Here is a 72,089-nt window from a genome sequence, read left to right on the forward strand (position 1 = left end):
AACCCCTTGATACCTTTAAAACTACAAAAGAGAATCTCTTTTTCTGGTGAATTTTCCCAAGGCTCTCTGACACTCCAGTAGCCACCCACATATGCTGCTAGATCCTACCGCTCAGGCGCAGCCTGTGAGAATAGATAGCAACAATTGAATTCGACATTCGCGTTGAAGCTGGAGGACAGATCAAGTTGGAGACACAGGTTTGTCAGACTCTCTGTGCAGCAGGTTTAGAGGTTTATTTTATGGGAGTGGTGGTAGACTCGAAATGCCTCGCATCCACACTCTGTACGAAGCGAGAAACAAAGATGCAGAGTCAAAAGCTTCCATGGTGTTTGTTTGCAGAGACGAAAGTCTCAACTGCGGTAGCCCCCGACCATATTTGCTCCCACTCCCGGCTGTTCAGGTTTCACCATTGGTAATCCTGACGTGGTGCACGAGTGGGCTAAGAGTAATCCTGGCTAATCCTCGACCTCGCTGGTTTCGTTCGCAGAGACTGGACCCACATGTGACAAGTTGAGAGGCCTGTGCTGAGAGCAGATGTGCCGAGGGGACGAACTGAAGATCAGAGCCAAGTGCTACCGGGGTACCCATTGTTGCCGGGCGAAGAAGTTGGTGATGTTGGATCTGCTGATGGCTCAGACACTCTCCATCTTCCACGTGTGAAAGCGCAATGGCATTGAATATGGTGGGAAAGGAGACATGAAAGTCCCAGCTCCCAACCCTTTCCTTTTTACACAGCTTAACTTGGCACTCAAGACTTCGACAGCCTTATTACCCTGCCCTCTGTCATACTGTCAATAAATATTGAGGACAGTGCTTGTCAATCGATCACTCCATCATTCTTGGTGTCTTTTTAACCCATCCTGAATGCTCAGAGGTGGGAAAGGATTGGATATGAGCACACAGGCAGACACGGAGACACACACAGATGCACAGACACGCATGAACACCCACATTCATAGACACACACTTGCAAACAACACCACACACGCATACAAGACACACAGACACACATCCACACACGAAACACATCCCCTCACACACCCGCCATTATCCGCACTCAACCACACAGACAAACACACACTCACGCTTCACACCCACACTCCCACAAGCACACACCCGTCCCCACGTAAACACACATCTTCACTCACACACACGCAGACACACCTAAACACACCCACTCACATACTAACACTCACAAACACACACTCACACACACATAATCACACAGGCACCCACACACATCCACACTCATACATAGACACACATGCACACACACTTTCACACGTTTCCAAACACACCCACATGCACACAGACACAACGCACTCACACACGCACTCAAACATATGCACATACACACTCACCCACCCAGATGCATACACACACCGATAAGTGCACGCTCACTCGACCACAGACACAACACCAAAACACGTGTGCATACATACACAAACACACACCACAGACAAACGTCTGCAAACTCAAATACACATCCCCTACACGCAAACAAACAAACCCACACTCCCACACATGTCCACACCCAATGACGCACATCGACTCACTCAAATACACACAAACACACAAACACACACACACCACATAGACATACAACACCAAACACCCATACAACACCAAACACCCATACACACACCGACATACATCCCCACACCTTCTCTTCCTGACACGTATCCAACCACACACGCACACACACAGCTCCTGCGCACACCCCCATGCACACAACACACAGCCATCCTCACACACCTACTAAACCCTCACCGACTCACCCTCACACATACAACCCCATAAATGCAGTCAGACACCCCCACGCACCCATAGGAATCCACACAAACCGACACACATCCATCTACACACACCCACACATGTCCACAGCCATTCTCTCTCACACACACCACAACTGTACACACCCACACTGTTGTGACCGTGGTGTAGAATTGATGGAAATCATCCCCCAAATGCTACATGTTCGAGGAAGATACAAGGGGACTAGGGATACATCATTGGCAGCAGTGTGAGCGTATACATGTCTGTTTGAGAATGTGTACGTGCATGCTGATTTTTCTTGCCATGAGGAAGCATAAGGTTTCACAACAAGTAATAGATTGAACCTCGTGAGTGCAATTTGAGATATAAAGGATAGTGAGGGCTGCGATTGGAATTCCTGCATCAGTGTATTGAGTATAGCAGTTAGGGGGTCATGTTACGGTTGTATAAGCCATTGTCTCGGCCACTTTTCGAAGATGATTTGCATATTCCTTTCTGCTTCTTATCGGAGGAATGTTGTGAATCTGAATCGGTTCAGAAAAAGATTTAGAACAATGTTACTAGTATTGAAGTGTTTGAGGTAGAGGGCGAGGTTGAATCGGCTCGGGCTATTTTTCCTGGAGAGTCAGGAGCTGAGGGATGAGCTTAAAAATTTCTGTAAAATCAAATGAGGCACGGATATGGTAAATAGACAATGCCCTTTCTCCAGAATGGGGAGTCCAAACAGGCGAGCGTATGTTTAACGTGAGAATAATAACATTTGAAATGGAGCTTTTTCACATGGGGTTGGTGCATGTTTGGAATGAGCTGCCAGAGGAAGATTATTTTACAGAAGGTTCCGTTTCCATGCTGTACATCTCTATGACTCTGTGATTCTATAAACCAATGATACTGAACACAGTATCTTATCAAGAGCGAATGAACAGTTAATATTCACCACTAATGCACTAAACCCATAAACAGACAATGGGCGATTGGTGCATACTCAGCACAAGCTCACACTTCTGAACTTCACTGAAGATTGTCATATATAATGGTGTCTGAGAGCAGGACAATTTCACTTCGGGGGTAAATATTTAACAAACCGACAATGACTGCACATGAGTACTCTGCTGAAAACTGGCAGGGAACCTTTGCGTCACACAATTACTAAGAAACGGCCAGCTTCATAGACGCTGTAGAATCACTGCCTTTTGATAGTCAATGTCATTACCATCACTGATTCTGCCCGCCCCCTTCAACCCATCTATCCATAACCTGGGGAATAGCATTGAGAGCAACTCGCCTGATTGTCTCGTGTCATTCAATGGTATTACCATCATTGAATTATCGAATTCCCTGACCATTAACATGCTGGTGGTTATCATTGAACGAGCAGCCAATCATTTGCCTTTGAAGTTCAGTGATGTTACTGTCACTAAATGCTGCCTTCATGGAAATCCCTCCAGATTAAAAGCTGGGGGGTTACTATTGACCAGAAATTGAACTGGAGTCAACAAATCAGTAGAGTCACTATAAGGGAATCTTGCAGTGATCAACTCACCACATGAATCACTCCCTGAAGCCATTCTACCATCGATAAAACATAAGTCAGGAACGCAATGAAATACTCTCTAAACATCTGAATGTGTGCAGCTCCAACAATACTCTGGAGTGTCAACAATATCACACATAAATCAGCCCGCCTGGCTGACACCACATTCAACAAGCATTCTTCAAACCGAATGGTGAAATTGTGGATAGCTCTGCAGGTCTGGCACCAGGCACGAGGCGAAAACTGAAAAAATGTTGCTGGAACCAATCTACAGGTATCTCTCCCGCCACCTTAATGGCACAGTGCCAGTAATGCGAATCAACTACAAAAAGGCATAAATTCTCTAAATATCCTCAGGCAGCACTTTCCAAGCAAATGACGACTTCCATCTAGAAGGACGAAACAACCAATGTACGGGAACACAACACCCTGCACGTTCCCCAACAAATCACTCGCTATCCTGACATGGAAATTAATCGCCGTTTCTTCATGAATGCTGACTCAAAAGTTTTGAATTGCCTCAGTAATGGCACTGTGCACTCGACCTACAATACATGGAACATAACATTTCATGAAGGAACTAATGCTACCTTCTCAAGGACAAATTAGGAATGGCGATAAATTCTAGATCCATAAGTGAATAAAATAAAGGAATCATTTTCAGAAGGGTAACCGTGTGGAGAATACATCTCCTCAAAGATCCGCAAGACGCCATTTATGTGGAGCTGCAGAGGATGAAGGAGACACTAAACTAGTATTTTGCATCAATGTTTGCTGTGGGAAAGGATATGGGAGATGTAGAATAGAGAAAAATGGAAGGCGTCATCTTGAAAAATGTCCATTATTCAGAGGAGGAATAGCTGGATGACTTGAAATGCATAAAAGTCGATAAATCCCCAAAACCATGTCAGGTGCAACCTGGAACTCTGCAGGGAGCGAGAGAAGTGATCGCCGGGCCTCTTTGTGAGATATTTATAGCATTGATCGTCACAGGTGCAGTACCGGAAGATTGAAGTTTGGCTAATGCAATTCCATTGTTTACGAAAGGTGGTAAGGACAAGCCAGGGAACAGTAGATTAGTTGACGTCAAACATGGACGCTTAACATGGGCAAGTTGTTGAAGGGAATCATGAGGGAGAGGATGCACAAGGATTTGAAAAGCAAGGATTGATAGTCAACATGACTTTAAGCGTGGAAACCATGTCACGCAAACTTAATCGAGTCTTTTGAAAAAGTAAGAAGGAGGATTGATGAGGCCAGAACATTAGATGTGATCTCTATGGACTTCAGTCAGGCGTTCAACAAGGTTACACAATGGAGATTGGTTAGCAAGACTAAATCTCATGGAATAAAGGGATAAGGAGCTGGCTCAAAGGTAGAAGAGAGAGGGTGTTAGTGGAGGGTGTTTTTCAATCCGGAGGTCTGCCACTAGTGGCGTGCTACAGGAATCGGTGCTGGGTCCGCTGCTGTTTGTTATTTACATAAATGTTTTGGATGGAAGCACAAGAGGCACAGTTAGTAAATTTGCAGATGACACCAAAATAGCAGAATTAGTGGAGAGTGAAGAAGGCTACCTCGGACTAAAACGGGATCAAAATCAAATGGGCCCATGGGCTGAAAAATGGCAGGTGGAGTTTAACTGAGATAAATGCGAGGTGCTCTATTTTGGGAAAGCACATCTTAGCAGAATTTATGCACTTAATGCTAAGGTCCTAGAGTGTGTTGCTGAGTAAAGAGACCTCGAAGTGGAGGTTCAAAGCTCCTTTAAAGTGGAGTCGCAGGTCGATAGGATGATGAAGGTGTTTGGTATGTTTTCCTTTATTGATCAGAGTATTGAATACAAGAGCTGGGAGGTAATGTTACGGCATTAAAGGACAATGGTGAGGCCTCTTCTGGAATATTGCGGTCAATTCTGGTCTCCCTCCTATGGCGAGGAATTCGTGAAACTTCAAAGCGTTAAGAAAAGACGTACGAAGATGTTTCCAGGTTTGGTGGTTTTTGAACTATGGGGAGAGTTTGAATGTGCTGGAGCAGATTTCTCTGGAGTGTCGGAGACATGTTTTTTTTTAAAATGAGGGGCATGGATATGTTAAATAGACAAAGTATTTTCCTTGGTGTGGGGGAGTCCAGAACTGAAGGCATAGGTTGAGCTTGAAAGAGGAAAGTTGTAAGAGTCCTAAGGCACAATATATTCACACAGCGGGTGTACATGAATGGAATGAGCTGCGAGAGGAAGTGGTGGTGGCTCATGCATTTGCAACATTTAAAAGGCATCTGGATGGTTATATGTGTAGTAAGTTTTTCGATTGATATGGGCCGCATGACAGCAAATGGGGCTAGATTGGATTGGGATATCTGATCAGCATGGAAGAGGTGGACCGAAGTGTCGGTTTCCATGCTGTACATCACTATGACGCTATGACTCTATTTTAGCATCTAAAGCATTTCGATACATCCGGGAAACAGAGAGAGGGAGATTTTGAGAGACAGCAAGTGGTAAAATGGGAAAACAGAGAGAAAACCAACTCATGAAACTTCACGATAGAGAAAAAGAGATACAATGACAAAAAAAGATAGGAAAAGGATGTGGATGGGGGAAGAAAGCGGGAGATGGAGAGAGATTCAGGGACAGTTCTGTGAGCAGATGGACAGATAGGCATGGAGGAAGATAGCGATCGTAGGGAGAGAAAGAGAGTTGCAAACAGATGGTGAATGAGTGAACAGGGAAGCCAGGAACAATGGGAAAACAGAAAACAAGGAAATTAAGGGGTAGAGATTTCTTACTGTGACTTGGAGCAGCAATAAATTGTCAATGTGAGACTGCAAACACAACCCCAGAGATAGATGCCTTTCACAATGGCGTGGGATTGTGGGAGGAAAGACAGTCATTGCTCTATCCATTTCACAGTGTTCCTCTGTCAGCTCGATTGGTTGGAACATACTTTAAAATCAGTAAAATTTGAAACTGGACCTCTTGGCTCAGATATTAACAGCATCGGAAATTGCTGGAGAAACTCAGCAGTTCTGGCAGCACCTGTATATACATAAATCCCACTTATGAGTGGTTTCATTCCGGTGTACTGGTTTCCTTCCACAGTCAAAGATGCGCAATTTAGGTGAATTGGCCGTGATGAATTGCCTATGCACTCTAGGTTTATGTAGGTTAAGTGCATCATTCATGGGAAATGTAAATATTAGGCTAATGGATTGTTTTGGGAAGGGATACTGATCAGAGATGTGGTGCGGACTCGGTGGGTCTAATTGTTTGTTCCCACACTTCAGGCGTTCTATGAAAACAGAGTTAATGCTTCAGAGACACATTCAAAAAAGATCTGCTCCCACACTACGGACGTTCAGACCAACAATGTGTACCACGTGTAAGATGAATTGCACAGACGCTCAGAATTTCCTTGGTGATCTCTTTACAAGACCAAGGTGAGATGAATTGTAGAGGTCGGTCAGGTGATGATCCTAGGGGATTACGCAGCTGAAATATGCTATGCAGGGTTTCAAGAGATTGTGATTAAATTGTTTTCCACTAGCGCCACTTGGCTGCCCAGATGGGAGATTCCAGATCTGTCAAGAATCTGCAGCATTTGGCATAATGACTGTTCCCAATAACAGAACTGTATCCTCAGTGTGGCGGGAAGATTTCATCATCGCCATGAATGTGTGGTCTTCATTTCTAACAATGCTGATGTAGACAGATGTGTGCGAGGCAGGAATATTAATAAGAAGGAAGGAAAATACATTATTTCCCTTTCTGCTGGTTCTCTCGCCACGAACTACAGGCAGAGACTGGCTTGGAAACCTCGATAAATTCGAAGAATCACAGGAGAACTCAAGACTTTCACAGTGAAAGCGGTTCAAATCCGAAAGCCAGAATGGAATCGAGTGCTGAATCCTCTCCAACAGTTTATTTCTGTTGGTTTTACATTGTGGAGGTCAAGACCAACAGATGAAGATGACACAGTTGGAAAAGCAAGATATGAAAGATTCTGCCTGGGTTTTTGTGACCTCCCCTCTCTCCGATCAAATGAACGAAAGACTAAGGCTTGGACAACGGACATTGCAACGAGTTGTATTGATGCGAGTTACAATGCAGTAAGTCAGGGTAATTGGATCCACACAATGGAACACAGTCGATCGACAGAAGTAACAGTTTGCATGAGTGGGTGCCTCAGACTGGTCTCACTTCAGATTTATTTACTGGACATCCATTTTCTCTTGCTGCGGTATAGCCCAATTTCACAAATCCCACTGTAAGGGAGTTCTTGTGGAAGACAAGGGGATCGCTTGCAAGTTCCTCTCTGGAGTGCACAAGAGTTGAAGAAACCGGTAAAACAGGAAGATATACTTCGAAAAATGTCTCCAGCCGGGACTATTTATCCTCCCTGTGTCATCAAACCAGGAAACATGGCGAGTATAAATGTATCCAGTACTGCCAGTGTGATCCAATCAAGGAGATGGACGCCAGAACTGTGTACGGTACTCCCAATGTGGGATGACCAAGGGATGTAAAGATGAGAACCGTGCCCAGTGTTCTCAGTGATGTCTTATCAAGGGAGTTCGAGACGAAAACTGTCTGCACCTTCCCAATGGGTCTCGGGGAGTTAGTATTCAGAGGATTGGTGAGGACATCTTGGGTCAAAGGGCTTGTTTCCACACAGTAAGGGTTCCATTAAAAGAATGTTGTCACTGGGACATATTGAGATAGGAACTGTGCACTGTGCTCCCACTGTTGTCGCACTGAGGGTTGTGGCGTCGAGATCTATGTACAGTGTTGTCTGACCAAGGAACGTTGAGACCATCCCAATGTTCAGTGAACAAAGTATATTCTAACTAGCGGATATGGCGTCAAGGACAGTGCACAGTGCTTCCAATTTGGTCGACATTAGAAATATGTAGACCTGTCTTGTACGCATTGCTTCGACTGTGACGAAACGAAGGGACATCCAGTCCATTTCTTTATGCACAGTGCTGTCAGTGTCGTGTAACTGACGGATGAGGAGCCGATTACAGTTAAAAGTGTAATAAATTTGTCTTACCAAGGAAAACCGCAGGTATCGCTATGCACAATGTTCGAAGTAGTGGCACACTCAATGCTGGAGGGATCAGAACTGCCCACGGTGATCTCAATATGAGTTAACCAATGGAAATGTCGATCAGCTCTGTGCACAGTCTTTTCTTTCGTATGGAAAGAAAAAAGGACATAAGGAGATATACGAGTACGTTTTCAGAAAACTTTTTTTTAAATATGATTGATTTCAAGGAATCTTTGAGATAATTGATTGCATTTATACGGAGCGCATTCCTGTGCTCTGTGCTCAGGCAGCTGAATAAAATCCGGAAACATGACATAATCTCAGATCTCTTGGATTCATCAGAATTAGATGAGCTTAGGTTTCACAATTAACGTGGCATGAGTGTCAACTATTGGTATCGATACTGCATGATATTGCTGAGATCGGGGGACGGGTGAAAAAAAAATGAAAACTTTTCTCTATTCAAAGTGTAAACGATGCAGCTACGGACATCTCCTTGTTTGACAGGTTTTGAGGGTAAATAATTTGCAGATTCAATCGAACAGTTTCTCGAAAATTATCCAAACTGAGACCTTGACATAATTTCAGAGCAGGGAGGAATGAGAATCTGGGCTCATTGAAAGAAGACATCTAAACAGTCAAATTCCAATACAAACCGGCACACACTTGAGGAGCTGATGGTGCTTTAATTATTTTTCATAGAAATGTACTAACCGAGAAGGAAGATCCTTGGTCTCGATTCTCCATTCGCAGTGATTGGTTCGACAAGTACCAGGATGATGAGGAGCAAAAGCAGTGATTTCATCTTTCTCTAGAGTCTTTCAGAGTCATGGAGAGGTGACTAGAACACCGAGGCTCTTTAGAACAGATGAGTGACTACACTGTAGTTAATAATCATTGTTCAAAATTGAAGATTGGATCGACGATGTGCTCATTATAAAGACATTTCACTAATACCAAATCTAGCTGGAGTCAAAGATTAAGATCTTCTGTCAATCAGTTACTTCTCAATGAACAGAGAAACCTAACAGTTTACAAATTGACGTGGTGAAGGTTCACACTAAACTTTCACACTGGATATGTACGTGTTGTTTATTTTAGTTAAGGGGAATTCTTGGCCGATTATTCCCCTGCTGTCTCTTTCAGTTCTCCCACAAAGAACTAACAGTGACATTTTGCGCCGAATGGCTGAAGTTCCTGTGTATTTAAATGCATTAATCGCTTCACACGTGTGAACGTTATTGCTCAATGCGACATAGCAGCACTGCATGCTGATGCATTAGTGAAAAATGTCATGTTATATTGAACACAAACAATATGAAGTGGATCAAGCCACAATTCTGCCTGATATCTCACTCAGTCCTGTCCGAAGTTCAGCAACGAGCGTGATATTATTAAAGAATAGAGTGGGAGCTCACGTTTAGTACTTGCTCCCTGTTACTGCTGTTCTTCGTGATTGAACTGTCCCTTTAACTGTTCCAACGTAGGGCCAAAAGCAATGAGCCTGAGGTCAGTATAAACCACAATGTGTACTGCCCGTTAATAATCAGCTTCTGTTCTCCAGGAGGTCACTATGTCTGTGAGGGGAAAAGTAAAGAATGAGACAGATGCTGCCTTTTCTCTTTGGGTGCCTGGCCCTGGCGTTGGTACAGTCTTTAATTGTTGCTGGAGTTGTGCCCTTGCTTGATTTTGCGTGGCACGAATTTATCTCAGCGGGCAATGCTGGTAGGAACTTCCAGGAAAAGAGAATCACTTTTTATCCACTCACGTCTCATGTGACTTGGCCCAAGCACACTGGGAGAATTGTCCATCCTTCTTCGGTTTCCCCAACTTTGATAGTCCCAAGGGGAGAATTGTGTACTTCTGTGATTCCATTCTACCTTGGGCAGACCACACTGGGAGCAGTGTGCACTCCTCGGGTCCCAATCTACAATAGACAGACCGAACCTGGAGCCCTGTGTAATCGTCACGCACCAATCTATATTTAGCAAATCACACTGTGAGCACGATGCAATACTGAGGTCCCTACCTACTTTGAGCAGGGATATTTGTGAATATTACCTCCCCGTCTATATCTGACTGGCAACAATGGGAGCACTGTGTAATCCTGAGTTCACCAACTATTTGTTCGAAGAACACACTGGGAGCAGTTTATGATTCTTAGGTCCCTATCTACCTTGGACAGATCACACTGGGAGCACTGTGTAATCCTCAAGTCCCAATCTACATTGAGCAGGCCACACTGTGTAATCGGCATGCACCAATATAGATGGAGTAAACCACACTGTGCATTCCAGAGGTCCAACCCTATTTTGAGCAAGCTACACTGGGAGCAGTGCGCAATCCCCACGTCCCAATCGACACTGGACAGACCACGCTGGGAGCAGTGTGCACTCCTCGGGTCCCAATCTACATTAGACAGACCAAACTTGGTGTTTTATGTAATCGGCATGCACCAATCTATATTGAGTAAATCACACTGTGAGCACTATGGAATACTGAGGTCCCGACCTAATTTGAGCAGGGATATTTGTCAACATTATGTCCTAGTCTATATCAGACTGGACACAATGGGAGCACTGTGTATCCTGAGTTCCCCAACTACATTTCGAAGAGCAAACTGGGAGCAGTGCACGATTCTTAGGTCCCTATCTGCATTGGACAGATCACACTGGGAGCACTGTGTAATCCTCAAGTCCCAATCTACATTGAGCAGGCCACACTGTGTAATCGTCATGCACCAATATAGAGGGAGTAAACCACACTGTGAGCACTGTGCAATCCTGAGGTCCAACCCTACTTTGAACAAGCTACACTGGAAACAGTGCGTAATCCCCACGTCGCAATCGACACTGGACAGACCACAATGGGAGCATTTAGCATTCCTAAGGTACCAATTAACATCTTGCAGATCACACTGGGAGTACTGCGAACTTTTCAGAACCCAACATATGTTGGACAGAATACACTGGGGATACTATGCAGACCAGATCGCGAGCACCGATGAGGTCTCAGGACCTAAACTACATCAGGTAGAAAACACTGGATGCACAGTACATTGCTCACCTTCCAAATTCCATTGAGCAGTCATAGCCCTCAGGACGATGTTGACCCGTCACAAACAACGACGGATAATAAACCAAATTATTTGTGTGTATGAATCGTTGCACCAAGTAATGAGTGGAGCAACACAGAATGTTCCAAATCTCGGACCCCTTCCACACGCAGCGTGTTCACTTTAATCCCCTGAGTTATGGTGATAGCAATGTCTGTCATTCAGGCACTTAGAGATCACGTGGAACCGTAGCCCCTTGCTTCAGTGATATGAAGATAAGTTGAATAATACTTACTGCATTAAATAATGCCTCTAGATTCTCTTTACTTTCTGAATCCCACTCTTTTAATTTGAACAGGAGGAGCCAGCACAGAGATTCTGAGGGCCCCTTTGAAATGTATTCACTCTAATAATCCCCGTCGCTGGATCATATTTTACACACAATGCATTGGCCTCGTCCGTCACCATCATGGGGATGTTCTGTTTCAGAGCAGAATTCCCACAGAAAACCATTCAACTCACTGCCTCAACTGAGGAAGATCCACATTTCCTTTGCGTTCGTTGATTGCAGATCTCCGTGACTGAACTGTCCCTATAAAAGATTCGTGTGTGTGTGTGTGTGTGTTTGTTTGTGTGTGTTTACGCATGAGCACGCTTGTGTTTGTGCGTGTAAGTGTGTGTTAGGGAGAGAAAGATAATGAATGACAGAAAATAAAGAGCTTCTCCCTTCCAGTGAACACAACTGGCACCGAAGAGTGCAACAGAAAGCAACAAAAGCCTTGCTTTTTCTCCTTTGAACCTTGTTTTCAATGCAACCCATTACTGCTGGAGGAGGAATTAGTGCAAGTTACTTTACTGAACCTGAGTGTATCTCTTAAAATACAGGGACATTCAGGCATAAAGAAGTGGAGAACATACAACCCCCCCGCCCCCATATCCTGTGGTGACATTCAAGTAAATTGAGTTTAAATGTGTGCCCTAACCAGACAAACAAACTTTGATCAGTAACAAATAAAACTCAAGCCTCATGCAAGTTACCGGTTGTGCTGTTGAAATTTCCGAAGTGTTTGTTTAATCATCCAAACACATTTCATTTCCACCTAGGGGTTTGCTGTCCCTGTCGAATGATGCTGATGCTGTTCCTTGAGCAAAGTTACATTTTTTCTTGGTTTCATTTTTCAAGAGGGTTTTAAAAGACAGAGGATCCAATTTGTCTGGTTTGTGTCTTTGCTAATGGCTATCAAATACTACTTAAATAAGCCATCAGGGTAAGCGTTTTCAGGTATTTTCAAACACTTGTCCAATGAAAGGTTAGTGGATAATTCTTCAAGTTCATGGCTGCTTCTGCTTTGGTTTAGGTTTAAGCTGGGAATCCAAAGAAAAGCTGCAGTGAAAAGAATTTCAATGCTGATTCTCTCTCCGACAACTCTTCTGCAAGGACCTGTGTTTGATTTTAACTTATTGCCCATGTGATATGTTATGGGGATGTTGCTGAAACTTGGAATTTGATATTAAGCTGCGACAGATTCGGTTGTGTTTCCGGAGAGGTTAAAATATTCCATATTCTGTTTTTTTTTCTTTCGTGCTTCACTCCGGATTTTGTATCGTTTTGTTTAAAAAGATGTGGTTTGACCAGCTGTATCACTCCTTCTTTAAAGACCGCAATTTCCCTCCGATATGGTTGATCATGCCCTGCAGGGCATCCCATCCACTTTCTGCAGCTCCGCCCTCAAGCACCAACCATCCAATTGCACCAAGAAACCAATCCCCTGCTCCTCTACTTCCAACCAACCAATGTCTGTATCCATCACATCATCCTCCACCTTTTCTGCCCCCTACAAACGGAAGCAATCCACACTCATTTTTTTCCCAGCCTACCCTTTGCTGCTTTCTATAAAGACTGTGACCTCCGCGATTCCATCGTTATTTCCACGCTCTATTCTATCCTCCCCTACTGGCACTTTCTCCTGCTACAGCAATTTTTGAAAAATCTGCTCCCAAACCCCTCCCCTCATCTCCGTGCATGTTCCAAAGGATCATTTGGCAGACATCAAAGTTTCACCCGCTTTTCTGCACATGTTAATTACTCTATCCATTGCTCCAGTTGCGGTTTCCTCTGCATTGCCGAGACAGGATGCCTCATCGCAAAGTCCTTCAGAGAACAGCTCTGCAGCACCCATAACAACCAACCCCACTGACCCGTGGTTAAATAGTTCAACTCACCCCCAACTCCGCCAAGGATATGCAGATCCTGGTAATCCACCATTGCCACACTCTAACCACCTGACTTCTGGATGAAGAACGCCTCATCTTCCGCCTGGGCACCCTGCAACCCCATGGCATCAATATGGATTCGACAGGTTTCCTCATTTCCCCGGCCACACCTGAGAACAGATCCATGCTTCCAACACAGCGCCACCTCATGGCCGGACTACCTGTTCATCTTCCTTCTCACTTATCCTCTCTACCCTCCCCTCTAACCTATCACCACGGCCCCCATCTCAATTCACTATTGCACTCTCACCTAACGTCTCCCAAGCCCGAACTGCTCCCATTTGTCTCTCGACCCGCGAGGTTCCCAGCCTCATTCATGACAATGGGCTTTTGCCCGAAACGTCGACTCTCTTGCTCCTCGGATGTTACCTTCCTTGCTGTGCTTTTCCAGCACCACACCCACGACTGTAATCTCCAACATCTGCAGCCACCACTTTCACTCCTGTGATAGGTCTGCACTACCTTCCTGATACGTACCATTAGCAAACCGATGTTGCAAATTTGACTACAGGGCTGAACGAAGTACTGACAAATGTTGAAGACTGACTTTTCAATCTTTTTGATGTTTTTTGCCAAGGTGACAATGATCCATGTTGCAGGTGTCATAGTCGGTCAGTCTAGGTGCTCACCTATCCTGGCTGAAGATGTGTAAGGATGTCGTTGTCCAGACAAGTGAAGAGCTGATAGTCCTCAACATAGATCAACATAAACAGAGCAGCATGATTTGATCTTATTCTTTCATGGATGAGGGTGTCACTGGCTGGGAACAACATAAATTGGCCCTCTACTGCTGCTCTTTCAGTAGATAGTGCTGAGTTGCCTTTTTGCACAGTTGCAGCCTGTGTCATTACGGAGGCAGTTACAGTGCATTTTCTACCAGCACTGAAGGATCAGTGACATGTTTCCAAGTTGGAATGGTGCAGGTCTTGAAGGGGAACTTACAGGTGGAGGTATTCATATGCGTCTGCCATTCTTATCATTCCATATAGCCGTGGTCGTGGCTTTGCAATACGTTATCTGATGATCTTTGGCGAATTTCTTGCTGAGACTGAGAGTTGGTGCTGTAGGGAATGGTTGCATATGAATGTGTTTCTCAAACAGGAGGATTGCTTTGCCCCGAATACTAACACGCTTCCTGTATGAGATTGGAGCTGCACTCGTCCAGGCAACTGGGAAATATTCCATCATACTCGTTACTTGAGCGTTGTTGACAGGCAGTGCCTGAGTGGCAGTAGACTTCTGTATTTTCAACCTGCTGTTGTTGCCACTCTACCTATACTGCAAGTCTAGTTTGTACAGACCGCTGTTACTGAGCACAGAGATGCGTTTAAAATCAGACTATCAATGACCTTACTGAACTGCAGAGCAGGCTTGTTATGATCTTGTTCATACGTTCAAAAGGGTCGCAACCTCTGGGCATCGGAGGTTTGAGAGAGATGATTAAGAAATTATAAATGACAGGCCCCCGCAAAATAAGGGATATCAACATTTGATTTGCGGCAGTGGTGTGGATGGAGAGGTACGGTTGTGAGTGAGAGGATCTGGAGAAAACTGATACCATGTTGCGATAATGGGGTGGCTTTCAAATGTGTACTGTATCTACTGTTTAGAAGTAGATTGAAACCAAAGGCGCAGAGCTGTTCTTGGTGCTGTAAAATTTTTGTAAGGCCTTAATTTAAAAAAAAACTGGAACAACAGAAGTAGCCCGGATCGGTATTTCCTTTTCTCACAGGTTAAGATTTCTAGATTGTATTTAGGTCTTAAATTCAACAGGAGTAGAAGAGATCTTTCACCCGTTCACGTACACAGCCAGAAGCTGGAGTTACTCTTTCGACTGCAGACATTGGATTCGAGGAAATCAGAGTTCTTAATATGCGTTTTTGCAAAAGGATGTGTTTCTAGCATGTTACTAGATCAGAACAGTTCATCGGTAAGGATTACTGTAACCAACATCCTGTTAATTGTGTTTTGCTTAATGTTGCGTTATTTGACCATTACTGTCGCATCTGGAACACGGCACCTTACATTTGCCTTAAAATAAGCAAACCGTCCAGTTTATACATCAATTGTAAACTACTTTCAGATGGACTCGTATGATCAGGACCATAGCAATTCCTTTGGGAGAAGACCAGAAGTTACGCTACATCAGCCCGATGCTAGGCCATGGAAAAAGACACTATTTCAAAATCATTACCCACCATAATTCCTCCAACTACTGGACAGACCCAGAAGCAGTATAACATGACGAAATCCCTCTCACATCTTCAAAGAAAAGTCAGAATCCCTGGAAGTCATGCCGATTATGACAAACTGGGCGCGTTGCAGAAACCTTGCATTGAGAATTATGCAAACTGCAACCGGAAAACAGCATTCATCTCAACATTACAATCCCTCGCATGTTGACAGAATTAACAATCAAACACCTGATTATTGTTCAACAGGTTTCTTTGAAATAAACGATTTGTACTATAAGCTGTTGTTTTTCGATTCATAACGTGATCCATCTCCACATCATGTTTTCTATGTTGGCTGTTGTTAAAGCAAAGGTTCCAAATACACTATGCACATCAGGGGACGGATCGTTTGGTTCAGTCGCAAAGGCTTCCTTTACAAAATACATGCCAGTGGTGGAAGACTTGCCTAGCAGAGAGATTGGTCACAGTTCAATTAAAGTCAAGATGAGATTTTATTCCAATGTTTCAAGGAAACATGGAATTTGGAGGAATTTAGGAATCTTTCAGAGACATGGAATTGGTGACTTCGTAGAGTAAATGGGAGATAGGTGGTTTTGATGTAACACTTAAGCATATACACCAAAACTGCCGGTGCTAACTGTAGTGTCAAGAATAAAACATTTGTGGAGCTCTTGTGTCATCTCATGGTTTTGAAATATGTATGTCAGAGACCGAATTAGAATTATCCAATCTAATTCTGTCGTAAATGCATGGATTAAAGATTTCAGCTGTAGATCTCAGTGAAGGGTGTTATGTTATCTCCGGTCTCTGAAAGTCAAATAACAGTTATTGGCGAGATAGAAAGCAACATCCTGGCTCCATGAAATAAAGCACAGTTTCATATGAACACAAGAAAGGAGGAGTCCGGTGAACTCTTCAAGCACATTCTACCATTCACCAACGTCGGGGTTGCCTCTGTTGTCGAACTCCGAATTCTTGCTTTTTGCCGATAATCCTTTGTCTCTTTGAACAACAAAAATGTAACAACTCATCCAGAACACACTCCTGTTTGTGCAAGATCGTTTCAAACTTCCATGTGTAGAAATGCTTCCTAACATCTCTGCCTGTAAATGTCATAGAAATCCCACTACTTCCAGAATATCTAACCCGCAAAAAGATTTTACGTTCATCCACCCGTCCCCTTCCCCCAGACTGACCCAATTGTCAGCATGAAGATTTCCATCAAACTTTTACCTTTCTAAATTCTAGAGTCAAAATGCTTCATTTGTATAATCCTCTTGTCGTAAAAGTGAAGAACATATATAATTTCTGTAAACCTGTATTGTTTGCGCTCCATCGCCAACATACCCTTCCTATGCTTGAAAACAAAGGCCTATGGTGTGCTTGCCTTCATTGGAGGGGGCAAAGAATACAAGGATAGACAAGTTACGCTGCAATTTTATCGAACATTGGCTCGGTCACTCTTGTAATATTGCGCACAGTTCTTTTCACCGCACTATCAGATGAGGGTACAGTAACGTTTTCGGGACATTTCGCACATTATGGGCAGTTTTAGCTGTGAAGAATATTTGCATATACTGGCTTTGTTTTCAATAGAATGCAAGATGAAGGGGGGGGTGACTTGATAGATGTTTATAAAATTATGAATGCATGGATCGTCTAGAACTTATGACACTTTTATTGTCAGGTTGGACAGTTCATTTACTAAGCGACTCAGGTTCAAAGCTTTGGAGGAGGTGGGGTAATGTGCTGGGGGAGTTAGTTTAGGGGCTGTTGGTAGTTTTCAAAGCGATTTTCAAGGCGTGTCTTTGACTCAAATGGTATTGAGTGCCTGGAACAGGCAGCCAGAGGTAATGGTGGGAGCAGACACAACAGCAACATTCAAGAAGCTTTGGAAAATACATGATTCGGAAGGGAAAGGGGGAAAACAGAACCTGCAAGTGAAGAAAATGTAAATGTGTCACCACAGACTTGTGGGCGAATGGGTTGTTCCTGTTCTGCATTGTTCTTTGCTGATGGATAAAAATGGTAGTATGCACAGAAGAGGGCGAGAGGAAAGGAGAGATAGCGATGGAGATATGGAGAGACAGGGAGTTGATGAACAATGATAGAGAGGAAGGCAGGAAAGAAGAGGAGATGCAGATGTCCAGAGGATAAGACGAATGTAAAGAGTCAAGCAAATTGGACAGCAGAATAATTTTAGTGATTGAGAATCTGCATGATGGCAGCCCTATCGAATGGTGCCTCCTTTTGTTTTGAGTCCAGAGCCGTCAGACTGATCGGAAAGTGCCAACGAACCTGTGGTGGAAGATTGAAACAAGACAGTCGTACATTTAGAGATTTAATACAACGTCAGGCAGCGGCATTGAGTAGAATTTGGTTTAAAATTACATTTTCTGGTTTTAACAATTAAATTAGTGATTTTAGCCTGATCGATTGATTTGCCGATACTCAGCACGAAATTCAGCTGCTGTGTGAACCTCGTCTGGTTCACAGCACACATCGTAGGCTCTGTTCAGCAGCTGAGGATCTGAGGAGAAACCCTATTCTAGCACAAAGTAATGACGTTGACAGACATTCCGAACGATACACCTGGTACCATAAAATATCACTGTCAATGCTAACCGTGATAGGTGAAAATTATCCACAATCACAAACATAGAGTCATAGAGTCAAATAGATGCACAGCATGGAAACAGGCCCTTCGGCCTAACCTGTCCATGTCGACCAGATAAGCCAACTCAATCTAATCCCATTTGCCAGCACGCAGCACATATCCCTGCAATCTTTTCCGATTGATATGTCCTAATGTCTCTTAAATGTTGCAATTGTACCAGCCTCCACCACATCCTATGGCAGCTCCTTCCATATATGTACCATCCTCTGCGTGAAAACGTTGTCCCTTAGGTCTCTTTTATATCTTTCCCTCTCGCCCTTAACCTATGCCCTCTAGTTCTGGACTCCCCAACAACACGGAAAAGATTTTGTCTATTTATCCTATCCATGCCCCTCATAATTTTGTAAACATCTATAAGGTCACCCCTCAGCCTCTGGTAGCTGCAGGGAAAACAGTGTCAGCCTGTTCCACCTCTCCCTAGAGCTCAAATCCTCAGCCCCTGGCAACATCCTGGTAAATCTTTTCTGAACAATTTCAAGTTTCACGACATCTTTCCGATAGGAAGAACAGAATTGCACGGAATATTCCAACAGTCGCCTAACCAATGTCCTTTTAAAGCCGCAACATGACCTCCCATCTCCTATACTCAATACACTTGGGTTTCTCTTTGAGTCTCTTCGTTGCAGTAAGACAATGCAGTCCTCCTTGTATTCTTTTTTTTGGTAATTAAACTGTTTGTCATGTTTAAAATCTGTGAAGCATAAACGGGAGAGATGTAGCTTTGGAGTTAGAATGTGGTGGAGATACTCAACTGTGAACCAGACTCGAGAATACTTAACACCAGCTGTTCCGTTGCGAAACGGGAGTGTTTGTGAAATTCAGTGAATGCATTTCCAAAATACAGTACTTTGAAATCTTCAATCTAACGCTCTCCCACATGGCACTCCATCAGATTATTTCGGGTCATTTACCCAGTCATGATTAAAGCACCTGTCACCAAAACTGATTGAACAGCGCGTTGAACAGTTTCTTCCTGCAGTATACTGCAAATGTTCCCCAATGTCAGCAAGCACATTGAATGAAACGGAACCCAAAGGAAACAGTATCAGGGTTACTACGTCAGCCCCGAGAGAGCTGCAAAGGCAGAATTGTAATTTAGACTACACAGATCAAACACTGGTATTGTCTCTGTGCATGCATGGGGAAAGAGGAGTATTTCAACACAAAACGTCTTTATGCAATTGCCAGAGTATTTTGTGCCCTTTCCTCTGAATTACTTACATAAATGTTCGTACTGCAGATGACAGTAATTTAGGAACTATGCAAACTGAAACAAATCGAGTAAATGGCATTTTTTTAGAAACTTGCTGCCTCAGGATGTTGCTTGCTTGTCTGTCTTCATTGACTCTCTTTGTTAATCCTTTTGTCTGAATTACTTACATAAATGTTCATACTGCAGATGACAGTAATTTAGAAATTATGCAAAATGGCTCTTTGTTAATCCATTTGAAATGCTTCTGAACTGTGTGGGTGACGTGAATAGAAGAGGCTTTCGTGACCTGAATAAAAGAGGCATATAATTAACTTTGTACGAGATCTAAGACAAGCAGAAAGATGAATGATCTCACTGAAACACAGTGAGATCAATTTCTGTGTAAGTGAATGCGGCAGAACGTCGACAGAATTCGCAGCATCTGTGGTGAGATATCAATATTTTATGTCCAGTTAACCATCATCAGAACAATTCTCATTGGGGAATTTTAACTCAATTAAGCAGAGGCGACAAGGTGGGTATCAGGGTCTGGGGTAAGGAGAGTAAATATCCTGAATCCAGGACTATTAAAAAAAAAACCCGTTGGTCTCTCATATCCTTTGTGGAATCTGTTTAATTTGTCTCTTCTGCCTTTGACTCCAGACAAACGGCAGCGTGGTTAACACTTAACGTCCCGCCGACAACTTGGTCAACAAAGACTAGTCCAGACAGTGAAACTAATTAAAGTAAAAGCACGCTTCTGAAAATTGTGTCGTCATTAGATTGTCTGTATTGCTCCATGGAACAGATGTACAGACTTCAATTGCTTGCTTATAGTTGTAATAGAGTCAATGGTTTTATATATCTGTTCGAAACTATATTCGTTACCCTTCGCTTCAACTCATGCGAGTGATTTTATTTGGTACTTTGCTGTCGATATGTCGTTGTGTGCGTACGTTTGGCTAAGCTTGCTGCTTCTCTGTATTTCTTTGAAAATTTTCTTCAGTTATTTTGTACACCCGTTATCATCCAGTCAGTAAGGAGAGAGGAGAATTGATCACTTTTCACTGACTCAACATTTTCCTCAATTTTCAGGAAGCATGCTCACATTCAAACCAGGTTTAACTCTGTCCTTACAGGGAGACTCTACACAAATTCTTTCAAAACCTCTGTGTCGATCGATGACTGCACAGTGCAGTATGGATACAATTTGGTTTTGCCATTGAGAACTGGTTTTCTCGTGGCTCCTCGTCAACTCTTCACAATTATATTTTAGGCAAGTGTTTTTTTTTTAATTAGACACTGAGTTGATTTCTGCTTTTATTGCAGAATGCAGTTTATGGTAATATGTTGACTGGATTTCAGGAGTTTGCTGGTCATACAGCATCCAGGACATTTCCATTGTCACCCATTCTCTTTCTCTGATATTCATGACAAATAAAGGCAACATGGCCAAGGAAGGCATTGTGAAACTGTTAAAGCTGCATGTCTTTTTTAAGTTGTAACTTAACCGCCTCAGAGGCAGAAAACAACATTCTTCCCTCAGAATGGAAGTGAACACCGCTAAAGAAAAGTAATTCTAATCAAAACACTACTTATATATCTCTCTCCCTATCCAGCAGGAAATGTTTAGTTACTCTCACACTTTCTTTTTTAATGACTAAATAATTAATATCATTTCTACTCTTATCTGAATTGCTTGTGCTGTCCGTTTGAGTTATTTTACATCAAACCTACATTTTAATATCACTAAGCTAAAAGACGCAAAAATGCATTTTACTCTCAACTATTTCACAACTTACGCAGAGAAAACGCAAAAAGATACTCAACCCTTCTGAAGAAGGGTCACTTTTCTTTTAAACCTTCGAATGTTTTATTTCCTCGTTAAATTTCCAGACGTGTTGACTTTATCCATTATTTGAAATTTTTATATTGTCACTCAAGATGTCGCTGTATCAATCACAATTCCTGAGAGACTGCAGTTTGAGTGAATGGGACACTCCAAGGGTAAGAAATATCCAATATCAAACAAGTGAGGTGGAATTGTTTCCTACACAGGTCTTTAGTAGTGTTCAAAGTGTCCTATGATTTTTTTTCATTGATACGTTGTCTCCTACATTGTGCCCACACCCGACAATATTCTTACGCTGTGCCCGAGTGAATTGTCTTATTCTTACTGAAGTTTATGATTCAATCAGACGGAATTGATGGTTTCATGTAGACGTTCTCGATTTCAATGTCTGCAATGGAATCCTCTGTTTTTCATTGGATGTTCAATTTCATTAACATCGGTTTATCTGAGGTCTCTCACTTCATGATGTGCTGTATTCACCGAACGAGGTTGTATTTAATGAATAAATAATTGGGAAAACGGAAAACAATATCTATAGCAAAGGTGCCCTGGTACGTCCGATAAAGGTGAATGGAGAAATGAACCACGTTTCAGTTTATCAGAAACAGGGATGTATTCTTATGGAGAAAGACGTTAAATTTAAACATTGTTAGCTAAACCATGTCTCGGCAGGATTCATTATGTAGACTAGGCAAAAGTAAGGATGGCAGATGCCGGAAACCAGAGTTTAGATGAGAGTGGTGCTGGCAAAGCACAGCAGGACAGGCAGCATCCGAGGAGCAGGAAAATCGATGTTTCTGGCAAAAACCCTTCCTCAAGAATAGAGGCAGAAAGTCTCCAGAGTGGAGAGATACATTTTTTAGACCGCAATCAAACTTATCTCCGAATTAATACCCACAGCGATTTTGCATTATTTTTCAACTCTGCTCTGAATTTGCTCGGTGCTGCTGCATAAATACAAGGGTTTGGAAATGAACTAAAATACATCAAGATAAATCCCACTTCACTCGCGATAAATTTCGTTTTTGTGAACTTGCCTCTGTAATTAACGGTGCGTTTCATTTTGGTCAGACACAACCTCACCGTATTTGTCAACCAGAGCAAGAGAAAGCTGACTGACATTAAAATAATAAAATGATGGATTTTCTGAGGTTCACCATTTTTGAGTCGATTTGCTTTCCAGTCTAGGAGCTCTGGAGGTCAGTGCGGATTCGATTCGCCAACACAATACTTTGGACGGTTAATGAATTACACAAGGCAATCAGAGTAAAGGGAATCGGAATGACACAGGCACTGTAAATCCAGACATAACGTACACCTGCAACTGAGGAACAAAATGGCGCCCGTGACCAGCAGTTCCACTACACATTGGTATTAGTTTTCTCACGTTCATATGAAATCGAAACTGATAATTCTTTCAGTACGACCACAACCATGATAGTTATGACAAGAGTGACTGGAGGTCTCTTTGTGCAACATTGTATTTAAAATTTCTGGCAGCAGATCACGACACATCTGTCACGTCTGAAAAAAAATGCACCAAACAGATAAATCGGGAGTGACAGTGAACATGCATATAATGACTCTACAAACAGGAGTATGGGACAGTAATGACAAAGCAATGTGGTAACTGGAGATGTATTAGAGTATTATAATGTTGATCAGGACCAATATATCTGTTGTTGCTGTGGCCAACATGTATACACTGATACACTTGCAAGACCACATTTTCTTTGTGAGAGAATCCAAATTGTGACCAGTTTCGCTATGTAAAGAAAAGAAAAACAGCAGTGAATAATACAACAATACCCGATTTGTGCAAATTCGTATTTATCAAAACGTAGCAGCAAAGAAATCGGTCACTTGCCTCAATATACGTAGAAAGAGAGATGACATGGTTCAACACAGGGAGAGACTATGTAGACTCATCAGGTTGTATTGTGGGATGGTGGCTGTGACCGTTCCCCCTCGTGTGAGAAGCACCCAGTCATTTACCGCCTGCATCGGACATTTCCAGAAATATCTTTGAACAAGTTGATTAGGAAAAAACATGTTAACCATATCAACTTACCAGGCATAGCGACTGTTGCAAATGATGGGTAATAAGTGTCTTTCAACATCAGAATTGCAGGCTTCCCCATTTTGTGTGAGCGTGAACGATTTGGAGACTCTGTAGTTATCTGGGGCGGCAAAGCCGTGGCAATGGATGGGAATCCATATTTATACATGCATCATTTCTACATGGAAGCAGTCAATTGAATTAATCACAGTTATTTAATAAATAAATTCGGGAAGATTTGTTTTTGGCTGAAACTGGAGATTGAAAGAAACAATATTCTCAAACGCGAAAAAAATCTGGTTTCTTCCTACCAAAGGAGCAATGGGAATTTTTCTCAATTGAATTACATTGTCAATATCTGTGGCAAACGTCTGGTCCCCGAAATCCATGAGATAGTCATTAATCTGTTTCAGTTCGAAACGCTCTGAGCTGTCTAAACACTTCCTTTCCTGCATCATATAATCTCACACTTTGGTTGTCGTTTTTATTCGGACTGCTAAACTTCCCATGTCCCTACATTCATTCAGCTAAGTCGGTGTCAGTATTTCCAGCAAGCTGATGGTATTTCTGATCTCTGGGCTATATTGCCTTTTCCTGTGCATCATAAACACTGTATGTATCGTCATCAAAATTTTTGTGTTTGATTTTTGACAATTAATTAGCAACATAGTATTTGAAATCCAGGGTGACTCATCACCGCTGATCGTTGCTCAGGGCCTCAACGTTTGCAATCTGTCTTAATGGCTAAATGAATGAACTCAGAAGATATGATTTGTATTTTTTTGTTAAAATCGCTGTCTCCCCATCTCAGTAGCCACTTTGCCAATTTATTACAGCTTCCCAAGCAAAATTCGTAGAGTGACCCGTTGGTCCAGCTGGCTTCACAATTCTGTAACAAAATTCGATTTTTTTCCATTACAGTTGTGCTTTCTGAATCTGAACCACACTTCGTGTCGGGCCGACTGTTCCTCAGAAAAGTTCATGAATGCATGAAGTGAATTCTTTGCAAGTCTCCTCACACTAAATTTGACGTGAGCTCACAGCCTGTAACGTCGCTGTCGTGGAAGTTAAATCGACTCGACTCAAATGCTATTAAGAGCAAAGAAAAAGTTTATTTCATATTTCACCACTGCAGGAAGACCCAACATGCTTGGCAAAACGCCTCATATAAGTGGACCTGAACAGCTTTCTCATAATGTCTTAATACTGTACTTCGCTTAGCCTTGTAACTCGCTCAAGGACAAGAGCTGGGAACATTCGAACTCCTTTCCACATATGGAGATGCTTTTCAAATTCCTTTGCTGTTGATATAATCGCTCACTGCCCTTGTGTTTTCCATGACACTGCTGAATCGACTGTTTGCAAGTCGTTGCAAGGCCAGGCTGTCTGCGTGCAAAATTCAGCACCGTATTAGATTTAGCAAAGTATTCACTTTCAGATGTTACAGGAAATGTTAATTTTGTTACTTTTCCATTTCCCACCTCTTTGGCATTTTATGACAACAATGACAAAAACAAAAAAAAATGCACAGAGCCAGACAGCTACACATCAAATTGCTTAGGGAGGACGAGGGCTTTCCTCAGACACCAACTACCTATAATACGGTGTGATGGTATCGTCACTTACTTTGGTGTGCCCTAAATATAGCCCATTATCATACATCACACTCTTCAACGTCACGGTAGCGTGGATCCACACAATATGAGATTCCTGCTGTGGGGCCACTTATCGTTTGGTTTCCCGCTGCACTCATAAGCAAACGCGGTAGGCAGGTACACAAGCTGGGTCCGAGACAAAGCACTATTAGTAAGGCCAGTCCTTCAACTAGTACAATGTGCCAGATCCGATAAACCCATCCTCCGCAAAAGTAGGTGAGCCTTCAGAATCAGGAGTCATCTCCTGGGGGAGGCTGCCGTATCACCGCCTTCATGTGACTTATTACACTACTGATATGTTGGGACTCATCTGTATTTGGTTCCTAACATTTTGCAGGCGCCACCTCTCTCGGCCCTCAGTATGTCGAGTACTAATCGATTTTATATCATTGCTTTCCTTACTGCCGTTAACTCAGTATGAATGAGTGCTAGACCTTCCTCTATCTCATTTGCTAACAGTAATACACTATACGTGAGGCCATTAATCTTGTTTATTGCCACCATTGTCCCTGCTCTCAAGAAAATAGACCACACAATATTCGCTCTTGGTGTAGTCCAAGGGTCTGTGAGTGTGTAGCCATTCCAATGCCTTGGGGTATCCCTTCAGGTTCTCCCGCTACTGGCCTTTGAGACGAACACTGTTGTGCCAGTGGACAGTATCGCAGGGTAGAAGCACCCCTTCAATCATAGGGGAAAGTGGTGGTACCCTTTCGCTCCACAGGGACATATTATTCCCGTCATCACAGCCTGATTATTGATAAAGGAACAAGTATTATTGATGATCGTACCAATTGCGTAGGTTGCTGAGCAAAAGTCATTGTTCAAATAGTGTCAAATACAATTGGAGATCCCCAAGTGGAGTCTCCTCAGATTTGTGCAAATTTGTTTCTCCCCTGCCTTCGGGTGGTGGCGCGAGATTTGCCCGAATTGCTCCCCCTATCAGTGTCAGGTCAGTTGCTGCTCACGTAAGCAGGCAGCTTACATTTCTTGCTGGCTCTTTCTAATTCGTTCGACAGTATGTCGTTGAGCTGTGTGCAAACATATCCAACAAGAGTAGCCAACCTCTAATCTCTGGCGTGTATTCGGGCCAACACAGAAGCTTTGTTTCCTTCACATTGAGCGATGTTTCTTCACACCTCGCAACCTCCTGGCGTCGCCTTTACGCCATTTATCTCCTGCAGAGCGCATTCCACTGCCGCGTTAGACTCGCTCCCGAGCCCCGACCGGCTCCTTTCAGTTTCGGGCTGACATTAATGCGTCTGCCCCGCTTGAGGTAAGGTCCAAGATGAGATTTGGTTGGTTGCCATGTAACTATCTTCTGTACGTCCTTCAGCGTGGGGGGGGGGCGTGGTGTGGGTGGGAGGAGCGTGGTGGGGGGTGTGGAGCACTGTACCACGATATTCACCTGCCTATAGATGACGGAGAAGGGTTTATCAATTCCACATCACCAGACTTCCTCATCGCTCTTCTGAGTCTTGGATTTTACCACCCGTGCCCTGGCACTTGCTTCCTTGATAATAGAATACACATTTCCCGTGTGAGCTGTTCCTGTAGCCGCGTTTGTCACTACAAAGTGCCAGTCACTGGGACCACAGGGAAAACTGCATAGTCGTCCCATTTATTGTCCCATTTATAGTCGTCCTGGTTACTAAACGTCCATGGGTTGCATATAAAGTTCGATTTAGCATCCTCGGATAAGATAACCGTCTGTGGCCACATCCTAGATGTCCCTACCTTTATGAATAGTCCTGCCGGGGAGCTCGCTAACAGTGTGAGCTGCGGCAGAACCATATTTGTACGAGACTTCTAATCGTTACTTGCACTTATTTGTTTCTTATGTTGTCCGATGTCTCTTCAACTCCAGTTGTACGTTTGCAATGGCTGGCGTGTACCCACGTGGCTCCTTTGGCGATCTTAACAGCTGTCTGTGCTGTAAGAAGCACTTGAAACGACCCCAGCCACCTCTTCACCATCCAGCGTTTCCTCACCATGTCTTTCACCATTATCCAGTCTCCAGATTCTAGCTCGTGCTGCTTCCCTTCTGCTGGTTTGGAAAGTGAGATTTCACTTGATTCTGTATTTGAGACAAGAGTGTCAAGAGCTTTATACAGTAACACAACATCTCATCCTCACTGTGATCTGTTAAATGTCTTACATTACATCTTGGGCCAATTCCTGCATTGGGTGGCCGACCTAACAAAATCTCAAACGGACGAAAATTGGCTCTCCTCTCCTCCCAGATCTCATGTACATTAGCACAATTGGAAGTGCCTTTGTCCATGTCACCTCTAGTTCAATTTTGTTAATTTATGTTTTAGAGTGGTATTCTTTTTCCCCTGCTCCACCGTTCACTGGGTGGTAGACACAATGTTGCCTCATGTTTAGTACCAAATAATTACCGATCTGCCGTCGGGCGTTATTGACAAATGGTGTCCAATCGCCGCTACTAAGTGTTTCAGGAATGCCCCATCTCGGAGTTATCTCAGTTAGCAAGCCTTGGCTACTGCACTGGCATTCTGTTTCGACATGGTGAAGGCTTCCACTCGTTTGGTAAACATATCAACGATGTCCAGACAATAAACTTTCCCTTCTGTGGTTGTTACTTCAATAAAATCCATCTGTAAATGTCCAAAGGGTCTACGGGTTTGGGGTTGTGTTGCCTGACGCATCAATATTCCCCTCCCCACATTGATAGTGCCACAGATAATTCACAATATTTCTGGGAATAATGTGCCAATTATTGAGTGTACCAGTGTATCGAAATACTGTTGCACGAATACCCCCTCCCCCAACCCCCACTTGACGCATTGTCCTTACCGTGTGTCAGTATGGCATAGAATGAGAATGAAGATTGCGGTAGACAGGGTTTACCATTAGGGCCACACCATACACCTTCCCTCCCGCAGCACCCTGCCTTTGTCTACTCACACTTATCTTCCTGCGTAATCCCCATACGTCTGCTTTTTAGATTATATTACTTACAGAGTGGAAACAGGCCCTTCAGCCCAACAAGTCCACACCGACCCGCCGAAGCACAACCCACCCAGACATTTAACCCTGCACCTAAGACTACGGGCAATTTAGCACGGCCAATTCAGCTAACCTGCATATTTTTGGACTGTGGGAGGAAACCAGAGCACCCGGAGGAAACCCACGCAGACACAGGGAGAACGTGCAAACTCCACGCAGTCAGTCAGTCGCCTGAGGCGGGAATTGGACCGGGTCTCTGGTGCTGTGAGGCAGCAGTGCTAACCACTGTGCCACCGTGCCTCCCAAATTTGCCGTAAATTTTTTTGTTATCCACATGTCAAACTGATCACTTGGCGGCTGCTGGGATGCCGTCATTGCCACTGGCTCCGCCTTTGCATTGCGTTGAGAAATTGATTCGTTATTTTTCTGTGGATGCTGAACCATCCACAACAAAAAAAATTCCATGTTTGGATTCTGAAGTGGTTAATGCTGCAAATCTGGTCTGGGGCTACAGATTTCATTAGTTCAAGCAACGCAGTCATGTGGATCTTCGTCTCCTTCTTTGGAGATAAGGCTGGCAGGGTTAAGCACGTTACATGGCTTTCTTGTAACGAGAGGCATCTCCAATAACACAGTATTGTATCTGAGACAACGTGCTGCCGACATGTGAGCTGTCTTCTTCTCGGAAAGTAGTAAGAATACTGGAACCAATACGGTTAGTTATCACCACAGCCGATTATGTCCCTGGATACTACAACAGCCTTTTCGGCTGCAGCCATGAATCGCAGGCATGTAGGCAATCCTGCCTCTACGGGATCTGGTTTAGCCGAAAATCCTCCATTTTCCCCCATGATCCTGCACCAAGCACAGATGTCATACAGATAGCTTCTCATCCAGCGTTTGTACAGTGTAGGTGTAGTTTGAGGAGCATTTTTCAATTCAATGAAGGCACTCTCGGACTCTGGCTCTGCAACCTTTGCGATGGTCTATGTCACTTTGGGGCACCTCAAGGTGTGCTTAATGTGGGATAAGCATTCTACAGTAAGAGTACATGCCAAAAAAAAATGATAGCAATTCTTTCTTCGTGTAAGGCTTTGGAATTTGCTGGATGGCTTGCACTCTGTCTTCACCAACGGCCTTCCCTTGTTTAGATACAAAGTGACCTAAGAACATAAATTGTAGTTTTGTGACACTAGCGTTGTTCCCTTCCCTCGCCAGAAGCCAGAGTAACGCATGTGTAATTCTCTCACACACGTTTCCTCCGTTGGTGCTGCTATTAGACATACATCTACATACTGCAGAAGGCGCTGACGCCGGGATTAATGCAAGAGACTACAGACTCCGACTTTGACCATCATTATATATGGTCGGGGACTCACAGTTACCTTGACAAAGTCTTGTGAAGGAATACGATTTCCCTTTAAATGAAAACGCGAACCCGGATTGCGTATACCGGTACACTTAATGACGCATTTAATAAATCCATAAGAGGAACCGTTAAAAGTCCGGTGGAATTTGAGCCAGTATAATATACGGGTTGGGAGCTTTTGGGGCGCAGGACGAAAGCGTTATTGACTGCCTCTCTGTCTTGAACAAACTTCCATTCCTCCGGTTCACCTGGAATGTTTGCCTTTTTCACCTGAAAGCCGGGGGTCCTCAACGGATAGTTTTTTCCAGGGGATTATCATCCAGCCTTTAGTAGGGTTTCAAATATGAGAATAATTCATTCTATCGCCTCGGGTTTTAACAGGAATTGTGCTATACAAGGACAATACTCAGACTTTGGGGTTATTCTTTTCTGTTCACAGCCTGATGTGAGCCCCACATCTTGTTTGCCTTTTGCCCACAGCTCAATTTGGACTGTTTTTAATCTTGGGTCGAGACATCCATCTTAGGAAAACGCCAGGCTATCCTCCTAGGTTCTTTAGGGCTAGCGAGGGTTATCTGTACTGCCCTATCGCCTGAGCAAGCCAATTTAGTTTCTTCCTATATGTCCGCATATCAGCCTTTAGGTCGGTTTCATAGATTGGAGTAATTTCTTTTATAGCGTCGCGTGTTCTATCAAATTCAGCTTTCCCGTGTCCCAGGTCATACTGTGTCTTTTACATTTTTGATATTTCGTCCTTCATTCCATTGAAGCAGCTGTTCTTCACGTGTGGCATAGGAGGTGTGATCTCTGCCCTCTCGGATGGTGTCAGTACATTATGGGCATTATGGACTTCAGTGAGGCGCGTAAGGTACTGGGACACTCTCTCACTTACTTGTTGTTTACACATTCCAATTTTGGTCATGTCCATTTGCAATGGGAATGCCTCTCTACTGGCGATTGCCATTGCTGTGACAAAATCATTAAAGTCTCTGTTTTGCTCCGCTTGCAGGTCAGCTGCTCTGGTATTTATGTTTGCGGCTGGCTAGTTGTACCTCATGTGGGTGACATTCGCACAGTTTTCGTCCAAGGAGACGTCTCATCTCTTGTGACATGTGACAGAACTCGGTACAGAACCTTGCCACTTCTTCGGTGAACTTATTACATCCAACCTCGCGTGGCTCAGGCAACTGTACATGGGCACTTTCCAAATCTTTCTTGGTCCACGAACGGTGGACCAACATCGGCTACCCTTCTGGATCTGCAACTTCAACCATTGGTGATTGCAGAACCTCCTGGTCACGTGATCGTGCGTCAGTACTTTCACCGTCTGACTCAACTTCCCTCTTGGGGTGACAGCGTACAGACCCTGGAAGCCTTTCCCCCTTGGAGTGACCGTTGCTAATTGGTATACTTGCTTCGATCTATTGTGGTTATGATATCCGACCGGTGATTCAAAAGGCCCTGATGTGGCGGCCGCTGACTTGGAATCTTCGCCAGACGGACATCCTGGGGGGCTGCTGGGCTCAGAGGGCAGCATCAAGGTTAGGATCAGAAACAGACTTAAGACACTGTACAGCTTCATTAGGTTGTTTTCTGCACGCGTCTGCATGAGAGCTGGGGGCTGTATGCGTATTTGATCTATCTTTTACTTGAGATTTCCTTTCTCTGATATCAGCCTCAGACTTCCACATGTTATAAGCACTCAATTAACAGTTTCTAATTTCCCCTTCCGTCACTCCTTCTCTCTCTCCTTCTCTCTCACCTCCAACCATGACCTCTGTATTTCCAAATGCAATTTACTAAAACTTTCTCATTCCGACAAACACATTCCTTGATCCACAATTATAACTGCTTTCCAAACTCTACGCCGTAATTATTTAACATGTATTGTATTTTTGGTTGACCATTCCAAGTCCTCTGTGGAAATTCTTTCTGTTTGTTCTTTCTGGAGCCGGTTCTCAGCGTTATGTCCATATCTCTCTCACGCAGTACAATTATCTTGTTTGCCAATATGACTTGCTTTTACCTCCTGAGTCCCTGTCTCATTGGGCACATCCGTCTTAATGCATTGATTTTTGTAAACCAAGAAACCACGTACCCGGGACGTCCTTGGCGAGTACAACTCAGCCAGTGTTGGTTCCAAGTCGAAAACCACCCTGAGACTTGCTGTTTCTGAAACACTCTAGAGACGGCAATCCTTTCCTTTGAGTTTTGCTCAAATACCGCGCGAGAGTTTACTGGACCCTCCTCCAGATTTATTTATTCTTTTAACACGAGTCTCTATGTTGGGTTACATAAGCCGATCCTATTCGATTCGGTCCCCGGCGCCGGGGCTATCCAAAGATTGCTAGCCATCTCGCGTAATGGGGGCAATTTAGCGCTCGAGATGAAGTGGAAGTCCTTCGAGGCACAGGCGCCTTCGACTCCTGGGAAACTTAAGAAACTTCCCGAGTCTCGGGGGCAGAGACGAAACTCCAAGCTTACTGTCACGGAAGTTAAATCGACTCGACACAAATGCTCGCGAGAGTAATGAAAACGTTTGCTTTCGACCTCTGCAAAGGAACCCAACGTACTGGAAAGACGCCTCACGTAATGGGCGCCTGATCACTTTCATATATCCCCTTATACTATAATTCGCTTCTTCTGATCAACACTTCGATGTCAGGGGCCTGGAGTATTCGAGTTCCTTTCCAGATATAGAGTTTGTTTCTCTCATACCTTGGCTGTTGATATGGCACTTTAAAGGTCCTTGTAGGTCTGCTGTTCAACTTAACTTTTTTTCTGTCTGTCTGCAATACTTGCCCTTTGTTTCACAATACATATTAGACTTCACAATAACTGTAAATTTCCCATTACTAATAGACTGGAATGTTCCAATGAATAAGAATCTGAGAACATTTAGAGTGGAATATTCCAGAAATGGATAAATGTTTATCTTTGGGTCTTTAGTATCTTTCTCAGGACTGGTCATGCTTAGGTTTGTGGATATGAGCGATACTAATGATTATTTAGAGGGTTGCTATCCAATCCTCGCTATTCTATAAGAGATTGTGAAGTAATTGCTGCTTCCATTATTTATATTTAACAAATATATGTACCGTTTTCTTCAGTTTCAGTCACAAACCCCGCTTCATTTCCACGAATTATAGACTTATCACTCAAAAACATTTAAGAAGGAGTAAGACTGGTCAAAATCTTGAATCTCCCTTCCATCATGAACTGTTTTATGTCTACGTATTTCCTCTGTCATCGAACCTGCCTACACGCACCTACATGATATCCACAGACTTCACCTCTACCTCCGAGCTGTTGCTGTCATCTACCCCTTTGTTAAGTTCAGATTCTATGGATCCAGTTCTCTTCTGATCTGTCTTCCCGGTTACAAAATTTTGACCTTAAAATTATTTTTGTCTCTACATTACTTCATAACAGAGACTCTGTATCAGAGTAAAAATGTCGCTGTCCTTTTAATTCAGAGGCACAAGTTATGACTCTAAAAGTATTGTTTCAAATTCTACCACATTCAAAAACTGAACTTACATTCGAATGAAACAAAGTGAACTGAAACCTATTTTCAGTACTAGATTATCATTATTATTTCACTGATAGCCTTTTGCAAATAAACTTAACATTAATGCCTAGTGGACTAAATGTGAGTTCAGACTCACAACAATTTGACTGGCTCCATATGGTCTTGACAAATAGCAACCATAGTAAACGTGAAATACACCAAGAAACCGTGAATGGTAGCAATCTAAAAAAAAATACTCCACCGTCTGAAAGTTTGGAGAATCTCAGCAGGTAAGGCAGCCTCTGTCAGGAGAAATACGGATGACTATTCGAGTCCAGTGATCCTCCAAGAAAACTGAGTGTAACTGGGAATTAGCATTACGTATATCAGGTATGGTTGGAATGGTATGGTGAAGGTTTGAGTTGAATGGTTGGAGAAATGTCCAGCGAAGGAGAGCGCGAAGGAGCGAGAGAGAGAGAGAGAGAGAGAGAGAGAGAGAGAGAGAGAGAGAGAGAGAGAGAGAGAGAGAGAGAGAGAGAGAGAGGCAGATAGACAGAGAAAGGAAAACACAAGTAAAGGGTTTGCGGATGATGAACGGGAAAGAAAATAGAATGTGACGTTTTTAACATTTGCCCTGTTCCCTTGTTCCTGAAGATTATGTCCATTTAGGATGTTCCTGTATAATGTCTGTTCTTTTTCCTCTGACTCTCTTCTCTGAGTGTGGTGAACCACTCCATGGCAATACGATGCTAATGTTGCAGTTCATGAGATTCAGAGAAAGGTATTTTTACATTGTAAACTGCTTCCTGAGAGAGAGTAACCGCTTCTTTGGGACTTTGCAGAGATACAACGGATTTCTCAGCCCAACAGGAAGCTGATGAGTCGAATCTATTTTCAACACTGAATGGGTGAACCAACTGTGTGCGGAATTGACTTGCTGCTGTCATTGAAAAGTCAGTGGAGGTTCCATGGATGATTTTCTAAGGGCTTTGTGTTGTCAACTGGTGGGTTCATTCTGGGAGACCGAGGGTTTGAGGACTCCATTTTGAACACTGCATTTACAGCGCATCTGGGTCCAGCGTGAGGAAAGAAAGGAGCCGAAATTAAACAGAATGGATGCTCTGTAAACAGGGATGTGCAAGGCATTGCACTATCCTCCCTGAGATTTCCAGGAAGAGTTATCAAAGCTGGAACAATTCCAGGTGTAAAGTGTGAATACAGTTTGTTTGAAAAATGGGGTAGTCACTGAGCTGTGTCCCTCCTTCGGTATAATATGCAGCCTCAAACCAGGGACAGGACTCTGCTGACACCCACCATGAAGTGAGATGTTTCAGTCTGGAACTTTCTACCCAGGAGTGGGTTACATATCCACCATCTCTGGAGTGCAGTCCTTAGATAAATTCACTACCTGACAGAGGCCACCTGCTCGCTGAGAGGAATGCATTGATTATATCTCCACAGTTATATCTCCACAGTCGAAGGGACAGAAACAAAGTTTCTGAAATACTAGGGAGAAGAGTGACTGGTGAAAATGAGAAATTGCAATTTATAAACCTAGCTCATCAGGGGAATGGGAACCGGAGGTGTAGTTGCAGTGCACAGGACGATGAGAGTAGGAGGGACAGGGGCAGGATTTCAGGATCACAGGAATGTGCTGGCAGGCAGCAAATTGATTTGGCAGGACTGATACCTTTAATGGTAAGGTCCTCGGGAGTGTTGCTGAACAAGGAGACCTAGGAGTGCAGGTTCATAACTACTTTTTAGTGGAGTCGCAGGTAGACAGGACAGTGAAAAAAGCGTTTGGTATGCTTTCCCTTCTTGGTCAGAGTATTGAGTACAGGAGTTGGAAGGACATGTTACGGATGTACAGGACATTGGTGAGGCCACTGTTGGACTATTGCGTGTAATTGTGTTCTCCTTCGTTTTGGAAAGATGTTGCGAAACTTGAAAGGGGACAGAAAAGATATACAAGGATGTTGCCAGTGTTGGAGGATCTGAGCTACGGGGACTGGCTGAACAGACTGTGTCTGTTTTTCCCTGGAGCGTGACCTTATAGACGTTTACAAAATTATGAGGGGCATTGATAGCATCAATAGACAAAATATTTTCCCTGTGGTCGGGGAGTTCTGAACTAGAGGGCATAGATTTAGGATGAGAGGGGAAAGATATAAAAGAGACCTAAGGGGCCACTTTTTTAAGCAAAGATGGTACGTGTATGGAATGAGCTGCCAGAGAATGTGGTATAGACTGGTACAATTCCAACAATTAAGAGGCATTTGAATGGGTATATGAATCGGCAGGGTTTGGAGTGATGTGGGCTGGGTGTTGGCAGGTGGGACTAGATTGGGTTGGGATATTTGGTAGGCTTGGAAGGGTTGTACAAAAGGGTCTTTTCCATGCTGTACATCTCCATGATTCTATGACTCTAAGTGTGTCCACTTCAACACCAGAAGTATCCGAAATAAAGTAGGTGAGCTTGCAGCATGGATAGGTACCTCGGACCACGATGTTGTGGCCATTTCGGAGACATGAGTAGAGCAGGGTGAGGAATGGATGTTGCAGTGTTAAGATCTTTCATTATGAACTGGCAAGGCAGTAAAAGAGGGCGAGACGTGGCCTTGTTAATCAAGGATAGTATAACGGTAGCTGAGAGAACTTTTGATGAGGACTCGTCTACTGAGGTAGAGTGTGCTCAGGACAGAAAGAGGAGAGGTTACACTGCTTGGAGATTTTTTATCGGCCTCCGCCGAGTTCCAGGGAGGTGGAAGAGAGGATTATCAAGATTATACTGGGTAGGAGTGAAAGGAACAGTGTGGTCATTATGGGGGGCTTTAACTTCCCCAACATTTACTGGAAATTCTACAACTCTAGTACGTCGGTTGGATCAGTTTTTGTCCAATGTGCACAGGAGGGTTTCCTGACACAGTGTGTCGAAGGGCTGACAAGAGGGAAGGACACTCTGGATCCAGTGCTTGTCAATGAACCAGGCCAGGTGTTTGATTTAGCTGTCTGTGAGCACTATGGAGAGACTGACAATATTTCATACACGTTTAGTTTCGAAAAGAATAGGTACATGTCACAGGTCAAGAGTTATCGATGGGAAAATTCAATTATAATGCGATTAGGCAAGAATTAGGATGATAGAATGGGGTAACAAAATGCACGGGATGCTAACAATGGAAATGTGGAGCTAGTTTAAGGAAGAAATATTGCATGTCCTTGATGGGTATGTCCCTGTTAGGCAGGGAGGAAGTGATAAGATAAGGGAACCTTTGTTGACTACATAGATTGCATCCCTATTAAGAAGAAGATGGAGGCTCCTGTGTTGTTGAGGCAAGATGGCTCAGATAGAGAGTTACAGAGCAGCTAGGACGGATTTAAAGAGAGAATTCAGATGAGCGAAGAGAGGACGCGTGCAGTCCTTAGCAAATAGAATAAAGGAGAAACCTAAAGCTTTCAATAGGTATGTGAGGAACAAAGGGATGACTAGGATAGGAATCGGGCCAGTCAAAATAGAAGTGGGGCGTTGAGTGTTGACCCACAGGCCTCCTGTCTGGAAAACAATGCGTTACATTCAAGTCTATTTTGTATCCAATTGGTTACCTTGATCCGGATTCCATATGACCTCACCTCAGTAATCTCTCCACGATGCGGATCCGAATGAAACGCCTTGATGAAGTCTATGCAAACAATGTGAACAGCAGTGCGTTCGTCAATTTTCTTTGTCATCTCTTCAAAGTGCTCGGTCACGTTAATGAGAAATGATTTTCATGTTGACAATTGCTAATTCCTTAGCTCCCTAAATGCATGTAAATCATATCACTCAGAACCCCCTCCAATAACCAATCAGACACTGAAGTTCAGCTCACAAAGTCTACAACTATCAGTGATTTTGGATCACTGTTCTCGTTTGTAATTTCACGCCTCCAGTGGTCACAAACAAACAAATATAACCATGTTGGTGATTTGGCCAATTTTATAGTTCGCAACGCGTGTAAGAGTCAGCATTCGGAACAAGTCAGGCAGATTTCTTTAATCTGCTAAAACAACGCGTTTATGATGAAAACAAAGTTACTCAAAGTACAATGGAAAGAAGAATGACGATTGCATATTACATACGTGTACATTGATGATTCCCTTTGAAAAATACTGAGAAAGACATACATGCGGACACAAATACACAGTCTCTGTCTCATCACGCGCGCACACACACACATGGACGCACGCGCACACACACAGACAATTGCACATACACGTATATTTGATAACAAACTGAAAAATAAATTCTCTGCAATATTAACTTGATAGAACGTTGTCCAAATATTATTAGACCTCACAATAAAAGGAAAAAAAGTGAGAGTTTGGCCTAAATCTTATTCTACGTGTAGAGTCATAGAGTCCCACAGCACAGAGACAGGATCTTTGGACAAAACCCGTCCATGCTGACCAAAACATCCCTCCACACTAACCCCTTCTTCCTGCACTTGGCCCATATCCGTCTAACCTTTCCTATCCATGTAATTGTCCAAATGTCTTTTAAATATTGCACATGTAAATGCCTCAATCACTTCAACTTCCTGTTAATTCCATATGTATAACGCCCTCTGTATGAAAGGGTTGACCCTCAGGTTCCCTTTTATTCTTTCCCCTCTCTCCTTAAACTGATGCCCGTTAGTCCTTGATTCCCCAGCCCTGGGGAAAAAAAATGACTGATTCAATTCAACCTTCCCATGTCTCTCAAGATCTTTAACAATGTTTTAAAATATCGCCCACCCCCAGTCTCCTCTATTCTAAAGAAAATAGTTCTCGCTTATCAACCTGTCGCTATAACTCAGACCGTTGAGGCCTGGCAACATTCTTGTAAATTTCTTCTGCACTTTTTCCAGTTTAATAACTTCCTTCCGATAACAATGTGACTACACCTGAACAGCACTCTACAATGTTTCCTCACCAACTTCCACATAACTGCAGCATAACTTCCAAACTTCTATACCTATGCCCTGACTAATGAATGCCAGTGTGCAAAATACCCCTTCAATGTCCTCCAGACCTGTGACCCTCGAGAACAGTCTATCCGAGCTCCAAGTTCTCTCTGATCCACCAGACTTCTTAAGTCCCTGGCATTCACATAAAACTCCTACCATGATTTGTCTGTCAAAAATGCAAGACCTCACACTTATCGATATTAAACTCCATTTGGTTTTTCCTGGCGCAGTTCCCCAGCTTATCATGTCCTGCTGCAATTTCTGAAACCATTCCTCACTGTCAACGATACCACCTATTTTAGTGTCATCAGCAAACTTATTAATTGTGCCTTGAACCCTCTCAAAAACAATTATTGATGTAAATAATAAACAGCCGAGGTCCCAGAATTGACCTCTGAGATGCTCTAATTTTCAGAAGCATCCAGTCCAATAAATATCCCTCCACGATTACCTTCTGCTTCCTGCCATCAAGCCCATTTTGTATTCAATTTGCCAGCTCGCCCTGGGTTTCATTCGACATAACCTTCCAGAACTACCGATCACCTGGAACATTATCAAAGGCCTTACTGAAATCTCGAAAGGTTACATATATTACACTTCCCTCATGAAAGTTCTTGCATACACTTCATCAAAGAACTCAAACAAATTTCTGAGGCATGATCTCTCACTCACAAAGTCATGCTGACCATCCTAATTAAATCCTGTCTTTCTAAATGCATGCATGACTTATTTCTCAAAATCTTCACAAGTAACTTACATACAACAGATATTAGGCATTCGGGTCTATAGTTCCCAGGTTTTCTTTGCTTCGCTTCTTGAATGAGGCACAACATCGGCCATTCCCCACTCTTACTGGACCTCACCTTCAGTTAATGATAATGCAAATTTATCAGCCAGGTGCCAGTAAATTCTTCTCTAGCCTCTTGCAGAAATCTTGCATATATCTGGTCAGGACGAGAAGGTTTAAGCACCTTCATACATTCCAATACGTCCAACACCTCCTGTATATAGGAGGATAAAGTGAGGACTGCAGATGGTGGAGATCAGAGCTGAAAATGTGTTGCTGGAAAAGCGAAGCATGTCAGGCAGCATCCAAGGAACAGAAAATCGACGTTTCGGGCATAAGCCCTTCTTCAGGAATTCATGAAGAAGGGCTTATGCCCGAAACGTCGATTCTCCTGTTCCTTCGATACTGCCTGACCTGCTGCGCTTTTCCAGCAACACATTTTTCACCTCCATTGTATAATATGGACTGCATCTAGGATATCACCACAAGCTCTCCCAAGCATCCAAGTCTTCCTTTCTTTCTCTACAGTAAACCCAGAGGTGAAATATTTATCGACAACCTTGCCCATCCCCTGAGGTTCCACAATTACATGTCCACATCGTCCTGAAGAGGTCATATTCTCACTGTAGTTATTCTCTTTTCTTTAATATACATAAGAACGTCTTTGGATTCACCCTACTTTTCTCAGGCATGGCTATGTCATGACCTATTCTTCATTCTCCTGATATCGTTCTTCAGTAAACTCCTGTATGCCTCCAGCGATTCCCTTGATCTCAGCTGCCTGTACCTGAGCAACTCCTTCTATATTTCTTATCAAACCCTAATATGTCTTGTCATCCAGGCTTCCCTATTCCTGTGAATCTTGACATTCACCCTCACAGCAAGATTTGGTCCTTGAATTCCAGCTATCTCACTTTTAAAGGCCTCCCACCTGCCAGACGTCCCTTTGCCTGCAAACAAACTTCTCTAACCATCCACTGAAAGTCCATATCTAATTGAAAGAAAACTGAACTTGCCCAAAGATAAAGTTAGAATCTGTTGACTAGTTTTGTCCCTCTCCATAACTACTTCAATTAATAGAAATGTGGTCACTGGTCCCCAAGTGCGTCCCCTCATTGTAACCTCAGTCACATGTCGTGCCCTATTTCCCAAGAGTAGGCTGAGTTTTTCCATATCCCGAGAAAATCCCTCTACCTACTGTTTGAGAAAAGGTTACTGATCGCACAAAACAGTTTCCACCCTATCTCAGTCCTTCATTCTATGTCAGTTCCAATTCATATTAGAAAACTTAAGGTCACCCATTATGGCAGTCGTCTACCCCCAGAAAATCTCCCCAATCTCATGACAGAATAATTTTCCTCTAATTCCCATCGACTATTTGGGGGTCTATACTACAACCACAATAACGTCACCACACACTTCTTATTCCTTATCTCCCCCATAAAGCATCTCTGGATGATCCTTCAATTAATTTATTTCTGATCACTGCTTTGATCATCGTCTTAATTAAAAATGCAACACCCCCATCCCGTCCCCCCTAAAGTACCTGCACCCTGCCAGTCCGTTCTTTCACTTAGCCAATGCAAAAATATACCAGTCCCACGTGCCTATCCACGGCCTGAGTTCACCAGACTTTTCTGTCTGCCCACTTGCTCACTGTTGTGTTCCAGCCTTACCTTTCTCTTCACTTCTCTGTTACGGATGACTGTATCTTTTTCCAGCCTCGCACTTGCCTCTCTGCTCTTGAGTATCTGAACCCCTGCCAAACTACTTCAGACCCACCCTTGTAGCACTAGCAAACCTGCCCACCAGGGTATTGGTTTATCCTTCAGTTCATGTGCAACTGGTCCCTCTTGAACAGGTCACCTCTGTCACAAAAACAAATCCGAGTGATCTAAAATGTGAATCTCCTCCCCGTGCCCCAATTCTTTAGCTATGTACTCGACTGCTATACCTCCCTGTACTTACCCTCACTAGCACGTGGCACTGGACCTAATTTGGAGATTACCATCATCGTGGTCCTGTTCAGTAACGTGTTTTTCGAATTCTCGATAATCAGTGTGCGGGACCACATCCTTATTTCTACCTGTGCCATTTGTACCAACGTGCAAATAACTTCTGGCTGCTCACTGCCCCCCTCAAGAACGTTCTGCAGTCGCTCCGAGACACTATGGACCTTGCGCCTGAGAGGTAAAACACCATCTTGGATTCCCATTTGCAGTCAAAGAATCTCCTCTCCGTCCCATACCTACCCAGTGTGCCTCATTTCTTCCGAGGTTATTCTGCTACTGGTATTAGGATCAACCCTGGAACAGTTGAATTTTGCTGAATGCCTTTTTTTCAGGCAGTGGGGAGATTCCGATGAATTCTCATCAGGAATCCTTCATGAGTGCTAAGGATGACTAGACATTTTGTTTAGCTCGCACACATTGATGTGATGAAGGGCAGGGAAAGAGAAAGGGAAGAAAAGACTGTTCCTTCGCAGATAGGTTACATTTCTCCTTCTCTGAAGTGAATTAGTAATGTTATCAGAACACAGATTGGACCACGTCCAGTCTCCCTGAACATTATCCGAGCTAGATGACTCCATCACTTTCTCTGCTCCACAGAGATGAATCATTGCTGCTGTCGTGCACAGAATGATTTCATTAACAAAATAATGGCCCTACTTTTTTTTGAAGATGACTTTATATATGCCTGCGTAATTTGAAAACAACATTCAATGTCTTCACAACATCTGTGTTAAACTTAATGTGTGTAATTCTTAAACAAGCACAGAAATTGAAAGAAAAGAACAACAGGCCGAGCAGCATGGACGAAGAGAAATCGAAGTTAACTTTTCCAGAGCAGTGTGCTATCCTTGGAACCTGCCATAATCTAAATTAGTGCCCAGTCTTATTTTCCCACACAAGAGGAAATATGAATCTTGTATTCACCAGAACACTCTTCTCAAGATCTTATATGGTCAATACAACATCTTACATTCTCAGGCCTAGACTGTTAATTATTCATAACATAATGTCTTCATCCTTAGAACGAGTAACGTGAAACATCTTTTAAATGTCTCGACAACAATTTTGTTTTGTTTTCACTTTAGGAAATTATAAATGAGAGGGGCGATACGGTGGCTCAGTGGTTAGCAGTGCTGCCTCACAGCACCAGGGTCCCAGGTTCAACTCCAGCCTTGGCCGATTGTCTCTGTGGAGTTTGCACGTTCTCCCCGTGTCGGCGTGAGTTTCCTCTGGGTGCTCCGGTTTCCTCCCATAGTCCAAAGATGTGCAAGTCAGGTGAATTGACCATGTAAAATTGTCCATAGTGTAGGGTGCATTCGGCACAGGGAGTGTGGGTTGCTCCACGGAGGGTCGGTGTTGACTTGTTGGGCCTGTTTCAACACTGTAACGCATCTAATCTAACCACACTTTGCATCAGATGTGATGTCAGTAATGCCCTGTCCCGGTGCACAAAAGCATGACGAAGATCATACCCAACACTCATGGCCCGAAACAGCATTATTTCATTGACCTTCTCAATCACATGCCGCATCTTCAGACTATCTTGATGCGTTTCATGTACCGGGTCATACACATCCCTCTGTACTACCGAGTTCTGCATTCTCTTTACATTAAAATAATTTTCTGTTGTTTTATCCTTTCCCCTCAACACAAAGTTCCCGCTGCCCACGTAGTAATTTTTTTGTCAAACGTTTGTTCACTACCCTCCCCAGTCTGAATACCATTGCAGACGTTTTGCCTCCACATGACATCTTATTGAATGACCATCCTGGTGTATGATCGAACTGAGCTCCAATCCATTCAGCCCCGACATCTAAATCGTTAATCTAGATCACACTGATCCCTGAGGAATTCCAGGACTTGCAGCTTTCCAACTTGAAGATGAGTAATTACCTCGACTCTGTATTTTCTGGTAGTTGCCTCGGGCTCCAGTGATCATGTGCAAGAGACTAGAACGGTTACATGGCCTCCTTCTATGCTTGTAATTTACTTAAAACACTGAAGACTTCATTATCTTCCTGCCTAACACTATGGAGGAGGAGTATGGTCTCCTGCTGTCACAATTTAACGTTGCTGAGTGGCTGAATCTATCCCCGTGTAACAGTCTCCAGTGGTGAATTAAGAGAATTACATGTGGGGCAGGAGCAGTAGTTGGCTATTCAGCCATGGAGCATGCTGCACAATTTAGAAACATCATGGTCCGTCAGTTTGTAGCTGAACACCCATTGCCTCTCTGTTCCCCAAAAAAATGACTCTCCTGTCTACCAACGGTCAGTCAAGCTGAGCCTTGAATACTTTCTTGTCCCCTGAGGATGAGAGCACCACAGATCGCACAGTCCAAAGCAGAAAGGAGCAATATTATCCCAACAAACGGCGGGGCCTTTAATTCTAAAGTATGTTTACCTCACAGCATGTCACCTCCACTCTGGAGAAATAAGGGCACACCAAATAGCAAAGGAATGTACCATTCAGCCACTCAAAACAATCCCACAATTCCATTGACAGTTCAATAAAGTATTTATCAATCTCAGCCTCCGCTGCACCCTTGGGAAAATAATCCTGAGACTTTGAGTGCATAAAGCATAGGAAAATGGAATTAGGCCATTTCGCCAACTACGTCTATTTTGCTGATCGATCATGCCAGACACGTGTCTCTGCAAAACTGTCCTCCGTTCTTCCTGTTACGCTTGAACCCCATTTTCAGCAAAACCTAGCTATTTCTGTCTTAAAGATACGACTGTAGCTGTTATTCTACGTGTGTGTGTGTGTATGTGTGTGTGTATATGCATGTACGTTTCTGTCTTCATTTGTTTAATGACAGGATATAGAGTGGTCATGGAGTGTTGTGTTTTTCAGACTGGAAGCCTGCAGGCAGCGACAATCCACAGGCAAAAGTGTTGGATTTCAGTTTTCTTTGTCATTTATATAAATGATTTACATGAGAATTGTAGAATGTATGATTCGCAAATTTGCAGATGCCATCAAGTTCGGTTGTGTAATGGGCAGGGTTTGTACAATAGTTAACAATCTAAGACGAGAACGAGATCTTGATCAATTTAATCAATTAATCATTGAGATTCATAGTGAGAAACAGTCCCTTCGAAATGTCCACGCCCAACAATTATTCTCAATCAATCTAGTCCCACTTGCTAGTATGTGGCCTCTATCCCTCTATTTCAGATGCCTTTCAGATGCTGTAATTGTACCAGGCTCCACCATTTCCTCTGGCAGTTTATTCCATTCAAGCACCACTCTTGGCATGAGTCCATTTTAAATATTTGTCTTCCTTAGAAAGATTAAAGCTATGTCTTCTAGTGTTGGACTCCCCTACCCTTGGAAAAATCCCTCGAATATTAATCCACAACGTGATTTTATAAACTTCAGAAAATGCAAGTTTAACTGCAATCAATAGGAATGGTTAAGCTTTCAGTCATCCTCAAATTCAATGCTGACAACTCTTCCTTCTCCATTAAGGCACAATTCTAAAATAAATTGAATCAATATGTTCAGACAAATAATGTGTTATTAATTAAAGATGCTCACAGTTATGCTCGATTGCAAGGAAAATGCATCGAAATGCATAAAATGTATTATCGATCTCTGTTGAATTTGAATCCAAACATTTGGCCTAGAGCTAGGGACACTACCGTCATTCAGCAATAGCCACTAAAGCTGCAACATTATTACATTTTGTGTTTGTTCACCAGCCGATTTGACATGCTGTGAAACACTTTCGTGACATCAGGGCTTGATTCCACACCAGCTGCTCCAGAGGTAGGGTCACGATAACAAGCTTGAGTTCTGGAACCGAATCGTGACTTCTGGCTCAGAGGCATGGGTGTTACACAATACACAAGACTTATACCATGCCCATACTTTGGGACATATTTTCTGTATAAGGTTCAGCTCTATATCGATTTATTAAATTCCGTGAGCATTACTGAATTACATAGGGGGCATTTATCTTTGATAAACGGATAAAAGATATTAGCCTCCACTATCGGATGTTGAGTGTATTTGCCCTGCCATCGAGATAAACTGTGGACATCTTTAATTGCTTGACTATAATTCTAGCATAAATGGCTATTGTATTTAGTTTGCAATATTTTGGAAAGAAGTCCTGTCGATACAAACTGTACTATGAGGGATTTCGAATAGATATCAATACTGATTGCCAGAGACGACGAAATAGCACCATTTCTGGCCATAAACAAACGGCCGCTACTTTCAACCTCAAGAATGTGGCTCGCCTCTTCCTAAAATCATTAATTGATGTAAGGCACCTGCTTATTTTCCGGCCTCTCCTCACCCACTCCTCCCTCTACATATGCAAAGCCAACCAAGCTCTGAATGTTGGGAAAATCAAGGTTGGTGTTTGCCGGGCTTCTTGAGAGGGGAGGGTGCTTCAAAACTGAAGGGGGATGGATCAGTCATAGCACACATGGGGCTCAGGTGTGGCAAATTGAGTTTCACTTGCATTAATACCTGTGCATCCGTCCTTCCCAACTATCCATTCCACACTCCACACTCCACACTCAATTGTCGCAATCACCTCCAAACTTCACTCACTGATAGTCTACCTCCCTCTAAACCCCACCCCACCAACCAATTCATCTCTCAGGCCCCTTGCCCCTCCCCAGTCCGAATAAGGGTCCTGCCTGAATCGTTGACTCTCTTGCTCCTCGGCTGCTACCTGAGCAACTATGACTTCTCCACCGTCATGCTCTGTCAGCTCTGAATTCTCAGCATCTGCAGTCCCCATTATCTCCTATGTACAATTCTTTGTTACATATACACGCCATTTTACTGTTATAACCTCACGTTGTCTAAAGTACGTTTTCTATTCAGATCATGGACTCTAAAAGTTCTCTCTTTTTAAATGATATTGCAATGCCTGCTATCAGTAGTTACAGGCTGCATGTATCCATTCATAAACTTCTGCCATGTCGCACATGCCCAAGGCAGTTTGAATGGTTCCACACAATTGTTTCTCCGACATTTCTTCCCTCAGTCATCCTTACATATCCCAAACAAAATGTGTAAATTATAATTATCACTTTGAATTTTCATACAATGGTATTGAATTGAAAGGAGTTACTTGAATCTATTTATTCAGCGAACGTGATAAACGTGAGTCGCCATCAATCCAAATATGTCACTGCAGGGTTTTCATCTTTGATTAATTCAGGACTCTGTTCAATGTGATATCCCATAGTATGAGTGGGAGCATCACTGATAGCAATAAGAGGTATCAGCAACTCCAGGGAGAACATTAGAGTGGAATGTTCTAACAATGGATCGGAATCTGAGAACATTCGACTGGAATGTTCTGACAATGAATCAGAACATGAGAACAATAGGCTGGAATGTTCCATCAATAGATAGGAGTTTATTCCAGAGGCTGTAATGGGGTTGTCAGTCGTGCATATCATGAACATGGCGGATCCGTAGTGTAGTGATGGTTATTCAAGGTGTTTAGTATCCCACCCTTGCTACAATTGGCGTTCCTGATAAGTCATTCTACCTGTGCATTACGCCAGGTTAAACTGAATTGCTGTTCATGCTATTTAAAATTTAGAAAGGTGGAAGTCGACGTTTTCAGTTCAAATAGAAATTCCTTACAAATTATATCTAGCAAATTGCTCTTTGCAAATTATTCACCGGTATGCGAGGGGAAAACAGACTCATCTAAAACTCCATATTCTTTTCAGTCCTGTGCAGATTTACATCTCCATATCCTCCCCACTCACTACTCCTCTGCATTACCATCATGAAATTATCCCGGACTGCTCCTTACCGTCAGTGGAAGTTCTGAATAAACCATTATTTGTGCCTTCTTTATATCTGGACACACCTGATTCAAGTTCCTTCTTATCATGCTTCCATATCAAATTAATTGCACCTGAGATGCTTAACTTGTTCTCTCGACAGAATCTGTCAGATGGGCAGACAGTGCTTGGTGCTTAAGTCATTGATTCATATTCGAGAGGCACAGAACAATAATCTGTTGATGTCTCATGAAAGAAGTTGATGGAATGTGAATGAAACCATCACCACTTGCTGGAAAGAGAAACCCATCTGCTTGCCTCAAGTCCTTTAGAGAAAACAATGGGTCAACCTTTGCTGTTCAGATCTCCGTGAGACTGCAATCCAATAGCAATGAGATTTAATTATTACTGTCCAATGGAACAGCTGAACCAGCCATCCAATTCAAGATAGGCATAACATGCTGGCTTGACCACGGCTGTACACACTCCGTAAGGGAAGAACAAATGTAAAGATAGCTCTCTTCCTCTGCTTAATTTCCGTATTCTTACAGCTAATCTCCATTCAGGTCAGTAACCAATCCCTGTTTAAAGGGCATTCTTTCTGACTGACTCTTCCCCCATAGTGATGTTTATCTCCATAGGCACCGCTGCTTTTGGCCTTTATTGATGCTGACAACAGTGAAAACGAACATTTGCATCCCACGTCAGTCACAGTGCATGGAGAAGGAATGACGTTTTACACCACAAGAAGGAAACGGAGATGAGAAAGTGAGGGAAAAGAATTATTGTGATCAACCTTGATGTTGTTATTGAGGCAGAATTTGGGCTATTGTGTGCTGATTTTCACTCCATTTTAAGAAATTATCTCCTTGCCATAGAAAGAGTGCAAAGGAATTTCACCAGACTAATCTCTGAGATGATGTTGCCAGGACGTGGGTGTGAACATTAAGGTGAGAGCGAACCTTGAACATTGCATTGATCCTTGAGGGGATGGACATTTGCTCTACACAGTCACTGAGAATATGATATATTCTGTGCCTTACCTTTTCCTCGGATTACATGATTCTGGACAGTTTAATTGCCTCTGTAAACGTTCTTGTTACTCCGAATCAACTCCTCATATCAATTACAGTGAGGGGAGAGGTTCAAGCTTTTCCCCACATTAATACAGCGCAGTTGATGTGTGATCCCGCACTGAAAGTCATGTTGTTCACAATCCAGAAGGCAGCCAGAATACTTTCATCCTAAAACATTTAAATATTCCCACCAACTTCTAACCTCTCTGGAGAACATGGGTCTGTGTTCCTGGAGATGGAAGGTGGCTCCTTGAGATTTGGCACAAAACATTTGGCTTCACCACTCACTGCCGGGGTGAAAGTAAAATTAAAGTTACACACGTTCCACACGTACTGATCAGACTCCTTCTCCTCCTGTGTAACAGGCAGGAAGAATGAATGGGTTGTTCCTCTTCTTGTTCAGTAGTTTCAAATGGCTGAATAGCTTTCACATACCCGTGTGAAACCAGCTTAAGGTGCTGAATGCAATTCTCTTTTAATTGTGGAAATGTGAAGTGTCTTGCAGAGCTGTTACATAAATGTTACCAACACTTTAACAGAACAAGCCTGACTGCTGTCTCGGTCTTGCTGCACATGGACACAGACTGCTTCAGGAGCTGACGGGACTGTGGGGCAACTCGTTCGGAACATTGTGTAATTTTCCTTGGACATCCACAATTCTGATCTTAGGATGGGTGGTGGCGAGAGTGGCGAAAGGACACATTGATGAAGCAGCTTAAGATGTTTGTGCCGACGAAGCTAACCTGAAGATCTCCTGCAGTGATGTCCCGGGACTGAAATTATTATTGGCCACCGACCACAAATATCCTACTTTGTGCTCGGAAAGGTCCAAGACGTGTGGAGGTTTCACCTGATTCCCATTAATCTCAAATAAGTTGGCGCTTCCGATCAATTCCTCAGTCAAATGCTACCTTGATATCAACCTAAGCCCCTTTGTTCAAAATAATAGGTGACGGTCTCTGCACCGGCAGTGTTTTCTTCTGACAGTGAATAATCAATGTCCGGAATTATCTCGTCTGGAGAGTTCGGGAAGATAGATCACTGAAAGTATTTGAAGAGGAGATAGATGAAATTTTGACCTGTCAGTGTGTTGAGGGATGTGTAGAATTGGCATTAAAGAGGGTTAATGCCAACAGTTGATCAAACATGATCATGTACAATGGCTTAATGTGCCCATTTACGAACCCCTGTTCCTCTGATCTCATGTTCTGGCATTGAAAGATTAATGATTGCAATTGTCCTGAACGTTCTGTTATTGAATATTTCAGTCAAAGAGAGCAGCGCATTTTGTGAGTCATCTCTTGGTGAGGTATGGGGTTGATATTCCCAGTGAATCTGGGTCTACAAAATGACAAACAAATGACGCACAAGTTGCAGAGACGGGACACTCTGTAAAGAGACGAGAAGTGTCATTCGTACCCAGCCTAGATTTGCAAATAACGTTTTCCAACCCACATCAAACAGATTGCGACAGTCTTGAGGTACTGAAAGATAGCCTGTGTTACTGCGTACCATGTATTTGGAGCAAGTGGACTCCATCTGCTTCTGCGTATGAAGTTTGAGGGATGATTTGAACATGGAACCAGGACTGGGGAGCAAGACTTTGTCCCTGCTCCAGCAGGCATTAAGGTCGTTGCTGATGCGATTGTGGTCACTGCAGCACTTTTCCGAAAGCATACCATTTTCCTACAGTCACTTATCTGTCGAATGTTTGATAAATGCAAACACCCAAGCACCACAACTTTCTGGGGAGGGGAATTCCCACCCGAACCACTCTTTCAGAATCGCTTGTTCATATTCCGAACAATGTTGGAGGGTAAACGATAGATTTTTAGCCCCCCTCCTCCACTGGTTAATTGAAATGTTAGATTTAACCAGTTGGTGATGTGACTAATAAAATAGTCTCAGATAGAGTAAATATCCAGAAAAATCTGAGGCACAGGAAATTCAAATCATGAAAACGGGAAAATGATAGATTGCCTCAAATGTTATTCTGATTTTGAAATCACTTTTATTACCCAATCTGTTGGGAATGGATTTTTTCCCGGACCCAGAGCAGTTGAATTTGGCTGAATTTTCTTTGCTTCAGGCAGTACGATGATCCAATGAATCGACATCAGGAATTCTTCACGACGGGTATGGGCGGCTGAGGGCTATTCTGCTTTCACACTCTGTTGCCAGGAAAAACAATATAATGGAAAGGAAGCAGTTGGCTGCTGCTTCTCAGGTAGGTAACATTTTTATCACTTTGTGTGTTGGAACATACAATAATGCCAATAGACCACCAAACCGAAATCATATGTGGTGTTCGTGAACATTCCTGTAGCGCATGATAATGGACTATATGCAGGTACTTCATTTATGTTGTTGTACACTGCGTCTTTCATCAGCAAAAATATCCATGCTTCGTAATGCGATGACATGTTTATGTGCGACTGTGTAATTTTTAAAAACTCGTTGACTTCTTCATATGTGCTAATGTCAACACATCTTATCTATTAAGTTTAATCTTTAGCATTCGTTTCATTAACGCGTAAGAATATGTATCCAGCTGATACACGTTTCTGAAAATCATGGCTGGTCCAATAAGATTTCTGATCAAAGACTTAAACTGATAATCCTCCATAACAAAAGACCTTCATTCCAGGAATGAGTAAAGGGAAAAATCTTTGAAAATCTTCTCAAAAATATATATTCATTTTGAATAAATGGGGATCTAAACTGCACACCGTGTATCGGATGTATTCTCAGCAATGCCCTGTGCAGATGCAGTAAACCATTCCTATAATTAAACCCGATTCACTTTGACAGATACGGAATTATTCCATTCACCTTCCAAACTGACTAACTTCATATAATTCATGACTTGCAGACTGACTTCATATAATCCGTGCAGAAGGAACACGGATACTATCTGTATCATAGAATTCTTCAATCTCTCTCCATTTAAAATGTTTCCTACTATTTCTTCATTCCTACCAAAATAGAAAACTCTTATTTTATTTCTGCTGAAGGATAGCTCATGAAAATCCTCTGTCTGCAATCACATTGCAGACTCACTACCTCAATTTGACGATATACTGAATGACCATTTTAGTGTACGAGCTAATTGAGCTTCAATCCATTCAGACCTTCATTCAGATCTTTGAAACAGAGTATTGATCATTGATCACGCCACAGTGATACCTGAGGCACGACATTCGTTAGAGCTTTGTAGCCGAAAAATGAGTATTTATCTCTACTCTCTCTTTCCTGTAAATGATAGTTTCCTGTGTAGCAGCTCAGGCGGGTTGAATGACCTGCAGCTGATTTGTGTAATGGTATCAATGAGATGAATTTCTTAATTCGTTATTCATGTGTATTTTCAGACAGGCACAGAATGTTTTTTTTCTCTGATGTCATGGGAGCAATCCTGACTGGCTGAATGGAGTGGTTCCCTAACTCTGTCACAGCTCAAGGGGTGCATTGAGGAACAACACATTGGATATGGGCGGCAGCTGGCCATTAGTCTGCACCATTCAAAATGATCATGGCTGATCCGATTGTGCCTGGCTACCCGTCTCCTGTCTTTTCCCAATAAACATTGATTCTCCTGTGCAGCAAAGATCAGTCGAGGTCAGCCTTGAATACCTTTAATAATGGTGTCTATTCTACTCCCTGAGGATGAGGACACCATAGATAGCACAACACAAAAGTGAAACGGACACCCTTTTTGCATTGAAGGAGCCGTTATTATAAAGTTGTGTTAACCTAACACCAAAATGTCCCGTCTTTTGAGATGTAAGGGTAGAAAAATTAGGAATTGACATAAACGCTTCAGCTCTTCCAAGTTGCCCTACTATACGACTGAGGATCCAATCAAAAATTTATCAAACTCAGCCTCCACTCTTGTCTCTGCAGCAGAATACCAAATAACATTCGACCGTAGAAACATTGAAAAGAGCAGCATTAGGCCATTCAGCCCATCAAGATTAATACACCATTGAATAATGTGATATATCTTTCTCAACATCATTCTCCTGGCTTCTCGCTCGACCCTTTAATCCCCTTATGAATTCAAAACATATCTATTTGTCTATGACTGAAACTTATGCATATGTCTGTAAGCGTGAATACATTTGTCTATGTGCCCATGTGCTCGACGTCTGAGTATTTGTGTGTCTACAACTCCCTTTCTATCAGTGTATACATTTTCAGTCTGTGTTTGCAGTCTATTTTATGTGACTGCACATGCCTCTGTGCGCGTTTGCCTAACTCCTTGTATGGATTGTGGATGTTCGTACATTGTGCTGTTTACCAATATTTCTGTGCACTTCTATGTCTGCATCTCTGTGCAATGAGGTATCTGTTCTATTGGGATGGAGAGAACTGATGTTGGAACTGACAATGGATGTAAAGTGAGAATTGCCATTCACTTAACACTGCTCCTTTCTCAATTAGTATTAGATGGATGTTTCAGAATCTCCACAGAAGTCTCCAGTTCAGGTCAGGGTCCACCCCAAATGCCGTGGGCAGAGGTGTAGAGGGAAGTGATATCTGTCACTCCACCACCCGGTTTGGTCCTTTCTGTCGGATTCCCGGATGTTTGTCGTGGAATGGGAGAAAGGGAGGGAAGCTGTGGGGATGGGATTGGGTGCTGCTGCTGGTCGTGCTAGTGTCGGTGAGGTATCCAGGGTCAGCCAGCGGTCAGTGTTATGTCCAGATATTGTTATTAATCCGGAGAGCTTGCGTTGGCGTCAGAGAATGTGAGGGAAGTCAAGTGGTAAATTGAATAATGGGAGTGGTAATGCCTTACCTTATTTGAAGATAGAGCGTGAGCCTTGTTCGAGGTTATATGCTATAACAGATATACAGTGAGCGTGAGGGAACAGAGAGAATACATTGACACTGATTTTAACAGAGCGGGGAAGTTATTGATGCTTGTCGTTTATTGCTGGACATTACTACAGATCATCTCGGAGTTGAGGTGAGCCTCCCTGAGTGTCTTTTCGAAGACTATCTCCAGTAATGCCACAAACTACGGTACACAGATCCACAGAATCAGTTTATTGTCGAGAACAGGTAAATGGCTGTGAAAAATACAGTTACTTTGCATCGGTCTCCATGAAGGAAGTTCCAGGAATAACACCCAGAAATACTAAGTGATAACAATGGGTTTGTGGAACGAATCAGTAACAAGGTAATACTTGAAAATATAGATTTATTATGCATTGCTAAGTCTCAAAAACTATCAGAATGTCAGAAATAAGTCAGCAATAGAATTACGAATTACGTTCTTCCTTTTCATGTATGTCCACAGAGGCATGACGCCATTGTAGATAAACGAAAGTTTGTAAACGTAATCAAAGCATTTTTGGATGATTAAAAAGGATCCAACCATCAACAAAGGGAGGATGAGACAGTGGGGAGGACTGCAGACCAATTAACTTGATATCTATAGGGAAATTGTAGGAATCTATTATATAGGATGTGTGACTGAATGTTTAGAAATAAACAGCAACATTGGAGAGAATTGATATGCATTTCTCATAGAGAAGTCATACTTGATAAACGTCTGAATTGTTTGAAGTTGTTTCTTGCAGCAAAAAAACAATGGGGAACAAGTGGAAGTCGGAAATGCAGATTTTCGGAGGGAGTTTAAAATAAGAACTTGCGCAGTGAGTTTGTAAATAAACTTAATGTGAAGGGTACATAGAGCAATATATTTAAGTGGAAAGTTAAATTTACGTTCGCCTTCAATTTAGGGAGTCACACTAGAGATGTAAGTACATGTTACACAGCGAGTTAGTAAGACTGACCCTGAAGTATTGTGTACGGTTTTACTGAGAAAGAATATACTGACCACAGAGAATGTGCAAAGACATTCTCCAGATTCGTACCTCAGATTGCGAGATTGCCTGATGAGGAAACTCGGACTGTGTTCTCTCGAGTTTCAAAGAATGGGAGGTGGAGCACAGTGAAACTTGGAAAATACGCAGAACACGCGTTTAGGTGGAAGTAAGCAGAACGGTTCTCTGGCGGTCAAATCCACTTTCAAGACAAATTATGGCAGCATGAGTGTCAGGTCACTTAAAACTGAATAAGGAGTGAATTCTTCACTCAGATTGGACTGACTAACACAGGGGCATGGAAACCTGCTGTCAGGCAAGATGAGGGAGAATCCCCGCATCTAATTTTCAAGTATCTCACGCGAACAGAATTAAAAGGGAACAGGTATTTCCCATTAGTGACTTGTAAAGTGTCATCCTAATCAACTTAGTAGTAGGAGACAGAGGGTGTTGATAGGAGGCTGTTTGTGCGACTGGGGGCCATATGGTGTACATCGGGATCAGTGTGGCGTCCCTTTTTATTTGTGATTTTAAAGTGCCAGTGTTGCACTGGAGTGGACAAAGTGGAAAAAAATCACTCGACATCAGGTTAGAGTCCAACAGGTTTATTCAGATCACGACCTTTCAAAACACACAACCAACTGATAAAGACGCGGTGCTTCAAAAGCTAATGACTCTGAAAAAAACTGATGGACTGTAACCTGGTGTTTTGTGATTTTAAAACTTATTGTTTGTTTCATTTACAAATGATGTCGAGGTGAAGGTGGAGGGAGGTGGGGAGAGTGCGTGAAGTAAGTTTGTGGTTGGAACAAGGATTGGACGGGTGGTTGGCAGTGAGGAGGAATGTCTTCTCTACGGGAAGATACAGATGAAAAAGTCAGATGGGCAGATGAATGACAGATGGCATGTTACAGTGATAAGTAAGAGGTGATGCACTTTGGAAGAAGGAACCAAACAGAGGAGTAGTCAATGAATGTTCGTGGACTAGGAAGCTCAGGGGGTGCTTCTCCACAGATCCCTGAATGCGATAAACAGGTAAATACACAAGTTGAGAAAGCATAAGAGGACTCTAAGCATAGCCTTTGTTCATCGAGGTATAGGTTATAAGAGCTATGCAGAACTTCCATTAAGCCAAGATGGAATACTATGTGCAGTTCTGCGACACACATTACTGGATGGATGTGATTGCACTGGAGGGGGTGAAGAGGAGATTCACTAGGATGTTCCCTGGGATGAAGCATATCAGCTCTGGAGAGAGGCTGCATAAGCTCGGCTTTCTTACATTCGAGCAGAGAAGGCTGACGATGATGTGATTCTGAAGAATAAGATTACGAGGAGTATAGACAGCTTTTTGTTTTCATCAAAGGGAGAAGTACAAGGGAGGGTTTTAGGATTGGTGAGGATTTTAGGATTGGTTTTCACCCAGAGGGTGTTGTGATCTGAAATCCACTGCCTGATAGTGGAGTTGTCACGGGTTAGCTCACAACTATTGAAAAGTATATCGTCGTGCACTTGAAAAGCCATAACATTCCCGGTGATGGTCATTGTGTGGGAAAGTAGGACTAAGGTAGATCTTGCTCTATCTCTGACGGTACAGAGACAATGCGCTTGTGATTGGATGGTATGGAAGGAAAATGATTGAGCAGCTTATGGCAGGAATTGATGTGCTACTGAATAGTATAATAACAAGTGTTATAAGAGTGAACTTGCAACAGCTTCGAAAAGTATATCGATGGCAATATTAAGGGGAGCAAAATTGCAGCTTCCTCCCAGTTTGAATCCAGAGTGGAAAATGGAGATTAAGGAAATAGCAGTAATATGAATCAAAGATTTCAGTTCTGTTTTCACAGAAGAAAAGTAAACAAATAAATAAATGTTCCCAGCAATGCTATGAAACTGCAGTCTGGTGAGAAGAAAAGGGAATAGCATGAAATTAGCGTTGAATGAATGAATAAATGTTTTAAACAAAATATTAGGACTGAAATTAACGTGCATAGACAAATGCAACAGAGATTTATGAAATGGGAATCACATTTGAGAAAGTGACTTTTAGCAAAATTGTGGAGACGCAATGAAACCAATACGATTGGGTTTTGGGAAAGATTATTGATAAAGCCCCAAGTCTCCAATGCAATTTCGAATCTTATACGACTCGGACTAATATATGGACATGGTTTCCGAATGGCAGAGGTAGCAGCAAACGGTAAGTAGGAATAAAACAATATTGTTTTGAGTCGAAGGCTTGGAGTATATAGCACAGATCAGGCGTTGGGCCACAGAAATTCCCAGTACACATCAAACATTTGTTTGAAGAAATATAATTTTACATTTCCCAGCCTGCTGACAGCACGAAACGACGTCAGATTGTGAGTGGCTGAGTAGGATGTAAAAAAGCGCCATGGTGATTGAGGCAAATGGAGTGAATGGGCAAATACGTGGCAGATACAGAGCAACGTAATGCACTTTGTTTGGGATAATGGAACGATGGCCGACCAATTGAAAACGGATTTGTCGGAAAATGTGACACGATAAAGAGAATTATGCTGTTTTAAAAATGTTTCATTCTGCAGAGACCCCCGAGGGCCATGTATGGCAGTGAGTTCTGAAGCCAGAAGTCAATACTGGGAAAGACATTGGCACGTTCACCAGTGTACATAGATCCACCAAATGGATAGTTATGACATTAAAAAGTATCAGGGTCTCTTTGTATAGGAGTCACTGAAAGTAATAATACAGGAACAGAAAACAGTTAGGGAGAGAACAAATGTGTTAACCTCAGTTTCAAGGGGAATTGAGTACAGGAGTAAAGGTGCCTTACTGCAGCTTTACAGGGCCTTGGTGAGACCTCATCTCAAACCTTGTGCAGTATGGTGTACAGTTTTGGGTTCTGTACCAAATAAAGGACACATCCGACATTGAGGGATTATAGAGAAAGATGTCGAGACTGATCTCTGAGAAGACAGGCTTGTTGTGGGAGGACAGTTTAGGTTGACTGGGCCTTTACTCCATGGAGTTTCGGACATTAAGTGCTGATCTCAGTGAAATATGCAAAAAAACTCTGACAGACCGAGACAGACTGCAAGTAGGAATGACAATTCCCGTGGCTGGGCTGTCTAAATCAAGGAGCCACTGTAATAGGTACAGTCAGGCCAATATGTATTGAGTTGAGAATAAATCACTGCACTCAGAGTAGGGAAACGGGGGAATTCTCTCCCAACATAAGATTATGGAGGTCAAGACATTGAATATAAAAAAGGATTTCAAGATACAAAAGTAATGGAGAGACAGAGCAGGAGAATGCTGAGGCGATCGAAGATTAGCTCTCCTGACAGGTCGTTATAGAACATAGAACATAGAACATTACAGCACAGAACAGGCCCTTCGGCCCACGATGTTGTGCCGAACTTCTATCCTAGATTAAGCATCCATCTATGTACCTATCCAAATGCCGCTTAAAGGTCGCCAATGAATCTGACTCTACCACTCCCTCGGGCAGCGCATTCCATGCCCCCACCACTCTCTGGATAAAGAACCCACCCCTGACATCTCCCCTATACCTTCCACCCTTCACCTTGAATTTATGTCCCTTTGTAACACTCTGTTGTACCCGGGGAAAAAGTTTCTGACTGTCTACTCTATCTATTCCGCTGATCATCTTATAAACCTCTATCAAGTCACCCCTCATCCTTCGCCGTTCCAACGAGAAAAGGCCGAGAACTCTCAACCTATCCTCGTACGACCTACTCTCCATTCCAGGCAACATCCTGGTAAATCTTCTCTGCACCCTCTCCAAAGCTTCCACATCTTTCCTAAAGTGAGGCGACCAGAACTGCACACAGTACTCCAAATGTGGCCTAACCAAAGTCCTGTACAGCTGCAACATCACCTCACGACTCTTGAATTCAATCCCTCTGCTAATGAACGATAATACTCCATAGGCCTTCTTACAAACTCTATCCACCTGAGTGGCAACCTTCAAAGATCTATGTACATAGACCCCAAGATCCCTCTGTTCCTCCACCTGACCAAGAACCCTACCATTAACCCTGTATTCCGCATTCTTATTTGTTCTTCCAAAATGGACAACCTCACACTTGGCAGGGTTGAACTCCATCTGCCACTCCTCAGCCCAGCTCTGCATCCTATCTAAGTCCCTCTGCAGCCGACAACAGCCCTCCTCACTGTCCACAACTCCACCTATCTTTGTATCATCTGCAAATTTACTGACACACCCTTCGACTCCCTCCTCTAAGTCATTAATAAAAATTACAAACAGCAGAGGACCCAGAACTGATCCCTGCGGAACTCCACTTGTAACTGGACTCCATGCTGAATATTTACCATCTACCACCACTCTCTGACTTCTACCGGTTAGCCAGTTTTCTATCCAATTGGCCAAATTTCCCTCTATCCCATGCCTCCTGACTTTCCGCATAAGCCTACCATGGGGAACCTTATCAAATGCCTTACTAAAATCCATGTACACTACATCCAATGCTCTACCCTCATCCACATGCTTGGTCACCTCCTCGAAGAATTCAATAAGACTTGTAAGGCAAGACCTACCCTTCACAAATCCGTGCTGGCTGTCCCTAATCAAGCAGTGTCTTTCCAGATACTCGTAAATCCTATCCCTCAGTACCCTTTCCATTACTTTGCCTGCCACAGAAGTAAGACTAACTGGCCTGTAATTCCCGGGGTTATCCCTATTCCCTTTTTTGAACAGGGGCACAACATTCGCTACTCTCCAGTCCCCTGGTACCACCCCAGTTGCCAGTGAAGACGAGAAGATCATTGCCAACGGTACTGCAATTTCCTCTCGCTTCCCACATAATCCTAGGATATATCCCGTCAGGCCCGGGGGACTTGTCTATCCTCAAGTTGTTCAAAATGTCCAACACATCTTCCTTCCTAACAGGTATCTCTTCTAGCTTATCAGTCCGTTTCACACTCTCCTCTTCAACAATACGGTCCCTCTCGTTCGTAAATCCTGAAGAGAAGTACTTGTTCAAGACCTCTCCTATCTCTTCCGACTCAATACACAGTCTCCCACCACTGTCCTTGATCGGACCTACCCTCGTTCTCGTCATTCTCAGGTTTCTCACATATGCATAGAATGCCTTGGGGTTATCCTTGATCCTATCCGCCAGGGATTTTTCATGCCCTCTCTTAGCTCTCCTAATCCCTTTCTTCAGGTCCCTTCTGGCTATCCTGTATCCCTCCACTGCTCTGTCTGAACCTTGTTTCCTCAACCTTATGTAAGCCTCCTTCTTCCTCTTTACTAGACATTCAACCTCCCTCGTCAACCAAGGCTCCCTCACACGACCATTTCTTTCCTGCCTGATCGGTACATACATATCAAGGACACGTCGTATCTGCTCCTTGAAAAGGTCCCACATTTCCACCACATCCTTCCCTAACAGCCTATGCTCCCAACGTATGCTCCTCAAATCCTGTCTTACAGCATCGTAATTTCCCTTCCCCCAATTGTAAAATCTACCTTGTTGTGCGCACCTATCTCTCTCCATAACCAAGGTGAAAGTCACAGAATTGTGGTCGCCATCACCAAAATGTTCACCCACCAACAAGCCCACCACTTGTCCCGGTTCGTTACCGAGTACCAAATCCAATATGGCCTCCCCTCTGGTTGGACAATCTACATACTGCGTTAGAAAAGCTTCCTGGACACACTGCACAAACACCGCCCCATCTAATCTACTTGATCGAAAGAGCTTCCAATCAATATTTGGGAAGTTGAAGTCGCCCATGACTACGACCCTGTGGCTTCTGCACCTTTCCAAAATCTGTTTCCCAATCTGTTTCTCCACATCTCTGCTGCTATTGGGGGGCCTATAATAAACACCCAACAAGGTGACTGCACCTTTCCTATTTCTGACTTCAGCCCATACTACCTCCAGAGGCAGATCCCCCTCAAACATCCTTTCTGCAGCCATTATACCATTTCTAATTAGCAATGCCACCCCCCCTCCTTTTTTACCACCCTCCCTAATCTTACTGAAACATCTGTAACCAGGAACCTCCAACAGCCATTCCTGTCCCTCATCTATCCATGTTTCCGTGATGGCCACAACATCGTAGTCCCAGGTACCGATCCACGCCTTAAGTTCACCCACCTTATTTCTGATACTCCTTGCATTGAAGTATACGCACTTGAGCCCATCTGTGTCCGCAAGTAGTCCCTGTCAGTGCTACCTTCTCCACAGCCTCCCTACAGTCTTGGACATCCTGACACACAGCTAGCTTACTTGCTGGACTACAAGTCCGGACCCCATCCCCCTGCCAAATTAGTTTAAACCCCCCCGAAGAGTGCTAGCAAACCTACCCCCCAGGATATTGGTGCCCTTCTGGTTCAGGTGCAACCCGTCCTGTTTATACAGGTCCCACCTTCCCCAGAATGCAGTCCAATTGTCCAAATATCTGAAGCCCTCCCTCCTACACCATCCTTGCAGCCACGTGTTCAACTGCACTCTCTCCCTATTCTTTGCCTCTCTGTCACGTGGCACCGGCAACAACCCAGAGATGACGACTCTGTCCGTCCTAGCTTTTAGCTTCCAGCCTAACTCCTTGAGCTCTTGCATGACCTCCCCACCCCTCTTCCTACCTATGTCGTTGGTGCCAATGTGTACCACGACTTCTGGCTGCACACCCTCCCCCTTAAGGATTCTGAAGACACGGTCCGAGACGTCTCGGACCCTAGCACCCGGGAGGCAACAAACCAGCCGAGAGTCTCGCTCATGTCCACAGAACCGCCTGTCCGTCCCTCTAACTAGAGAGTCCCCTATAACTAGCGCTCTCCTCTTCTCCCCCTTTCCCTTCTGAATCTCAGAGCCATAGACCCCTTCACTGCAGCTTACACCTGCAAGGCTGTCCCCCCCAACAGTTTCCAAAGCTGCATACTTATTTTTTAGGGGAACGACCACAGGGGAACCCTGCACTGCCTGTTTCTTCCCCTTCCCACCTCTAACTGTTACCCAGCTACCTCTGTTCTCTGGCGTAACTATGTCCCTGTAGCTTCTATCGATCACCCTCTCAGCCTCTTGAATAATCCTCAGCTCATCCAGCTCCAGTTCCAGTTCCCTAACTCGTTCGGTGAGGATCAGGATCTGACTGCATTTCCTGCAGACGAAGTCGGCAGGAGTATCGGTGGTCACCCCTACCTCAAACATCCTGCAGGAGGAACATTCCACCGCCTGCGCTGCCATGACTGTACACTGTCTCCAAAAACAAGAACACTGAGTCAATAACCTGTGGACTTTAAAGTTAGGTTAGAGGAGGCCCTGCGGAAGTAGGACCTGGGGTCTAGAACACACCCACTCAAATACTAATCACTTACCTTCCCGCCCAGCTATGCGCTCCAACCTCACTTCCGCTGCCCGCTACAGGTAAGTAATTTTGAAACAAACCGTCTTACCTTAGCTGTAGTCTCCCGGGTTCGTTTTTCCTCGGCCGCTGCTCCCACTCAAATGACCGTTGGTGATTAAAGGGGGAGTATTTATACTCACCGTTCTCCTTCCCGGCTGCCCCTCTGTTTACCGTCACTTCCTCTGCTGCTCCCGCTCTTTTTGTGAAGAGAGAGAAAAAAAAAACCGCTGCCCGCTACAGGTAAGTAATTTTGAAACGAACTCTCTTACCTTAGCTGTAGTCTCCCGGGTTCGTTTTTCCTCGGCCGCTGCTCCCACTCAAATATTGTAGTAGGTGGTGATCCTGTGGAACACTGTGTTATTGAAAATCGTACTATATCAATAACAGGGCCTCTGGGAAAGGCATAATTAGTGGGAAACCACCAAAAATATGCTAAAAATCAAAACACAAATAGTATTCAACGGAAAAAAATAATAGTACAGTCGAAATACATCTTTAAATCATATATATTGCAACGGAATAGCACAGTTAATGCAACACTTCAACATTACAGACACTGACTACAACACTGTAACTTGTATGAAGCTCCTCATCAGAAAGCGCACGAGCTGAATGTCCACGTGATGATGACGTGGTATTCCAGTTCTCCCAAAGATTCTCCCCCGTTTGAAATAAAGTTCCTTTGAAATGTAGACTGCAATTCCCAGTTTCAAGTTCACTTTCAAGGCTTTCAAGGCTGATTGCATTCGTGTTTGTCCTGAACACACTGAATTTTATTTTTTTTATATACAGAGGATCCTGAAGCTGGGTTTTGCTGTTCCGTTGGTCCCAAACTGTGAATCCTGCAACAGTGAACGGCAGCTCGATTGTTTAAGTAATGTCCACGATTCACTAATTGTGTTACAGCCAAATTGTTTTCAATAAACATGTGTTATAGACTATAGACAATTGGGGCAGGAGTAGGCCATTCTCCCCTTCGATCCAGCATCACCATTCATTATGATCATGGCTGATCGTCCTCAATCAGTATTCTGCACCTGCCTTATCCCCATCGCCCTTGATTCCACTATCCTTAAGAGCTATATCCAACTATTTCTGAAAGTATCCAGAGATTTGGCCTCCACAGCCTTCAGGGACAGAGCATTCCGTACGCCCACCACTCTCTGGGTGAACATGTTTCTCCTCAACTGCGTTCTAAGTGACCTAACCTTATTTATTTTATAGGAGAATGTTAATGGAGGAGAAAAGTCGAAGGACCGAATGGATTAATGCATATTTCCTAATGGTAATCAGATTACTTGAGATGTACACTGTGTGGGAAAAGTGAGTTGAGGAGGTGTTCAGCCATGAACTAAAGTGGGAGAGGTTCAATGTGTTGAATGACCATCTCCTTTCCCAATGTTTCTGTGCATTCTGTGGGTAAGCTGTGTAAATGTTGTCACAATCACTGAAATGTCAGGAAGAAGGTCTCTGTAGATTCGACAGGACTATGCTTCCCATTGCCTTTCCTAATATCGAGGCTGAGGATGGTTTTCTGTCTGGTTTTATCCGTTAAGATCTCGGAGCAATGTGATACAATTCAGTGCCTTGCATGGCTGTATCGGTGACCATTAAAGAGTTTATCACATGTCGTGTGTCTGGAGTCACTTCTACGCCAGACCAGTAAAGCACGAAAGATTTCATTTCTGAAATTAAATTGGGGAAACAAATTGGTGTTCACAATCTACATTGGCTTCAAGGTCACTGTTACTGACACCAAGTTTTAGATCTTGATATTTTGTTAATGTTTTCCACTGCCACCAGCTGCCAGAGTATTAATTTGCTCTGGATTGGTAAACCAATGACATTTCCACCACCCATCTCCATATCGATACCCAACGGAAACCAGACTGAGTTGGTTATTGCTGTGCTGTTTGACAGCTCTGTTATAAAAGAAAATCCAGAAAATTGGACTATCATGATTGGATTCAGGGGATGGTTATTGTTTACTTTCTAATTATTCTCCTATTAGGGGACCGGACATTGTTGAACAATTTTGCATATTGTCAGGTATCTGTCAGAGAGGAAGCTAGAATGAAAAATCTTCCCCAGAGGCACGGCTTGCTGTGCAGCACGTCTTCAGTGCTATTGCAGGAATGATATTAGGGCGCATTTCCTTTGACATGTCTGTTGTGCCAACATTTTATTCATGTCACGTGCAGCAACTCAAATTCTTTGAAGACTGTCAGCTGAGATTCTGTGGACATCATTATGACAGTGATGTAGATCATTCACTCAACACTTCTGGTTGAGGATGGTGCAAGTACTACATCCTTGTCTTTGAAGCTGATGTAAACGGCTGTTACGTTCTTAATGATGGGGATATTTGTGGAGCACTCTCCTCCAGTGATTTGTTTAACTGCACGTCGCAATTTACGACTGAATGCTTTAATCTAATCTGTTCTTTACAGTGCGGTTGTTCAACAGGTTGTCGCCAAGTTTAAGTTCACATGGTTCTGACCCTGGCATGTTTACCCACACTCGTCACTGAACCATAGATCGTCTAAATGGTAATGTTCAACTGAGGGAAAATCCAGGAAAAAAGGAGTTACAGATTGTGGTTGAGTATAGTTCTGCTTCTACTGCTGCTGATGTCTCCAGCCCTACATGAATGCGCAGTTTCGAACTGCAATGTCTGCAATGCAATTCTGCTGTCTCTCTCCCAAATTACATCAAGACCCATTCACTCATCAGCCCTGCACACACGGATCTACTGTCGGTTCTGATGTGGTAACACTTCCATTTTAATATTCTCATTCTCCCTGGTGTTGCACCTCAAACCTGACACATACCTCAAAACCATCTATTTGATATTAATTCAACTGTTTTCCTCTCCGGTAGTTCATTCTTTTGTGATGGTTTTGAATTTATTTACTTGTGTTTCCCTCTCTGACGATGATTACAAACTCTGTAGTGTCAGTGATGCCAGCTTTATGTGGTTTCAGAATCAATGAATTTATCCACTTTGTATTATCATTCATTTCCCAGTATGTGGTGCTCCAAGTTGGACACGGCGTTTGAGCAGCTTTGACACACGTATTTGAAACTTGCTCATAAACACAAGTGCTGATGAAACTAAGCAGGTCTGGCACGATCTGCGCAACGGAAGAAGAGTTAATGTTTCTTCAAAGCTTCTAGTTGTTGTTTTTGTTTCATAATTCCAGTATCTAAAGTTCTTGGTTGTGTTGAAAATTTATCCTGCTCATTTTGGAGAAATTCAACAGATTTGATCTCATCTTCGAAGACAGAGTAACAGAGTTAACGTTTCAAGTCCTTCCTGACTATTCTTCAGAACTGGAAAGGATTAGAAAATTAGCTTTTTAATTCCTTTACAGCAATGGACGATTGGTGACAGGCTGTGTGGCTTTTAATCCTGTGTGAATGAAAAACAGATTTAAAATAGACTTAATTGAGGTTTGAATTAGTGAAATCAATTCTCTCCATTGAGTGCACATATACAAAACACGATCATAGGGATCCCAGGAGGGAGATAGCATGGAAAATGGAGAACAGCCATAATGAGGTCTGGCTGTGAAATGAATGAAATGAGTATTAAATCCTAGAGGCTGTAACGTACTAACGTGTCAAGTGAGGCGTTCCTCGAGCTTGTACTGTGCTTCACTGAAACATTGCAACAGCCCAGGACCGAAATTTCAGCATGACAGGGAAGTAGGTTATTGAAATAGGAAGCAGTGGGAAGGTCAGTTTTATTCCAACAGACAGAGTGAAATATTCCTCAGAGTAGTGTTTTCTGGTCTTCCAAGTGTAAAGGAGACTCCGTCGTGAGCAGCAACAGCAGGGGACTGATTTGAAAGAGTGCAGGTCAAATGCTGCATCATGTGGAAGGTGTATGCTGGGTTGCTAAGAAATGGGGAATGAGTCAGCGATATTTTGAACTATCTGGCGTTATTTCTTCTTCGACATAGACGACATAGTTGCACATTGGGTACTCCGGACCAACAGCTTCAGTTATGCTTTTTCGACAGTTATTTTATGCTATTTAGTCACACACCGTTCCCTACATCTTTACAACAGGGTTTAGGTAATGATCTGTTTGTCACATGTGCTTCTGTCCACGTCGATTCCGATTCCTTTGAGTCAACCACATATTTTCAAGTCTGTTGTTTGAAATAGCTTTGTGTCAATTTAACTCTTGTTATGCTGTAAATTAACTATACAATTTTCAATGATCTCTATAACTTCCTTGTTTTTATACTTTATTTACATATCTAGAAACCCAAAGGTTCACTCCGCTTTCTTACTAAAAAAAACAACAGCTTGCCGAGCCAGTGACGATTTCCTGCATTCTGTGTCCCTCTCTACTTAAACTGGAAGGTTTATTTGCTAGTCCTCTGTGATCCACCCTGACTCCACTGATTCCTGAACGATTCCAGAATGATCACCAACAACACCTCCACAATTTCCTCAGCTACCTCCTTAGAACAATGGGGTGCAGTCCATCAGGTTGCGTGATTTGTCCGCACTCAGAAATTTCAACATCCCCAGCAACTCCCCCTTAGTGATGGTCACTACAAGTACCTCTGCCCACTGACTCTCTTGAAGTTCTGGCAAGCTGCGGGTGTCTTCCACTTTGAAGACTGATGCAAAGTGTCTGTTCAATGCCACTGCCATTTAATTGTTACCCATAACTCTTCAGGCCTCATTTTCCACCAGTCTGACGTTTTCTCTTCTCTGTATATACCTTATATATCTTAAAGAAAACTCTTGCAGTTTCCTGTCATATTATTTACAAGCTTACTTATCGCCGTATATAATATGCTCTTCCCTATTGCTTTTATTAGTAATCCTCCACTGGTGTTTGAAGACTTCTTTTTCCTATGGTCTCCCAATAACCTTTCCCACATTGTATGCTTTATCTTTCGGTCTTATGCTGTCCTTGGCATCCCTAATCACTCGTGGCTGCATTATCCTCCCGAGTATGTTTCTTCTTGTTTGGGATGAATTTCTGATGTTCATCTGGATCATCCTCAGAAACCCCTGACATTGATGCTCCATGGTCGTCCCTGCTCGGCTTCCCTTCCAATTAACTCTGGCCATCTCTTCCCTCATGAATTTGTAGTCAAATTACTCAATTCTAATCAGATTAGATTAGATTACTTACAGTGTGGAAACAGGCCCTTCGGCCCAACAAGTCCACACCGACCCGCCGAAGCGCAACCCACCCATACCCCTACATTTACCCCTTACCTAACACTACGGGCAATTTAGCATGGCCAATTCACCTGACCTGCACATCTTTGGACTGTGGGAGGAAACCGAAGCACCCGGAGGAAACCCACGCAGACACGGGGAGAACGTGCAAACTCCACACAGTCAGTCGCCTGAGGCGGGATTACGTCAAGAAGAGAAAAATATAAATAAACTGTAAGAAGGCGAACTGAGAGATGGGGCACGAGATTGTTTGGATTTATTTATTATCAAGATACAAATACAGAAAGAGAGAGAATATAGATGAAGAGATGTCAAAAACGCGAAAACTAGATTAATGGCAGAAGTAGATACACTTCCGTATTTGTTTTCGCAATTCCTGTTTGCTCCGTTCTTTGTACAGTGTACGTACAACAGAGTAATATGTTCAAATTCTGCATCTGATGCCAGAAATTATCTCTCCAATAGTATGACTCACACTGGCTTTTGACAGAACCCAGCAGGACAACATATTTGCTTACCAGTGGGAAGGCAGTTAACTGACATAAATTGGGACACCAGAAACAGGAATGGACAGCATACATCCTGACAAGAACGAGTGATTAGAGCTGAGAATCCCAGAAAGAGAGGAACATTGAGAGAATGGGAACATGACTCCTCAGATGAGGGTGTACGTTTGTTCGCTGAGCTGTAAGTTTGATATCCAGACGTTTCGTTACCTGGCTAGGTAACAACATCATTGGCGACCTCCAAGTGAAGCGAAGCTGTTGTCTCCTGCTTTCTATTCATACCTTTCTCCTGGATGGGGTTCCTGTGGTTTGTGGTGATGTCATTTCCTGTTCGTTTTCTGAGGGATTGATAGATGGCATCTAGATCTATGTGTGGGTTGATGGCGTTGTGGTTGGAGTTCCAGGCCTCCAGGAATTCTCCGGCATGGCTTTGCTGAGCTTGTCTCAGGATAGGTATGTTCTCCCAGTCGAAGTGGTGGCTTTTTTTATCCGTGTGTAGGGCTACAAGGGAGAGAGGGTCGTGTTTTTAGTGGTTAGCTGGTGTTCGTGTATCCTGGTGGCTAACTTTCTTCCTGTCTGTCCTATGTAGTGTTTGTGGCAGTCCTTGCATGGAATTTTGTAGTTGACATGGATTTTGTCCATGGGATGTACTGGGTCTTTTAAGTTTGTTCGTTTTTATTTGAGAGTGTTGGTGGGTTTATGTGCTACTAGGATTCCGAGGGGTCTTAGCAGCCTGGCTGTCATTTCTGAAAATTCTTTGATGTATGGTAAGGTGGTTAGCATTTCTGGCAGTGTTTGGTCTGCTTGCCGTAGCCAGGTAACGAAACGTCTGGATATGAAACCTACAGCTCAGCGAGCAAACCTACACCCGAAATCTCAACCTGAGCTACAAACCTTCACAAACCTTGCAAAAACCTCAGATGAGGATCAAATATTGTTTTATTGTTTCATAATTTTTATACAACCTATACATCACATTTCATTAACTGTGTCTCCGTTGTTCATTCTGAATATATTGTGCACATATGAACAACCTTAACTTACTGCACGTCCAATGATTAAGAAGTGTATGTGAAATCATTCATCCTCCACTTCAAATTGTCCTGTTTTGTTTTCATTTTCACTTGCTATTCCTTCTTCTAAATGCGTTCTCTTTAGTTCTCTGCATTTTATTTTTTCCACCTCTCAATAAAATATTGGTAACAGGGAGACTAACATTTGACTCCTCTCCAGTTTCCACACCGACTGTCTCCTCGTCCTTTCTGTTTCTTCAGCAATGACACAGACATGCTGTCCCTGACTCTTTAATACCAATACAAAAATCAAATTGTCAACACAACATTTACCTTCCATCTAAGGCTAAAATTCTGGGCAAGAAGAGCCGAATGTATTGTGCAATAAGATGTTTTCATGTTTAGAAACTAATTAATTAAGTGCACAGAGTTAAAGATAAAATGTTGCTTTGTTAGAGCAGTGAGAGAAATGTCCAAAGAAATCTGTATTTCTTATGTTTCGGGCAGTTGTCTCCAGAGACAGTTTTTAGACAGATATTTGTTGACGTGGAGGAATGTTAATTTTTGTAACAACGGGCCTCGACTTGCTTTGAATAGAGTGGTTACATAAAACATCGTATGTGGATATTACAGCAGAGTCTCAAAGCTTGTGAAGAGAAAGCATCGCCTTTCTCTATTGCACCTAACATTGTTGGTATACTTGGAGATAGTTGGTAAGTCCTGAAGAAGGGCTTATGCCCGAAACGTCGATTCTCCTGCTCCTGGGATACTGCCTGACCTGCTGCACTTTTCCAGAAACACATTCTTCAGTTCTGATCTCCAGCATCTGCAGTCCTCACTTTCTCGATAGTCGGTAAGACCAACAGCAGGCGATGTCAGTACCCCACCCAGACCAGCTAATGTTGTTACATTAAATGTTTTGCAGTTATGGGGTTAAGTGGAGATTCTGTTCAGTGACTGTGATTGACGTCAGTCTCCATGGACCCCAACTGAGTCACTGGAGTCTTTCCCTCTTCTAATCATAAGGGACATTTTACATTATATAAGCGAGAGCATCATCATCAACACGATTAAAAACCTACGGCTCCGGAGAGTGGGAGAGGTCAAAGACTGAGAGCAATAGACTGGAATGTTCCAACATGAATCAGAACCTAAGAAGTATAGACTGGAAGGTTCCAACAATCGATAAGAATCTGAGAACATTAGACTGGGATGTACCCGCATTGGATCAGAATCTGAGATCAATGCATTGGAATGTTACAAAAATGTACAGGAGTTTATCTAGTTCTCTTTACTGGATTCGTCAGGATTGGATGAGGTTAACATGGCGGATACAATGTGCACTGATAATTATTCAGGCAGGTTACTTTCCCATCCTCGCTATAATTGGTGTTCCTGGTAAGTCTATCTCAGCTCATTTATAAATTCTGTAAAGGACTTTGAACGCCATTGCTCCTTCTGTTGTGTATATTTGGCAAAGATGTAAAGTGTTGTATTCGCTTTCAATCACATACTCCATTCCCATTTCATGAATTTCGTTCTCTTCAATTACAAACATCTGAGGACGAAGAAAATAGTAATAACCAAAACTTCCCCATTTTGCCCTAAGCTGATCTATTTCTCGATAATTCCTCTATCACCAAATCTGTCCACGACCAACTCCTCAATATCACCAGTCGTCATTTCTGCCTCAGTGCATTTTCTGAATAAACCATCACCGACACCTTTTTGGTTGCAGTTCTCTTCTGGCCAGTCTTCCTGTTACAGATATTTTCATCAAGAACTAATTCCTGTCTCTAGGTGGACCTATGTCAGGTACAAACTGTTACCTCAGTTTGATTCGACACTGTTGTTGCCACATCTTTATATCAGCACTTTCAGCATAGCCTGTAATCTAACACGAAGGAGAGCGCAGTGCTCTCAGTGTCCGTGAAGTCACAGTTTCATTGAACTATTTTGATTTTAGAACTTTCCGAGCAGGATTAGGTCCCATGACAAACATCTGCAATGTGCAGTGTTCCGACGTTTTTACTTAGTGACGGAGGCCATCTCTGCCCCCACTGACGGGAATACATTAGTTCTGTCCCCACAGTGAAAGTTACAGAAAATCATCCAGAAATATTCCAGGCCAGAGTGACTGTTAAAATTGAGATTCTATGGGAGACTAGAATTAATAAAGTGAAGTTACCCACAAAAAAAACTCATTGAACTGAAGAATCATAAGTTGTTGTGTCAGAGCAGCCCCATTCCCAGCGTATTCAGGGAGGTGGCAATCGAGCTAGTGAAAGAGTTGTAGAATTGTTCAGCACAGAAACAGATTCTTCATTGTAACCAATCCATGACAACCACAATCCCAAATTAATTTACTCTCACTTGCCGACACTTGGCACACATCTCTCCACACCTTTCTTATTCATGTCTTTTAAATGTTGTAACGACAAGAAATAAGTATTGAATATCCTTCAAAACTGTTTATGCTGAAAAATCTGCTTCCTGATGTCTGGAAAGTAGCTTTTGTAACCCCAAATGTTGAAAACGGGAGGGGAAGGGAACACAAATGAGTCTTAATAATGGCCAATTTGATGCCTGTGCTGAGGAAAATATTGGGACTTTTTTTTATAAGAAACGTGATAAATGGAGGCGCAGTGAATCATAATGTGACTTGGCAGAGTCACCTTAGCTTCTGTAAAGGGAAAACATCATTGAGAAAACTATGGTGTTTGTGTCAGTTGAGGTGTCCAGAAATGAGCACCCAGTGGCACCGGTGGATTTGTATTAGCAGTATTCTTTCGATGTCGTCATTGGCAGGTGAGTGAAAGATCATGAGTAAGGTGGGATATATTACGTGGTTTGGGAATTCTTTAGTGGAGATAATAGACAGGTCAGCGCCCATTCCTGCACTGAAGGCCGTTACTCACGTGATATCACACGGAGCAGTATTTACACCACAGCAATTTGCAAGGTGGGCACATGATTTGGATGAAGGTAACTAATAGCATAGATCTCATTTTACATTGATTAAATTGGGCGAGGTTGGAAAATGTCGTCGTATTCAAGGACCTGCATGTCCTTGATCAAGAGTCACCAAATAATACATCCAGGACTCTTAAAGTCATAGAGTCCGACAGCATGCCAAGTAGTCCACGCCGACCGGTTACGAAGCCAAAAACATATCTGGTTACTTTGAGACAGGACGTGTTTTCCTGAATATAAAGTCCAGCCACAGCTGTCAGGTCATGGTCAGAGACTTCCAAATGTCGCAACGTTCTGTTAAAAAGATACCTGAGTTTTGGTTGTTGTCTTGTCAACGATTCGAATTTCACCAATTCGTTTTAATCATGCACAGGATACCAGAAACCGCTGGAAGCTGAACTTTATTGGTTTGACACATGGAACCAATCAGGTTATCAGAATTAAATGTGTCATGGAAGTATATAAAACCGTAATTTTGAAAATTAGAGGAAGATTTACTGCCATCGAACAGCCGAGGTACTGTTGTAGGGTCGGGGAGCAAACTGGTCATCTAACTCCTTGATCTCAAATAAAGTAAAAAAAAATGCTCCCGATGAAAGGTACTTCTTCCTATAAAATCTACCTGCAGAAAAACAAAAGATGACTTAGGGAGATCCGCAGCTAGAAAATTGAAGACAGTGGATCGGACAGAGACTGTGTGGTCAGGAGATTAAGTGAGTGCAAATTTTAATATGTGGATTATTGGAACAGCATTTTTTATAGACTTGGATTCAGATAGTAAATATTAAGAAAAAGGAGTCTGAATTTGTGAAGTGTTGCTGTTTATTGCTAACTATTAGAGATCAGATTTTTTAAAATACTGGAATTTAGGAGTTAGATTAGATAGATAAGATTAGATTAGATTAGATTAAATTAGATTACATTACATTACTGTGTGGAAACAGGCCCTTCGGCCCAACGAGTTCAGACTGAACCGCCGAAGCGCAACTCACCCTTACCCCTACATTTTCCCCTTACCTAACACGACGGGCAATTTAGCATGGCCAATTCACCTGACCTGCACATCTTTAGACTGTAGGAGGAAACCGGAACACCCGGAGGAAATCCACATAGACACGGGGAGAACGTGCAAACTCCACACAGTCAGTCGCTTGAGGCGAGTTCTCTATCACGCATGTTTTAACAGATTACTAGGAGTCGTGAGCTTTTTGGAGTTTGGCTTAATTTACAGAGGGGTTCGATATCGACTTAATGACAGTTTGGGGGCTTGTCGTTCGGGATTTAGACAGATGTGAACGGATTAGTTGCAAAAATGGTCCTCGCGGATTCCAACATTTGGCAATTGGGTTCTTGGGTCTTTATATAAAACGTAGGTGAGAAAAT

This window comes from Chiloscyllium punctatum, chromosome 51 (assembly GCF_047496795.1).
Source record: "Chiloscyllium punctatum isolate Juve2018m chromosome 51, sChiPun1.3, whole genome shotgun sequence".
Taxonomy (NCBI): Eukaryota; Metazoa; Chordata; class Chondrichthyes; order Orectolobiformes; family Hemiscylliidae; genus Chiloscyllium; species Chiloscyllium punctatum.